General features: G+C 38.8%; 2 protein-coding genes and 3 long non-coding RNA genes across 8 annotated transcripts; 3 read left to right on the top strand and 2 right to left on the bottom strand.

The window, feature by feature from the left end:
• Positions 1-10,049: 10,049 nt before the first annotated feature.
• On the top strand, positions 10,050-10,701 carry LOC110945159. Its single transcript, XR_004859889.1, has 2 exons — positions 10,050-10,529; positions 10,629-10,701. It is a non-coding gene; the product is annotated as an uncharacterized LOC110945159 (long non-coding RNA).
• Positions 10,702-16,412: 5,711 nt separating this feature from the next.
• LOC110945158 lies at positions 16,413-17,683 on the top strand. Its single transcript, XR_002595068.2, has 3 exons — positions 16,413-16,556; positions 17,100-17,153; positions 17,460-17,683. It is a non-coding gene; the product is annotated as an uncharacterized LOC110945158 (long non-coding RNA).
• A 14,260-nt stretch (positions 17,684-31,943) lies between these two features.
• LOC110864391 (nucleoporin nup211) lies at positions 31,944-36,659 on the top strand. The gene is made up of 8 exons (XM_022113442.2): positions 31,944-32,270; positions 32,659-32,859; positions 33,382-33,504; positions 33,595-33,623; positions 33,704-33,806; positions 33,895-35,871; positions 35,971-36,108; positions 36,278-36,659. Exons 1-8 carry the CDS (start codon positions 32,193-32,195, stop codon positions 36,500-36,502), a joined length of 2,874 nt encoding a protein of 957 aa, XP_021969134.1. The 5' UTR covers positions 31,944-32,192; the 3' UTR covers positions 36,503-36,659.
• Positions 36,660-39,880: 3,221 nt separating this feature from the next.
• LOC110864394 lies at positions 39,881-42,638 on the bottom strand. Its single transcript, XR_002549818.2, has 5 exons — positions 40,784-42,638; positions 40,545-40,698; positions 40,401-40,467; positions 40,213-40,335; positions 39,881-40,116 (listed from the first exon to the last, which is right to left on the bottom strand). It is a non-coding gene; the product is annotated as an uncharacterized LOC110864394 (long non-coding RNA).
• Positions 42,639-42,655: 17 nt separating this feature from the next.
• LOC110864392 (DNA topoisomerase 3-alpha) lies at positions 42,656-57,132 on the bottom strand. 4 transcript variants are annotated; one of them, XR_004859887.1, is made up of 9 exons: positions 55,790-56,559; positions 54,637-54,678; positions 54,335-54,528; positions 54,189-54,261; positions 53,373-53,474; positions 53,179-53,285; positions 53,035-53,101; positions 43,139-43,261; positions 42,656-43,040 (listed from the first exon to the last, which is right to left on the bottom strand). XR_004859887.1 is itself a non-coding variant. In XM_035974315.1 (7 exons), the coding sequence occupies exons 2-7, from the start codon at positions 54,637-54,639 to the stop codon at positions 43,223-43,225; spliced, it is 693 nt and encodes a 230-aa protein (XP_035830208.1). In that variant the 5' UTR covers positions 54,640-54,678; positions 55,790-56,559; the 3' UTR covers positions 43,120-43,222. The 4 variants fall into 4 exon arrangements, 1 of the variants encoding a protein (XP_035830208.1); XR_004859886.1 differs by adding an exon at positions 56,607-57,132 and having other exon boundaries at positions 42,660-43,040; positions 54,335-54,678; positions 55,790-56,479; XR_004859885.1 differs by having other exon boundaries at positions 42,660-43,040; positions 54,335-54,678.
• Between the last annotated feature and the right edge of the window lie 2,737 nt (positions 57,133-59,869).

Raw genomic sequence — 59,869 nt, 5'->3', positions numbered from 1 at the left:
ATGTCGTCGAGTTAGCTAATGGTAGAAACATCGAGGCCTCACATGTTGTCAAAGGCTGCAAACTAGAGTTGTCTGGTCAGGCATTTACTATCGATCTTTTCCCTGTTACTCTTGGAAGCTTCGACGTCGTTATTGGTATGGATTGGTTATCCAAGCATCGCGCTGAGATCCTCTGTCAAGAGAAAGCAGTTCGTATTCCCCGCCGTTCTGGCAAACCCCTCATTGTACAAGGTGGCAAAAGTGGAGAAATCTCCGGCATTATCTCGTTCTTGAAGGCCCAGAAGTGTTTACGAAAAGGGCACACCGCTATTTTAGCACTTGTTACCAACACGCAGGAGAAGGAAAAGAGGATTGAAGACTTTCCCGTAGTGCGTGACTACCCCGAGGTATTTCCTGAGGAATTACCTGGACTCCCTCCCCATCGTCAGGTCGAATTCCAAATCGAGCTAGCTCCCGGAGCAGCGCCTATAGCTCGTGCACCTTATCGACTAGCCCCCGCAGAATTAAAGGAACTCTCGACGCAACTACAAGAACTTTTGGATAAAGGATTTATCCGTCCTAGTTCATCACCCTGGGGAGCACCGGTACTCTTTGTTAAGAAGAAGGATGGCACGTTCCGAATGTGCATTGACTACCGTGAGTTGAACAAGGTTACCATCAAGAATCGTTACCCTCTCCCGCGAATCGACGATTTGTTTGATCAATTGCAAGGATCAAGCTACTATTCTAAGATTGACCTGCGATCAGGCTACCATCAGTTAAGGGTCCGTAGCGAAGACATTCCCAAAACTGCATTCAGAACTCGTTATGGTCATTATGAATTCCTCGTTATGCCCTTTGGAATGACCAACGCACCTGCGGTATTCATGGATCTCATGAACAGAGTGTGCAAACCCTACCTCGACAAGTTCGTGATTGTGTTTATAGACGACATCCTGATCTACTCGAAAAGTCAGGAAGAGCATGAACAGCACCTACGCCTTATCCTCGAACTCCTTCGCAATGAGCAACTGTATGCCAAGTTCTCGAAATGCGACTTCTGGCTTCGAGAAGTCCATTTCCTTGGACACGTGGTTAACAAGGATGGAATCCACGTCGACCCAGCTAAGATCGACTCTATAAAGAATTGGCCTACCCCTAAGACTCCGACTGAAGTTCGCCAATTCTTGGGATTGGCAGGTTACTACCGCAGATTCATTCAGGGATTCTCAAAGATCGCTCAACCCCTCACTACACTCACTCAGAAAGGCGTCACCTACAAGTGGAAGGAAGCGCAGGAATCTGCTTTTCAGAAATTAAAGGATAACCTCTGCAGCGCTCCTATTCTATCGTTACCTGAAGGAACGGACGACTTTGTGGTTTACTGCGATGCGTCTATTCATGGGCTCGGTTGTGTGTTGATGCAACGCGAGAAAGTTATTGCTTACGCCTCTCGACAACTTAAGACACATGAAAGGAACTACACAACACACGACTTGGAACTGGGAGCAGTGATATTTGCGCTTAAGATATGGAGACATTACCTGTACGGTACCAGGTGCACCATTTACACTGATCACAGGAGTCTCGAGCATATCTTTAGGCAAAAGGAATTGAACATGAGACAACGTCGATGGGTCGAACTCTTGAATGACTACGAATGCGCCATCAAATACCATCCGGGCAAGGCCAATGTCGTGGCCGACGCCCTCAGCCGAAAGGACACCGTACCAAAGCGCGTGCGAGCATTGCAACTTACCATCCAGTCTAACCTCCCTACCCAAATTCAAAATGCTCAGATTGAAGCTCTGAAACCGGAAAACATCAGGGCTGAGTCCCTGCGAGGATCGAGACAGCAACTAGAACAGAAAGAGGACGGCGCCTACTATGTGGCAGGGCGCATTTGGGTCCCACTTTACGGAGATCTACGAGAGCTTGTGATGGACGAAGCCCATAAGTCCCGTTATTCAGTACATCCTGGTGCAGATAAGATGTACCACGACTTGAAAACCACATACTGGTGGCCTGGCATGAAAGCCCACATAGCAGCCTACGTTGGCAAATGTTTGACCTGCGCAAGAGTCAAGATCGAGTATCAGAAACCAGCAGGCTTACTCCAGCAACCGGAAATCCCGAAGTGGAAATGGGAGCAGATTTCCATGGATTTTGTTACAGGGCTACCTAGATCTCAACGCGGGAATGACACTATTTGGGTGATAGTAGATCGATTGACTAAGTCTGCACACTTTCTGGCCATTAAGGAAACAGACAAGTTTTCTACCTTAGCAGAAATCTATTTAAAGGAAGTAGTCTCCAGGCACGGGGTGCCAACTTCTATTATTTCCGACCGAGACGCTCGTTTTACTTCCGAGTTGTGGCAAGCTATGCACAAATCCTTTGGCTCACGTTTGGACATGAGCACCGCTTATCACCCGCAAACGGATGGGCAGTCTGAACGCACCATCCAAACCCTGGAAGACATGCTTAGAGCATGTGTGATCGATTTTGGCAAGAACTGGGAGAAGCATCTACCGTTGGTGGAATTCTCCTACAACAACAGCTACCACACTAGCATTCAGGCGGCACCTTTTGAGGCATTGTACGGTCGTAAATGCCGATCACCTCTTTGCTGGGCGGAAATAGGTGACAGTCAGCTCACAGGCCCAGAACTAGTGGTAGACACAACGGAAAAGATTTCCCAGATCAGGCAACGCATGGCGGCAGCTCGCGACCGTCAGAAAAGCTACGCCGATAAGCGTAGGAAACCGTTAGAATTCCAGGTCGGGGACCGGGTTCTACTTAAAGTCTCACCCTGGAAGGGTGTGGTCCGTTTCGGTAAACGGGGCAAGCTGAATCCACGGTATGTTGGACCATTCGAAATTACCGAGAAAATCGGTAAGGTAGCTTATAGATTGAACCTGCCTGCAGAGCTGAGTGCAGTGCACAACGTTTTTCACGTATCTAACCTGAAGAAGTGTTTGTCGGATGAAACACTTGTGATTCCTTTTAAGGAACTGACGATTGATGAGCAGCTACACTTTACTGAGGAACCGATTGAGATCACGGATCGAGAAATCAAAACCCTCAAACGTAGCCAGATACCCCTTGTACGAGTTCGTTGGAACTCACGGCGCGGCCCAGAGTTTACCTGGGAGCGGGAGGACCAGATGAAGTCCAAGTATCCCCAGTTATTCCCAAACGAAAACCCCAGCACTGAAGCTACAACCGAATTTCGGGACGAAATTCCAAACTAACGGGGGGATGATGTGACACCCCGTTAAAACACGCTAGCTTGGCAGTGGCTGCTTCAACTTTCGGGACGAAAGTTCTTAAAACTTGGGGATAATGTGACACTCGAGGTTTTTCCATACGAACACTTTGTGATATTTTGTGTATATAAATATTATTAAATGAAAACGTGACCTTTGTGCATGATATGTGATGTATGTATGTATTGTATATATATATATATAAGAGCCGAAACCACGACCCGAGACCATGACTCGCAACCGGGCGGTTGCGAGTGGGCCACTCGGTCTCGAGTGGGCCGTTGAGCCAAAACCGGTTTGGGCCGAAACCCCAAGCCCAACCCGAAAACACCCCTTGTATATATCCAACCTTTCCCTCATTTCTTTCATTTGGCACCTACACACAAACACATACACTTCTTATTCTCTCTCAACTAAGAAACCCTCAAACAACATCCAAACTCTTCCAAATTCTCGGTTCAAGCAAGGATCTCGGACAAGGACTCGGTCAAGATCACCACTCGGACACTCCATCTTCTCTCATTCTCTTCTCTTTGTTTTCGGCTCCCCCTTTTCATAACCGGTTAGTGTTATCTTTTCGGTACAAGATTTAGGCATGTTGTATGAACTAGAAGATGCTTGGTTAGTAGTTTATGCATGATTATTAGGTTGTTTGGTAAAGTTTGTGAATATGTGTTAACATGACTAAAATGACTTGATATTGGTAGTTACAAGTGTTCATAGCCAACTACACTATGCTTTAAAGTTTCTTGCAAAAATGATGTTGATAAACATAAGATTTCGGCTATAAAGTGTATGTTTCTTTGTTCTTGCATGATGATCTTGTTGATATATGTGATTTTTGGTTCATTAAAGGTATGATTTGTTAAAGAGAAAACCCTAGAAAAATATGAATATAGGATGAACTTGTTGAATGTTGGTTTGAAGATTCAAAATGGCAATGTTTGATCCATATTTTAGTAATGACAGTTTAAGAAAAGTGTTTGTAGAAATCCTATTGGTAGTTTCCTAATCTGGGTCTGATTTTATGTGTACAATTTGGACTGTCTTTTCTGCATCATCACGTGTGTATGAAAGTGACAGATTACGACTCGCAACCACGACATTCCGACTCGAAACCACACGGTTGCGACTCGCAACCAAAGCATGACAAGTCGAAACCTCGAGATTGCGACTCGAGACCACGCCGTTGCGACTCGCAACCAAAACGTGATGACTCGAGACCACGATTGCGACTCGCAACCACAGCGTGACAAGCCGAAACCACCTGGTTGCGACTCGAGACCACCTGGTTGCGAGTGGGCTGTCCATTTTAGTTATTGGGCCATTCTGTGTTAACTTGGGCTATCTGTTAAGTGGACTATGTGTTGCTGTGTTCTGTTTGACGGTGTTACTGTTAGGGCCGGCCCAATAACCCATGACTATTACTTGTATGCATGTTATGTGCCTGTATATGTTCTTACGTGATTACTTGTACACCGAACCTGACCTATACCGGTAACCATGTTAGGACGTGGTGACCAACGTGATTGACAAGTAACCTAAACCTACCGAGCAACCCAAGGTGAGTTCACAACTTAAAAGCATGCATCCCGGTGGTTTGGGATACGAGACTAACAACTCTATCCCCTGGTAAAAGGGGATACCATTTACATACCTTCCCTAGTTATTGGGAACAAAACTTACTTTTCCTTCCCGGGTATTGGGAAACCTTTTGGTTAATTACTGTTTATACGGATTGCAACTAACGGCACTAAACGAAACTCTATCACTCAAGTCCCTACTACAAATACCGATTAGTCGCCGGGTTAGGCGAACGGGTTATTAGTTGATAGCGCTATTTAGGTGTTTACCAGCCTCACACCGTGCCCTGGTTTGGGACGGTCGTGAACTAATGTACTCAGAAATCCGTCAATGATGATAGAACATTGACATCGGGGCATCCTGCGGATACGCAACGGTTACCTAGTGTTCGGTATTGGAAAAACAGTTTAGTCGCTAACTTTTGGGGTAGCTCCCCAAGGCATGTATAAACGGATAAATTAACCGGTGAAACAAAGTTTTTGGTAATTAAAACTGGACAACTAGTGAACTCACTCAGCATTATTGTTGACCCCCTTACTGCATGCTTTGCAGGAAACCAGTGACGAAGGAGCTTGCAGCTTGGGGGCGTGTAGTGTCTGTTCACCCTTGTATTGGGTGTTACCTTATTTTGAATCATGAACTTTGTTTTAAACTCCCTTACTTATGCTTCCGCTACTTGTTACTATTTTGAACTTAAAACTTTAAACTCTGAACTTAATATTTGCTAAGCTTATGAATAGTAAGTATTACTTTTGTTATCAACTTAAGTATTCGGTATAATTGGTGGCTGGATCCTGGTCAGTCACGCCCTCGAAGCGGGTGTTATCCGCAGGTGGATTTTGGGGGTGTGACAGTGGTGCCTGTTACACTTGTTGCACTTAGGGTAGCTTCCCCGGTAGCCACCCTGTTGCTGAGTGCCCTTGTTGTTGTCAGTTTTTCTTTGCTGAGCTGGGGCCTGAGTAGAGTTAGCATCTTTGCCCTGATTTCCATCCCACTTTCGTTTGCCATCACTAGAAGTTCCTTCCGCAGCACTGATCCTTTTGGGCAACCTGCCCTCCTCCACAGCCTGGTTGGTGAGTTTGTGGGCAAGACGAACCACGGGCTGTATGGCGGTGAGGTTGGCCGAAGTTACATGGCTTCTGATTTCGGGGACTAAGCCCTTGACGTACAATTCGATCCTTCGATACATGGGTCGGGACATGTTTGGGCAAAGAGCAGCGTAGTCGTTGGACAGTTTGGTGTAGGTCTCAATCTCTGACCCAACCATCTTGAGACCATAGTACTCGTCCTCGAGTTTGTGGATATCATCCCTGTGACAGTACTCTTCCTTGATCATATCCTTGAAATCTTCCCATGCAGTAGCATTAGCAGTTTCCAAACCAAGCATTTGAATTTGCGCCTTCCACCACGAAAGTGCGCTTCCCTCAAGGGTACCAGTAGCAAACTTTACCCAATTTGCTGGGGGACACTCGCAGACGGCGAAAACAGCTTCGACCTTCTCGATCCAGTGCAGAAGACCTATGGCACCCTCAGTGCCATTGAAAGGAAGAGGCTTGCAATCCATGAAGGTCTTAAAAGTACAGACACGTGGTTGCACAGGCGCATGCTGACCTGTTGTGGGAGTGATACGAATAGGTTTAGAGGTGAAAAGACGATGCGGCGGTAGGATCTAAGCATCCTAAAACAACAAGCTTACCTCCTAGGTGAGCTGCGAAAGCTGCAGCCACCGTGTTGATCAGGTTAGTAAACTGAGCCTGAGTCATGTTGACGTTTCCTCGTCCGCGTCCACTCATCGTCTTCATAACCAGAAAACATAGTATGAGTGTGGTGTCGTAACATAGCGAGAATGAGATAGAAGAGGGGAGGCGTATCTATCTAATCAGGCAAACTAGTACGTATAGTAAAGCAGAAAGCATAAGACAAACAAGCAAGTAAATATGGGTCCGAGCTATGAGGTCAGATAAGTCGAGCCTTGCACTTGGAGTGTAGTGTCGTCACGAGTCACGGGTTATAGTCTGGTTTTTCTCAAAAAGATTTTCCCCTTTTTAAAACCAAGTTCACTATAACCAATGGCTCTGATACCAATCCGTCACACCCCCAAATTCCACCTGCGGAGTATCATCCGCTTGAGGGCGTGACTGACCAGGATCCAGCCACCAATTATACTAAGCATTGGTTAATAGTAAAATAATTGCTAGCCAAAGTAGTTAGCAACATCGTAGTTTAAGTTCGATAATTAGTTTAACAAAAACAGCGGAAGCATAAACCAAAAAGATAGTTCAGAGTTCAAGATAATTAAAACCCAACAAACGGGTTTTGACGAACACTACACATTCCCAAGCAGCAGCTCCTCAGTCACTGGTTACCTGCAAAGCATGCAGTAAGGTGTCAACAATAATGCTGAGTGAGTTCACTAGTTGTCCAGTTTTAATTACCAAAAACTTGTTTCACCAGTTAATTTACTCGTTTATACATGCCAAGGGGAGCTACCCCAAAAGTTAGCGACTAAACTGTTTTTCCAATACCGAACACTAGGTAACCGTTTGCGTTTCCGCAGGATGCCCCGATGTCAATGTTCTATCATCATTGACGGATGCCTGAGTACATTAGTTCACGACCGATCCCAAACCATGGCACGGTGTGAGGTTGGTAAAACCTAAATAGCGCTATCAACTAATAACCCGTTCGCCTGGCCCCGGCGACTAATCGGTATTATGTAGTAGGGACTTGAGTGATAGAGTTTCGTTTAGTGCCGTTAGTTGCAATCCGTATAAACAGTAATTAACTAAAGGTTCCCAATAACAAGGGAAGAAAAGTAAGTTGTATCCCTCATAGGGGATAGTGTCGTTTGTAGTTCCGTTTCCCAAACCACCGGGAACGCATGCTTTAGGTTGTGAACTCACCTTGGGTTGCTCGGTAGATATTTTACTTGGTCAAACACGTTGGTCACCACGTCCTAGCATGGTTACCAAATATAGGTCAAGTTGGGGTACAAGTAATCACGTATAGCAAACACGTATAGACACACTTAAAATGCACGCATACGACAGTTGGGTTATTGGGCTTGTTCTAACATTCACAACAGTAACAGATACACAAGCAGTCCAGTCAACAGATAGCCCAACAAGTCATGGCCCAATAACACTTAGGCAGCCCAGTCGAGACAAGGGTGGTTTCGACTCGAGAATGCACGGTTTCGAGTCGCAACCAAGGGTTCCGACTCGCAACCTCGGTCTCGGTTCATCACGCTTTGGTTTCGAGTCGCAACCAGGGATTCCGACTCGCGACCCTGGTTTCGGTTCATCATGCTTGGTCTCGAGTGCGCTGCTTGCGAGTCGCAACCGGGAGATCTCGAAGGATCACGTTCTGGTCTCGAGTCGCAACCAAGGGTTCCGACTCGCAACCACTGTTACGTGCACCTGAATCCTTCTAGAACCTGGCAATTGTACTAACCAGTAGCATTTTGATTTCATGAAATTTTGTACTATCCAATGAGAATACAGAAACATGTTTTATTGTCTAAATCATAACAAAAATCAGATCAAAACAAGCATATTTGAATATTCATATCACCTTCAAACTTGTTCTTCATATGTTCATCATAATTATGAACTTTCAAGTCCTAAATCTAGCCTACAAAACCCGAAACAGCATGTTTACACAAGATTATCCATCAATCATTCATTTTTCAGTTATGCATATCATTTGGTAACAAAACCATCTATCCTAACATCTAGTTCATCATATATTCAAGCATATCATTCAACAAGCACATCAACATTCAACAATCATTTCAAAGATCAACTTGTTAACATCACAACCATTCGGTAAATAGGCACTCTTAATTACACATTATCATTTGAACATGAATATCATCAACAATAACAACACTTGATTCGATTTCCACTTAGCATTAAAGATCATCATTCATGTTATCACAATACAAGGGGTTGTATAATATGTAAATCTTCACATTATAGCTAAAACACATTGTTTCTATCATGCTAAAATCCCTAATGCACTTTATCATCAACAACCCAAAAAAAATCATGGTAAACACTTAAGACACTAACCGGTTGATGTTGTGGGTGCGAAGGATCAAAGGTTCCACTTCCGAGTGATGGTTCCGAGTAGAAATCCGGGAGTCTTGATGCTATGGTTGGATCCGAGAGAGATGAGAGGGTGAGGAGGTGATCTTGGTTTGCTAAGGTTTAGGGTTTTAGTGAGAGGTAGAGAGTGTGAGAGTTGTGAGGGTGAAATGAATGAGAGTGTAAAGGAGAGTGTGGTGAGGGTTTTGGGTTTTTATACCCGTTTCAAGACCGGCACACCCCTAGTGGGTTTCTCCAACCATGTTGCGAGTGGGGCTCAACGGCCCAACCGGCCCAACTGTTCACCCGGTCTCGAGTTGGGTTTCGTGGTCTCGGCCCACTACACACACACGTATCTATATATATATATATATATATATCATACATACATACAACACATTACCGGCACATAGCACAAAAGAAATCACCACTTTCATTTTATAACACATATACACGCAAAGTTACATCAAAGGTTTCCCGGGAAAATCCGAAGTGTCACACTTACAATACTTTTATATGTATAAATATGATCTTACACAAAAGTTAATAAAAGAGTTATAATTTATTCTCCCACCCTAATTACAAAAGATAGCACAAAGTCATGAATAACTTGCCTTTTCTATCTCCATACACTTCATAATCATTGGGCACATTGAAGTTGTGGCAAGCATGATGATGAAGACGCCACCCTCGTTTATAAAGAGACTCTAATCATGCCCGGCTAAACCAGACCAGACCACGAGTAGTATTATTTGATTTATTTCTATTTTTAGTAAATTTATTTTTATGTTTTTCATATATGTAAACAAAATGAATGTTGATTTGATGTTCATGAATAACATGTCTTTTGCTTTTATTTGACACCATTTAATCAGAAAACATCATTGCTTTTATTTGACACCATTAACATATGATAATAATCAAACCGAATGAATAGTGCCAGGCATCTTGCCTGGCACCTTGCTTCATGTGGTGGTGAGGGCTAATTGGCCCTTTTGAAGGTGGTGGCCTCATCACCGAACTAATAGCCAAGTGTTGATGAGATTATCATCAACTAAAAAATCTTATTAAAAAAAGTTGTTCTTCTCTCTCCATACCTTCAGCATCAGATGACAATCACCACCCTTTTAGATCAAAACGGCGATTTCCACAAACACCACCGTCTCAAATCAAAGCGAGGATTTACATGGCCATTGGTTCCATTTTATCTCTGACCAAGCCCCAAAGCGGCGGCGTTAGGGTTGCTTCGCGAACTGGCCGCCGGAATGCGACAACGCAAGTCATTGCCGGAGTTCAGGTGCGTTATTTTGCCTCTTTATTTGCTTTCTTAGTTGTTCAAATTTCCTCTTCGATCGTTTCCCCTTGCGGAATTTTTCCCCTGTGTCCGTTATTTTAGCAGAAATATTCTGTGTAGAATATTTAGTTGTCTCTCCAGGTAACTTTGATTTTGAAGTTGTTTTTCATCTTATTCGAACGTACTACTGTGTTTGAATGTTGAGATGATGATTGAACATGTTTGTACTTACTAAGGAGAAAGGATATGCCATTCACTGATAAACACAAGGCATGGCAGCAACTGAGAAGGGGCCGCTATGTGGAATTCAATTTGGTACACACTTTTGACATACTTATCGCTATTAACTTATTATTATTAATTATTATTTATCTTTTACTATCATGTGATTATAACCTTTTGAACAAATAAAAGGTGTATAATCGAAGAACAACATTCGGTCTTAAAACTGGAGGTCGGATTGAAAGCATTCTTGTCTCTTTGCCGCCTGGTTGAGAGCGGCGGGTTTATAACTTTTGGTAAGTTTATAGATGATCTCTCCCGCTGGCTGGGTGGATAAGGGTTTTATAACTTTTGGTAATTTATAGATGACCAAGAAGGGTTTCGAAGGCTGTGTTTTGTACAATATTATGGCGATTGTAGTGCCGGTGGTTGTTGAGATGCGGATGGCTTCTGCGATTGTTGATTGAGGTTTAATTTCTTCTATTAAAGAGTCGTAGCGAGTGGTGATGAGAGTTCTCAGTTCATTATTATGCCTCAGGTTAGGTTTTTAAGTTTCTTTAGTTTTGGTATTTAAATTAAGTCTTCTTACAATTTGAAGTCGAACCGCTGTCTATTGCATAAATTTCTAACTTAGATTCTTAGTATTTTCTCTATCTACTAAAGAATGATCAGACGGGTTTAATCCTCATTTGTGAAAAAACTTCATGGATCTTATTATTATTATTATTATGGCAGCTCCTAGAAATGATCAACTGTGTGATAGCCTTGAATGCAAACAGCAAGTTGGGAGTTTGAAGACCATATATGCTAGATCTCCAAGGTTTCTACTATAAATTAGAACGTTCTCAATTTCTCGATTCACTTTTGGCTTATCACAAATATAAAACTCTGTATGTCCCAACTCTTGGCAACAACCCAATCATAATTATATATTGATTTCAACGTTAATATGATTTTAGTTACATTCTGGGACGATACTGAGCTCTTCAATAATGATGGCCAAACTTGCCTTATTTTTGTTTAAACCTTATATTAGGCAATAAAAGGATGGAATTAAAGTATGGGAGCACTTTTTCATAACCAAGTTATAGTTTAAACATAAAATAATTAGTTCCATCGTTAACTAAGGTAGGGTTGTTAATCATGTTGGATTGGCGTGTTGACGTGTTAAAATCGTTGAACCCACACACAACCTATAATTATTTGGTTTATTTATTTTCTATATTGTGTAGACATATTCTGGATCTTTTTTTTTTTTACATATTTTGACTTATAATTATTAATCCAAAACGGACAGCGTGGCTGTGGGTTGTCCTTTATGGCAACAAGTAGCACATAGGCTACAAAGGCTGGTGGTGATTCTTAAATCTACTAAGTATGATACCCTAAAAATGTTTTTTTTTTTTCATTTTAATGAATTATGGCAGGTAGATGCTACATTGGGGGATCTGTCATGTGAGAGATATTACAACAGGGATTGTGTAGCTGCTGTTACAATGGGGTTAGCTACTAATGTTGTTTATGTTGAGTCAGCTCAGTTTGTTCCCAATGGAGGAGTAGACAAAAACAAATTTGGAGAAATGGTTCTTTCTTTTTCTTTTTCTTTTTCTTTTGCATTTATTTATTCAGATTTAAGAAATAGTTGATAATCATGAGTATTTGCAGGTTATTGACATGCAATGGGGCAACTTCAATACTCCACATCTTCCTATAACTCAGTTTGCATGGCCTTGAATTTAGAAAGCTCGAATCCAGGATCTCGGGTACAAAACATGTCCTCGATAACCCTTAACTATAATTCAACTTCGAATGTTCTTGACATTTCAATACTCCACATCTTCCTATAACTCAGTTTGACATGGCCTTGGATTCGGAAAGCTGGAATCCAGGATCTCGGGTACAAAACATGTTCTCGATAACCCTTAACTATAATCCAACTTCGAATGTTCTTGACATGATTCACAATGAGAGTAATCATGTTTTGGGTTGTCATTTCTAGCCCGTTTAATAAACATGTGATGTTCGGGTTGACCTGTTTAGTTTAAGGGGCGTGTTCGGATTAACCTGTCAAACAAACAAGTCCACGACCCTTCAACCCTTTTAAAGCTACAACAATAAATAAAATATATATTTAATAAGGCCAACCCGCCAATTGTGTATTATCTAACCTGGTTGATAATTAGGTTCATGACCCCTCAACCATTTTAAAGCAAAAAAATAAAATAAAAACAAAACACATATTTAATTAGGTTCATAATTGTTGTATGATATGTGTTTCAAGTCATTAAGTCACCTATGTACCATTATCATGGTAATAACACTCGCTTTTATATATGAGAAGTTCTAAGTTTATTGTTTGATTGTAGTTACGACATCATAAATTATATGGGCATGCATTGGCGCCTTAAAGACGCTTCGCGAGTGGTTAGAAGTTGTCGTTGGCCACCCATTGGAAAAGCATAACAAGGAAGTTAAATGATTTGGTCATAGGTAAGGTAGGTGGTGTTTGATGGAGCTGGTAACAATTTAGAAGTTATTGTATTTGTAACTATTTAGAAGTTATGTATTTGTAACAATTTAATTTAATAGATTTGTACAATACATGTATTTTAATCTAAAGAGTGTCCATACCACCACGACTCGCAATGAACCGAATCGAACCCTGCTAATCCCTGGCGCAACGCGCCGGGTTGAAAGCACTAGTTTACTAAGAAAACATCATTGTGAGTAAACTCTAAATTACATTTTTAATGTAAGTTTCTTTTAGGAAATTAGAATCTGTTAATAGAATTGGAATTTAAATAATTAGATTTCTGTCTAAAATGATTTAGAATTTAAAGGAATTAGAACTTATTAAAAAAAATGGTTTTGTAATGCATTTGGATAACAAACACAATCACTAAAATTTATCATCCCAGTCACATGTCGTTGACGCCACTGCAACATTGGTGACGATGACAATGTGGTAGTGGTTGTGGCAGCAATAGTGGCGGTGAGGAGTGATGGCTTTGACGAAAACTATGGTGGGGGCGACAATAGGGTGTGGCGAATGCGGGGTGAGTGGCTGGAGATCATTGGCGGTGAGGAGTGATGGCTTTGACGAAAACTATGGTGGGGGCGACAATGGGGTCGTGGTTGTGGCAGCTGTAGTGGCGGTGAGGAGTGATGGCTTTGACGGGTGCTGATTTTTCGCACGTAGTATTACTTTTACCGAAAATTTCCGGAAAAAGATTTTGTAATGTAAAATATTTGATTTTTTAATAGTACGGCCTCCACCAATTTGAATTTTGAGAGTCTGGCCCCTCCTGAGTTTTCGTTCAAGCTCCACCACTGCTGGAGATATCCCAATAATGTTTCAATTCCAACAAATTCTGCAAATCAAACACATTAAGAGCCTCACCAATGTACAATTTGATTCCAACAAGTTGCTAAAATCATATTAATTAATCTAATAACACACATTTAGCTGTTAAAAAAATATAATAAAGTAGTTGATGAGAAAAAGACCTTCAAATTGGTCTTATTATCAATTTATCATCTCACATTTAATTATCCCAAAAACCAATAAACAAAACATTTGAATCTTGCAAGTGCATTATTCTATAATATAAAAAAAGATTTGCAAATATTATACAAAATATAAAACGATGATTTGGTAGACAGATCTTCAGCTCGACGTATCGCATCGGGATTTGATGTTATCAACATTTTGATTCTCTACCGATTCTATACTCAAACTATATATATACCATCGGTTGATCTTTAATTAACACACACTCTCAAAACACATTTTCGCCAATAAGAAGTCATTGGATCGAATCATACTACATTTCAACTTTCAAGTCGATTGATATGAAGTTGGTGGTTTTATTGGTTGTTGTAACCGCGTCGCTTCTCGTCGTGCCGCCAATACTTCCGCCATTGCCGCCTCCGCCCATGATGTTTATGTTATTTCCGGTCGGGATTATGGCCGCGCTTATGTTAATGGTGGTGCCGCCGGTTAAATCTGCGTCCAATCATCGCTTAAATAATGAGTTTTATTTTCAGTAGCTATATATTTCGTCGTGGTTAAGAAAAAGTTCTAGTAGTTTGGAATTTCCACTAGACAATATACATTGTTATAGGGTTTTTGTTTTTTGTTTTTTTATTTATAATCTTGTGGTCTATGTATTTTATATGTGACCAATTTATTTTGTTGAATTTTGCTGCGTGTAGTGAAAACAATAGAGTAGTTTATATTTAATCTTTAAACTTTTATGAATAAACACACTCGTCTTATTTAATTTTATTTTCAGTGTTTAAAAATAGGATCACCCGTAGCGAGCTACTAATTGTAGCGCAATCCATTAGCTAGTAACATTCCAATGACGCCGATGGTTCCCGGTTGGACGACCGGTTAGATGCTATTTCATAACATTGTGGGTTTCATTTAATTGTATTTACACCTCCATAATGTTGGGTCTAACTAATTGTGCAAAGAAAAACCTGGATATTAAACCCTATCCGAAACAAGGTATTAAAAAAACTGGTTCCTCTGTACCTAGTTCCACACACTATGAGTTGAAACTGGTTTCAACTATGTTATACCCAACCCAAAACGATCAAAAACCAAAATAAACTCGAAACTTGAACCGGAAAACCCGATCACTTTCTCTTCAAAACTAATACCCGGATTTTGACCCTCTTAACTATACCCGGAACCGGCTTTCAAAAAAGTTCATTTGTTTACCTCTAGGTCTAACAATCTATACTAGTTTTTTAAATGGTTAAGATAATATTTAACAATGGTTTTAAATCAAAACAAATCAATAACTTTTTGTAATCTAAATTAAACACTAAAGACAGATAACTATCGACATAAAGATTTAGACGGAAAATGTCACACACATTTTAGACAACTACAGACAAAAATGAATGTTCTTAGTTAAGATAAATTTAAAATTTTAGTTTATTATACTTATTTTTTAGTTGCTTTAAACACAAGTGGTTCTACCTATTGTGGTTTGTATGATAACAATGTATGACACTCGGTTTTTACATCTTGAATCTTGATTGTTGAATATATATTCGACACTTGAGAAAACATTGACTCATCAAACATTTTTAATAGAGTGTCACAATAAAAAAAATTAGATATGTTATTGGCGCGAAAAATGTAACAATTTTTCAAATTATCTTATTCATGTAGTGTAGGATCGTTTTCGCACCCAAACGAGTCGATCAGAAGAGTTTATACTCAGAACGAAAGGCGGAAACAGACGTAATGAGCTCAGTTCAGCAAAATATACACGTAAACTGCCTTTCTGATTGATTAGATGACAAATTACAGCGAGACAGCACTTCGTTACACTGACCGGAAAGGATTCTACTAATCTCGCTTGAACAGGTATTTATAGGCCTGTGATTTCGCTTGAGAGAGTTCCAAACGGAATTAATGTTCCAAGCGGAACTTAATTCAGTGCGGAATTACATGATGCATTTCAAGCGGAATTACAAGCTTCAAGCGGAATTAACTTTATCTCGAAGTGCGTGCCCTGATTTAACATTCTACGAACAAGACTCGATACAAGCCGAAGTCGACAGACGCATGCACTAACAGACTCCCCCTCGAATGTTGACGAGTCTTAAGTGTCGAGTCTTCAACATCTTCAGTCTTTATCAGTCTTCGGGCTTCTCATGAAGTGTCTAACATTGTAAAGCATCCTCAAATCTTTCTCTTCTCTTTATCTGCACGAACAGACTCCCCTCGAACTCCTTTACTGTAACACCCCAAAATATGCAATTTATTTATGTTATTTGAAATGTCTAGACAAGTTATATTTAACCTAGTTAAGTAGTTATACTAGTAACTTGATAGGAAGAAAAGTTAAATGATAAACAAACAAACTAAGAAAGTGAAGGGACTAAACTTGTTAAAAAGAATAAAGTTTTAATTAAAACAAATAAAGGAAAAAGGGAAAACACAAAACACACGTACTGGTGTGTTTGTGGGATCGATCAAGAGGGAGAAGCCAAGAACAAACCCTAACTTTCAGAAAATCACAAGATTAGGAAGGAATTAAGGGCCTAAATTGATGCATGAGCTCCAATCTTTAACTATCTAAGCTTGTTCAACACAAGGTAAGTCGAAAATTCTGATTTGATGATTTGTAGAAAGTGGGTTTTAACCCAATCATGAAATCATGTGGAAATCTTGTGTAATTATGAGTTAGGAATTCGTAATAGACTGAGGATTTTGTATAATTTTGATTGTTTGGATGATTAGGGTTCATACCCACTTGTTGTAGGAAAAAAATGAACATGATGAATTATGATGATATGTTTATGGAGGTGAATTGATACATAATCTGAATGTGATAGAGAAATTAGATTAGTTAAGATGGTGTAGGATGAAAGAAAGTCATGAACTTGATTGATTCTTGTTAGATTAGAAGGTGAATAAGTAGGGTTATGCAATAAATACTTGTACTTTGTGCTTTGTTGATAATGTGCACATCAAGTGTTTGACAAAATGCCTCAATGAAAATGCTAGTCATATAAGCCATAAACTTTGTGTGAATTGAACATGTTTATGAAGCATGAGTAAATTGTATGATGTTTTATCGATTGATATGTGTAACTGAGCATGAAACATGAATTAAAAGAATGAATGGTTATATGTAGGCGTTAAGGAAGAAAGTTCGAGTCAAGTGAAGCAACAAGGGGATCAAGACCGAGGTACGCTTCTTGTACAAATTTTTGGTTTCATTATAGATATGTGTTTATCAATAATGTGTTAATTCGAATCAAATATGGAGAAAGATGTATGCATAGACCCTTCTCTTGAAAGGGTCGAATGATGTTATTGTAAGTTTAGAAGGAATGGTATGAAGTTCCGTTGGAACATTTTACCGTGCAAAGATGAAAGAATGTAGCAAAGCACAAGTTGTGAATGTCACATTTGTTTCTAGCCCGTAAGTTAGATTCTTGGGTTAAAGAAAGTAATTTTTGTTCTAATGAGTTTTTGATGTTGTGGTCATGTAGGTAAATCTCATGTCTAGCTATCAAGCTCCGCCCGGTTCGAACACGCCTCAAGCCCGTCAAGCGTTCCGCATTTTGTAAAAGTCAATGTTTAATACTTTGTCACTTATGTTTTCGTCTAGTAGTTAAACCTAGTTTTATTATGTTTGTCTTTTGAAGAACTTGTCGTAAGTACGTACATAAACTTGATGGTTTTGCAAGTAAAATATGGTATGTTTTGACGTGTATGTTGTGTCTTTCGAATGATTTTGGATCATGTAAAACAGGGGACCGCTCGTTTTTCAAACGGGTCATGCCCAATTTTCGTTAGAAAAGTACGTTGTTATTTAATAAATAAAAAAGAAAATTATGGACGTTACATTTACCAGGATTTGAACTTGGCTCTTGCTTCTCTCTAATTCTCTTGATCAGATCTCTTGATTCATTAATTTCACGAGCATCATCAGCTTGCGTGAATATCAGGCTTCTAGAATCTTAACCTGGCTCTTAACATCTACAGACTCCCCCTTTCGATAAACTGGGATCGCAGTCTGGCTTCCACAGGTTCAAGATCGTGACCTGGCTCATACTTTGCTCAGGATCGAAACCTGGCTTTCTCAGATTTCATACCTGCACAATCTCTACCACACAATAAATTTCACAAATTTAACATTTATACATTCAAACTCCCTCTCAAATTAATCCAGAATGATTTTCATTATAAAGCTTCTGATGACCACTGGTAGGAACACAAACAAACTTCCCTTCACACAATGTTCATCTTGTTCAACACTTGGAATTTTGAAAATCAGCCTTTCAACACCAGTTGTCGAAAATCTTTTTGGATTTTTCAAAATTTTATGCTAAAACACACTTCAAATCTTTTTGGAATTTTTGAATAAAGTGAAATGCAGTAAAGAAATATTTACATACAATATTTTTGTGAGTTTGTGTAAGAGGATCATATCAGTTTTTGAGACAAATCACTAACACCGTTAAGCTTAATTTCATTTTAAGTTCTAAACAATTCACCTAGATTGTCAGTATACTTGTCCATTTAAATTTTCAAACAAAGTTCAACTGTTTCAAGATACGAGATTAGTGTTTTAAGCACTTAAACTAACTCGCGTGTCCCACTGCTTGAATATACTCCTGTATCCAGATCCCAATATTCAGTCTTACAGGTGAGAATACCTAGATGATATCTGTAAAAGGGTTAAATGCGAAACCGTGAGAGCTCAGGTCAGAACTTCCGTTCAGCAGAGAGATGACGGCTCGACTTTTGGTGTGTTCCCTTTAGAGAATCTTTTCTTCAACAGCACATGATTAGCATTTTTCAATGTTTCATCATTTTTTTGTACTGAGGGCTAGCTATATTTCAAGCAAATGCAAAGTATTATACGGGGACTAGGCCATTGCTTCCGCAAAATCAGAAGTCCCGGGATAATACCCCAGATATCACTGAGTATAAAGACCTAGTATCTCAGAAAGAGAGACCTTTCAATTAAGATTTCGGGGGTTACCCATATATCCAAGAAATGTTCCCCACGATATAAGCAAGTTTGAAATTTAGATTTATATCTCGAAAACAATCTACTAAATGTATAAAAACCTACTGGCACATCCATAGTGAGATTGTTTATCACATTTTTTACTTTACAATTCTTTAGCATGTTGTGATAGTCCACTGATGTACTATCATTTCCTCTTTTTACAACAAAACTCATTTTTGAATTTTATCATGTTTTTGGATTGGTATGAACTCTTCCTCCTGAGCTCTGATACCACATGTAGGATCGTTTTCGGACCCAAACGAGTCGATCAGAAGAGTTTATACTCAGAACGAAAGGCGGAAACAGACGTAATGAGCTCAAATTCAGTAAAATATACACGTAAACTGCCTTTCTGATTGATTAGATGACAAACTACAGAGAGACGGCACTTCGGCAGTACTTTGTTACACTGACCGGAAAGGATTCTACTAATCTCGCTTGAACAGGTCATTTATAGGCCTGTGATTTCGCTTGAGAGAGTTCCAAACGGAATTAATGTTCCAAGCGGAACTTAATTCCGTGCGGAATTACATGATGCATTTCAAGCGGAATTACAAGCTTCAAGCGAAATTAACTTTATCTCGAAGTACGTGCCCTGATTTAACATTCTACGAACAAGACTCGATACAAGACGAAGTCGACAGACGCATACACTAACATGTAGTTTGTAATATTTTAAAAGAGTGTCACAAGTAAAAAAAATATTAGATATCTTATGGGCGTAGAAAATATAATAGTTTTTCAAATTATCTTATTCATGTAGTTTGTAGTATATTAAGTAATTGTGTTTGTTTTATAAGTTTAAGCTTTCCTTATTAATGCTACATTCAATCAATAATAAATTCCATTAAGGTCGAATTAAAACTCATATATTATACCCGTTGAGTACTTTGCATCGTTTTGAAAACTGGACTGGATTGATCAATCAGGCCACTAGACTAGGGGCGGACCTACCTTGTAAAAAGGGGTAACCTCCGTTTTCCATTGACGCTCCGGCGATAATGTAAATTTTGGAAAAAAAAAACTGTCTTTTTTTCGATTTCGTTACCCTTTTTTTAAACGTTGCCCCTATAAGAATTTTCTAGATCCGACACTGCACTAGACCTTTACTATTAAAGATTTAAGTATCGATAATGATAATATTACTAATATTATCTCATGAGAAAAATTCCCTTTTTAATGGGAGAATTGGTGGAACGTAGAGTACAAAAACAATTAACTTTTTGGAATAAATAGGAAGGACCGAAGGAATGATAAGTTGGTATCGGACCCTTTGTCCAATAATGAGTGGTTTCTATCGGGCCTGTGGTCCACACCATGTGGTGTAAATATAAATAGTACGGGTTATGTGTTAGGGCTGCACCACTAGCCCATTCATTTGATGGTTGACCTAACACTCTTTTAACACTTTGCCTTAGTTTATTCATATAATTTTTTAAATAAACTTTTATATGATTATTTTAAAGAAACTACCAAATATTTCGCTGACAATTTCAGACACAAACCTGTTAACACGACACGAAACGACTCGTTTTTGACAGGTTTCGTGTTTGGGCTTAACAGATTTCGTGTCTTAAACAGGTCGACACGTTTAGGACACAATAAAGTTCGTGTCTAATCAGGTTAAAGACTTATTAGTAACCTGTTTATATTTGTAGTGGATGCTATGATTTGACTTTTATGGGATTTTGTTTTAAATTTGCTAAGGATTGATATGTTAAGGATTATGTATTAGTTAAGACTTTCATGAACTTTTGGCAATCTGTTTCACTAAACAAATTCCTAAATATCTGATATTTATCGTGTCCCTAAACAGGTTTGTTAACATGTCGTTTCATGTTGACCCGTTTCTAAACAGGTCATGTTCATGTTTGGAAAAAAATAATACGATAAGTTATCGTGTCGTGTTCGTGTCTAGCATCTTAGGTCATCATGTCTTATCGTGTCATGCCTGACCTGTTATGACAGACCTACCAAATATATGAAAAACACTTATAGCTATAACAAAACAAAAGAACCAACGAAATATATATAAATGTATGTTTAATACGCAACCACCAGTTTTAAGTGGAAAACTACAAAAAAAACGCATTAAACACTTTTATATTTTGTTGAAAAACACCGAAAATGTTACTAAGATTTTATAATTATTATTTTATCGGGTGTTATGATAAAGTTGAAAATTATAACAAATAAATATTATTATTCTAATTATGGGATACATATTGACCTTGTATCTTAATAAGGTGGGGAGTCTGGTATGGTCTGGTCAAGGACAAGGATATGACTGCTCGTATACGTTTTTAGGACTCGTGTTGGTGCGAGTTGAGCTTGTTGGGGTTTGTCTCTTTTGGTTCGTAACCCATCTTTGAAGCAAAGTTATTGGTGGTTAGTGGTAGATACACCTTATCAAGGGGCTTATGTGTAATTTAATACTTCTCTTTAAAGCCAGATTCTACCCTCTATTTTGTACACTTTTTCCACATGCCACATGTAATGGGCAGATTTCACTTTTTTAATCTAGACTATTTTATTTTGTTTTATTTTTGATGTGGATACTAACAAAGTTTGTTATATCACATTTATAGATTTTTTTCTTAAAAAAATATCACATTTATAGATTCTAAAAAATGTAGAAAAATGGATATCACATTCCGAAACAAAAGGTATTTATCATACTTACCTGATGTTAATATAAAAGAAAAGGTGAATGAAAAAAAAAAAAGGAAGGATCATGCAAAAAATATATATATCATTAAGAAGTGTAGGTAGTTTTTAAGGTATTCATAAATTTAAGAACAAATAATGTCGTCGTAATCATCATACTCAGTAATCCCACCAATAATAAAGTTAATGCAGGGTCTGAGGAGGGTGAAATGTAGACAACCTTACCTCTACCCCGTTGGAACAGAGAGACTTGCTTCCAGTGAGACCCGCGGCTCCATAATAGTTTTGCATCAAGCCTTGGACATGAGACGCATAACTCTCGGAAAAAAGGCCGATTAGTGCATCAACCCCTTGTCTTTCGGCTATCAAAGTCACTACATGATGCATGATTAACCATCCGTCGCTTTTAACGTTATTTTTACGAAATTAATAAAATAACGTTAAAATTAGTGCAATTTCCTTTTGTCACATAAGCGCCTACACATATATATACATTATATGCAGTGGCGGATCTTGCCCGATAAACGTGTCAGGGCCGAAATACACAGGCACTAAAAAACGCCCGGGCCAAATATAGTATATATAAAAAAATTTCGATCGAAATACAGAAAATTAGCACTACGGCCGAAAAAACTTGCTCGGGCCGTGGCCCTGCCACAACCCTTCTAAGAACCGCCCCTAATTATATGTACACATCGCAAACAGAGCGTAATCTAAGAACAAATGTGATAAACTTAAAAGGAAAGACAAATTACATTTAAGTGTTGAAACGCTTTTTGCATAAACTTGCCGGTATCTCTTCTTTGTATATAGAATGATACTTTTTTTAACGGCAAATCTCTTTTATTCTTTGTTGTTAGTAGAACTTGAACCTAAAATCTCTCTCCCAAAGTGTTTAAAGGCTTTTCTTAGCATGACATAAAAGTTGTCAAACCAAAGTGTCGGTGGACTAGTAAAAGATATACACAACTCATGAAAAACAAAAAGTGATCTTATGAAGATTAGTGGTTGTGTAAGAAATGGCACGATACTCAATTTTTGTACTAGAGCGATTGTTTCTTATAACTCCAACCGACAATATTGCATTCAAGAAACATGCAGCAACCTATTGCAAACTGCACAAGGGATCCCAAGACAAATGAAGAACATCGTCGAGGAAAGAAAAATGAATCGACAACGCATTAGAACTAGTTTGACGCAAAATTGAGAATGTGTTTAGGTGCACCATGCTAGTAAGGTTATATACAACATTGTACTCATTATGTGTCGAATTTAACAAAATGCCGTTTAGAAAATAATTAAACATAGAATCAGGAAAAAGTGTTGTGACCACTTAGCCATTTGCCACCATTCTGCTATTCACCGTTTAATGTATTTGAATTCAGGTTTATTTATCCTTTTATTATGTGACCAGGCCCGATCCTAATCAAACTGGAAAATTTTAATATATACCGATAGTAAACCGATCCAAAAATCTTCAACCCTATAAATAATTCTTTCATCACAATACCCTCCTGCCTAAAAAATAAAAATAATCAGACACATGTCTGGTGTTCAGCCATCCCTTTTTAAATTTTGAGCATAAATTGATAGCCATACGCTAGTGATCGAATAAAATATAGTGTTATATAAATAGTAACTTTTTATTACGAGCCCCAGTTTTGAAGTAAGCAATAATTACGAGTCATTTTTATAATAGAGTCCGTGACAAGCACGAGATGATATTAAGAAATCCAAACTTTTGCACCACTTTTATATTACTCCATTGCTTGTTGCGCAAGTTCTTGCTAATCGTAATTTGTGTGGTAATTAATTATTGACAGTTTACTCAAGATATTATTTTAATTTATATTTCTTTCTACCTGTTATGTTCTAATAATAACTCATAAGGTAAGTGTATTGGTTTGTGAAATTCTTATACAAGTTTAGGTTTTTATATTATTAGGGGGTGGGGTGTTTTACTTTCCATCACTCACCATACCTAATCATGTTCCGTTACACCATCGAACTTCGTTCTATCAGTAGTGATGAATTTTCGTGGTGGTGCTCATCACTAGTGTTAACATGTGTTATCCTGTTTAAACTTGAAACACCCAAACGGTAATACATCTCAACAACGCGTGGTCACAAGGACTGACGGCGGTGTTCCACGCGTGGTCACCCACACACAACGCTCCATCACGGGGCACCCCCATTCCCCTTGTATGTAGATGTAGATGTAGATATTTATTTATATTTATACTCATAATTAGGGGGTAGGGGTGGTTACCACTCACCACTTACTCATCACTCACGACATCCAATCAATTTCCGCCATGTCATCGAGCTTTATTTCATCAGTAGTGATGGTTTTTAGTGGAAATACCCATCACTCACCACACACTATCAAAATCATTAAAAAAACAAAACAAAACTGAATTCAAATCAATTCTTCACGCGTGATAAACTTGACGCGTTATAAATTTGACGAGTGAAACTATTTGATGACGGCGGTGTTCTCTTCTTCATCACAAGTGATGGGGGTGGTATAACGGACCACCCTGGGTCCCCTTATATGTTTACAAAATATACCTTTTAGTGTAACCTAATTACATTAGTATGTTTTATTTGTAACATACCCTCCGTCTATTTACATATAACATGATACACTATTATTATTATCCAAGTTTTTAATAAGTTCTATTTCAGAGAAAATCATGTAACTATTCATTTTTTATTAAATATTTCAGTAACTAATTATATTTACAGCTAAGAGTTACACAATATCTGATCGTATATCAACTGTGAATATATCGTGTAGCCACTTGTTGAGAAGAGCACTATTTTAGCTCACATGTCAAGCCTAACATATAGGGCCCAATATAAACCAACTTCATATATCGTGATTAAAAAATTATTCTACTGAAACAAAACCGATTTTTAACAAAATTTTATATACAAAAATTATGAGTATAAGAAGAAGAAGAAAATGAGTAATCAAACACGCTAATCAAACATTCAAACCTACAACCATGCATACTGTATGATAATAACTAGAATTAACCATCTCCGCGTTGCAGCGGGGGCTTAAAACTATGCCAAATATGCCACACCGCTGGTAGCGACCACCAATACTGAAGTTGTGGCGTGTTAATGCGAAGAAATAAGACTGAAACATATAACATATAAAAAATAACTATGTCGATTTAGAACCCACGCGTTGCGACAAACTTATTAAATGGAAAAACAGACGTAAAAACGTTGAACCACACATGCACGTTGCGCCGTGTTAACTAGCAAAATAATATAGAATAGAATAACTAAGTCGATGTAGGATTCGCCCGTTGCGGCGAACTTGCCAAAGGGGGAAAATAGACACGTTGCGACATACCTGTCAAATGTGAAAAAAATAGACCAAAAACGTTGAACCACACACGCACGTTGCGACTTATTAACTCGCAAATTTTAGAACGAAACGTAAAACGAAAAACTTGCGAAAGATAAAAAGTATAAGGGGACGAAAGTTGTAAATAAAAATTTTTTGAGTTAAATTAGAAAAGATGAAAAATTTTGGGTTAAAAGTAAACAAATTAAAAGGGTTAAAATACAAAGATGAAAACCTTTGGGTTGAAAGTGAAAAATTACAATTTTTTTTTATGAAAAACATCTTATGCTTTTAGTACAACAACAGCATGCAAGAATATGTTGCTAATTTATATTATGAAAAGGGTAAACTGCCATTTTGGTCCCTGTGGTTTGGGCAGTTTTACCATTTTAGTCCAAATCTCAAACTTTTTAAATCTGGGTCCCTGTGGTTTCACTTTTGTTGCCATTTTAGTCCAAAATCCAAAAACCCCCTATTTTGACTGTTGAAACCTGATTGTTTTGTCTTTTTATGCATGGCATCTTGGTCATTTTAATTTTATTATAACATATTAAAGCAAGAGGACAACAATCAACATCTGCAGACAAACCATCATCTTCTTCAAACAAACCCAAACCCTAACCTGGACAACAATCAACATCTTCAGACCCCTGTTTCATCTGCAGACCCCTGTTTCATCAAACAAAACCTATTTCAATCTACAGATCCCCGTTTCATCAAAACCCAAACCATAACCTGAACCCAATTTCAATCTGCAGACCCCCGTTTCATCAAAACCTGACCTACGAACACATCCTTATCGAACCTAATCAATTCCGTAATCGCAAATGCTGAACGAGTATTGAACCTGGACAACAAACAACATCTGCAGACCATCATCTTCTTTAAACAAACCCAAACCCTAACCTGGTCAACAATCAACATCTGCAGACCCCCGTTTCATCAAAACGTGGCTCATTCTCCATCTTCATCATCGGTATCATCCTCATCATCGGCATCATGCTCATCACCTCCTACCTTTCACAAACCCTAGAACGAGTTTAGAGAGAGAAACACAGGGTAAAAGCTTGGGTTTTAGGTTTTAGAGAGAAAAAAAGGGGCTGTTTTAGATGATGGTCTGCAGATGACCGCCACACCGCCACCGCCTACCTTTCACCGGCTGCAGATCCTCTGTGTTTCACCGTCTTCATCATCGGCATCATCCTCATCACCTCTGAATATAGATGTGTGTGTAGAATGGCACGAAGAGGAAATCCGACGGCCGGAACTAGAGGGGAAGAGAGGAGTGTGGATGGCGGTTAATCTGTGTAGAGAGAGAGAACAGAGAGAGAGAGAGAGAGAGAGAGTGAGACAATGATCTGTGTTTTAGTGTGAGAGAGAGAGAGAGAGAGAGAATGAGAGTTATATATATATATTATATAATATATAATTAATTTTGTTTTAATTTATTAGAAGAGTAAATCAAAATGACCAAAATGCCCCTGCACAAAAAGACAAAACAATCAGGTTTCAACAGTCAAAATATGGGATTTTTGGATTTCGGACTAAAATGGCAACAAAAGTGAAACCATATGAACCCAGATTTAAAAAGTTTGAGATTTGTATAAAGTTGCAAAACTGCCCAAACCACAGAGACCAAAATAGCAGTTTACTCTTATGAAAATAATAATAACAACTAATAATAAAGCTTGACTTGTATACTATGTAATGTAATCATATCATTAGAATTCAAACATCTTACTTATCACATCACATAGTAGAATATAAGAATAAGTTGAATAAAATACTCTTTGCAATTGAGGAAAATTCCCTTATTATTTAAGTCTAGACTGGAACATTAAGGGGTTGTTTGGCTATTTTTGAATTGGTAAGTGTTGAACTAGTAACAGATCTGATTCATTAAATGTTGAACTAGTAAGAGATCTGAACCATTAAGAGTTAGTATAATCCTTTACCGTTTAGAGGTAAATATCTGACCAATTCAGATTACCATTCAGAGGCAAATATCTAAACCGTTCAGACATATGCTTACAAAATTATATACTCCAAACCAGTAAGAGGCCTGAACCAACCATTAAAAGCTAAACAAATAACTCCTAAGAGCTGATCTAATCTTCAAGCACAAAATATCTTTAGCTATAAAATACCATTACTTAATACATAATATTTTAAAAAAAACCATATATTAAAAAAAGAAATTGAGTTATGTGTGTGTGCGGAGAAAGTGGACCCACCGGACCGTTAGGTTGTCCTTTTTCTTGGTCACCAGCTTCCCGTCCTCAACCATCGTTTGATTCCTTCTATATCATGCCAAATGACAAACACACCCTTCTCATTTTCAGTTTTCAAATACAATATTATTTTACTTAAATAATACACTTTATAATATCACATGTCATTAACATAGAAAGAAATGGGTATTGTATAACTTTTAAAATGATTTATCTAAACAATTATGGTCAATAAAGTTTGGCCTTTAAGAATTTCATGAATAAAGACAATGATATTATTATCAATCACACCTAAAGGACAACTTTGCTTAACAATAACAATGGCTCACCAAGTTGGAATATTTCAATTAATTATTAGTCCATTCATCTAGCTTACAAACTTAGATTATAAACTAAAAGAGATTTCCGGTTAATTATCCATGAATTGTAGTTCTAGGAGATCGATGAATATTGGTTAGAAACTAAAGGATCAAGAAACGTTGAACGTAAATGCCCAAATTGTCCCTTTCTAATGGGCATGAATGAGAGTTTGTGCAATTTTCATATGCTCCGGATGGTTATATAACGGACACGATGAAGTATCTTCAACAAATTTGTAGGCTTACCAACCTCCAAGCTTTTCCATATTGGTTTTGAGTAGTTACACTGGAACAAGCGATTGAACACTAGATTATGAAGTAGTAGAAGACGATCTATTAAAGCACATTAAGCACACACATTAATCTTTATCAGGACCCGAAAAGCCCCATATACTAGTTAAAATTCCTTGCTCAAATAAAAAAAATTGTATGATAGATGATAAAGAATAACACTTAATCGATCATGATAAAAATATAAAATCCTTATAACTTTATAAGTCATTTTATTAAAATAATAAGTTATTATATAATCCTGATAACAGTACATGTAACAACCCCCAAAGGAGGTGTCCCTCTATAACATAACAGTACTCTTATCAAAATGGTAAAACTTCAAACCTTAGGAGTGTCGCTAAAAAAATAATACATTTAACACGATACTTACATTCTGAAACTAAAAAAAGCGTAAAGAGTGTATTAAATAAACCGATCCCAATATTTTACTTAATTACTACTTTGTATAAATTTTTATTATCCACTTACCTAAACTATCTAAAGATCAAGATGATCCATCCATCTCTAACTAATAGAAGTGTGCTCATAAATAAATTAATAACACGTCAACAATTCATTATAACTTTTATTACATAAATAACCTCATCAGGTGCAATATCGTAATTGTGTGTGGGCAAGAAAATGTCGCATGAGATCGCATTTGTTTTATTTTATTGGTAGGCATTTATTGAATTGAGGGCCCTGCTAACAAACAAAAACATAAAACACAAACATACCTAATACATAAAAATACATATGCTTAATTAGGACAATAAAATGGGCAGGCTAGTTTAATCATAAGGGCATACGGTGTGGCTTTCGGTAAACCACCTTTATCGATTCGGTAAAGTGTGGCAAACCATTGCCAACCTTTTGCCACATTAAGTGTTTGACGAAATTGTTGTGAAATCGGTGAGCCAACACCGATGCGGCAAAGGGAGGAAGGAGAGAGAGAGGGGGTGTGGGGTGGGGTCCATTCCAATCTCAACCAATCACATTTTTTTTCCTTTTTTTTTATTTAAAAAGTTTACCACTTCACCAAATGCTTAAACCATTGCCAACACTTTTCAGTAAAGTTTAAACATTTTTGACTGATTGACATGGCGCACTCTGATTGGTCGGTTTTTTGGTTTACCACTCCAAAGTGTTTAACCACTCCTTACACCCTAACTACCCTTTTAATTTAAAAGACAACACAAGTATTACATTACAAACCATTACAAAAAGAGAGTAAAAATGAACATGTGCCTTCTTATCAATGTTCCCTCAATTACAAAAGATTGCAACATTTTCCATTTTAGGATTCGAGTACAAACTAGACCATTCAACTATATGCAAATTTTATTCTAAAATTATCTATTTGTATGTACTTAAACAAGAAAAGAAACAAAAAAAAAACCTTGTAAGTAGGATTTGAATCCTTATCTTATAATCGAAGAAAGATGGGGCTAATCATTAACCACTTCATCATGTAACGATTTTGTTATATTTTTACTAACTTTTTACAGGAGTTATAGTTTGAAAACTATATGATCAAACGATTTTTGATAGGATATATAACATACAGCAAAGGTTGACCTGACCCTCTTTAGGTGAGTATGCTCTTGTTTGTTTTTATCGCGTTTGTTCTTATATTTTACTTAACTAAAAATATTGTTATATTGTATATCAAATCAAAGGTTAAATGTATTTTAGTTTGTTTTTATCGCGTTTGTTCTTATATTTTACTTAACTAAAAATATTGTTATATTATATATCAAATCAAAGGTTAAATTTATTTTAAATGAGCAAGTGAAAATGAGGTTATAGTTTTCTTGTACCTACATTATTGTACATATGGTATAAGCGCTTGCAAATTAGGTCGAATGGGATAACATGGTAAGGTCGGCATGTCGGGGTATGTGTAAAATGAGTTATGGTTAAAATAAACCTTTTTTTAATTTCAATCTAGTTAAAATGGGTTTGGATCAAATGAGCTTCTTCTGAAATGAGTCGTTTTGGAAAAATACATCACTATAGTAAGCTCGTTTTTAGTGGGTGGTGGCGATATATTGAAGCGGCGACGATGGAGGCTACATGCCTTAAAAGCTTATGTTTGTTTTCATACTATTATTTGTTAAGAAAAACTAGTTTATGTATCTTTAGTATCTATTATAATTGATCTAGTGATCTAATTATATATTTAAACTAATATATAGAACAAAAAAGTTAATTAAATTGGAGTATTTTGGAGAAATATTTATCTACTTCCTTTTAGAAAAATGCCACTTGATTACCTTGACTTTGTGTTTTTCCTTTTAATTGTTTATTCTTTCAATTAGATGGCACTTTAATGTTCTGCGTAATATTCAATGAGAATTAATAGAATAGAATATAGCTATTCTTCTATTCTATCGAACAAGTTTAATATTTCTTTTATCATCCAAACCGAACTTCAGCCAATATTGACTCTTGATATATAAAAACTGGAGTTAAATGCTGGTATGGGTCATTTTTAGTATAGTTTAAAGGTTTTATTTTTTATCTGTGGGTTTAAAAATGTTTTACCGTTGCTATTTTACTTCACTTGGTTAAGTTCATCCATTATTTCTATTAAAGAGAAGGGCAATTCGGTCTTCTGTTAACTAGAAGGGCAATTCGACCATATATAATGACCGAATTGCCTTTCTCGTTAACAGAAATAATTGATGAAGTTAACCTATTGGACTAAACGTCTAAACTGGCAACGGTGAAACATTTTTAGACCACAAACGAAAAATAAAACCTTTGAACTAAACTGCCAAAATGGCCCAAAAAACACAAGACTGAAATGACATTTAACTCTAAAAAGTGCATAATTAATAAATAAAACCTTTGAACTAAACTGTCAAAATGGCCCAAAAACACAAGAACTGAAATGACATTTAACTCTAAAAAGTGCATAATTAATAGTTACAAGTGTACTTTCTAACCTTAAAAAAATCATTGAGATACTAAAATCTAAAAGAATAGTATACTTAAGACTTAACATAAGATACTTAGACTCTCTCCAATGCAATGACCTGCATTTACTACATGCATCGTAGTCATCACTAGCACATCAGCTTTTTACCCATCTTTTCCACATACACACTCTCTCCTCTATTTAACTTCAACTCATCTTTTCCACATGCATCCCCTCTCTCCTCTATTTGGACCCACTTTCTCTCTCTGCACTTAAGTGCACTTCACTACATGCAAGACCCATTAAGTGCACCCTACCCTAATGCTTCCCTTACAAATGCACATGCCACATATGTAAATGCAACCCCCTAACAAGAAGCGTTGGGGGCAGTCTTATATGGCTTTGGTAAAAAAAACCTATATTATAGTAAAAGCTTGAGAGTGCATTGATTTTCTTAATTTATTACAAAATTATAAACTAAAGCTTTAACTTAAAATTTTACTCATAACTATAGGTTAAAGTTATTTTACAAAGACATAGTGACTTGCAAAATATAACACAATGTCAAGTAAAATATAACTCAATGACGAAAAATATAACACGATGTCGAAGAAAAAAGACACAACGAGTCACAAAAAAGACACAATGACGCAAATATAGAAAAAACGCAATGATGTAAAAAAAAATAAATCGAAAACCTACAAGGTAAACATCTAAAAACAAAAACTTAAAATCTCACATTATAGAGTTCGATAAGACGGTTCAATGCCACTTAAATGAGATCAATCATAGTCCATTTAATACCCTTACTATGACTTCTTATTTTTAGAAGACAAGTTGTTTTTCAATTTATACGAACTAACCGGCAAAACATTCAATTCACGATTTCACGGTTCAACCGAACAGTCCAGTCTTATTCGGTTTTAATAAAACATTACACATAATCAATTAAAAAAAAACAATGACATGACATAAAAATCTAATAGAAGCTTCCCCTTTACACTTCCCACTTTATTTTTCTTTTCAAATTTTGTCTTCAAATCCCTTTATTAATTTATTGTGGTGAAGCAACACAAACATTTTTTTTTAACGGCAACTTTCATTTAATAAGCCTCTTCTTTCCAACAAACTGTAGATGAACAAATGCTTCATTTTATTTATATTTATATATTTATATTTATATTTATATTTATATTTATTCATCCAGAGAGAGAGAAAGTGAAGACCTTTTTTAGATCTGCTGTGTGTTTGCTTGTGAGCTTTCAAACCTCATTCTTAAATACTTTCACAGGCTCTTCATTAACAAATCTTTCATCTTTCAATTAGCCCACTAAACCCCTGAAAATTTCACTTCACAAATGTGAATTTCGAGTGAAAAAGATTCAAAATGTTCAAGTCTGCAAGATGGAGGAGTGATAAAAGCAAGATCAAAGCTGTGTTCAAGCTGCAGTTTCATGCAACCCAGGTGATTTTTATCAATTTATCCTCATTAAAGTAAAGTTTATCTGAAAATGCATATGGGAAACATTGATTGCATAATTGCACACAATGTGTTCGATGAAATGTCTCAGAGACGTACTTTTCATGTTTCATCATCTTTTTTTACATTATTTTTACATGTTTTAGGGGGAATTAAGTGTGAGTGAATTGGGTTAGTAGTGTTTTGAGTTTTCTTTCACATTTTATTTGAAAATTTTGGAGATCTGGTAAAACTTAAAACTAAGTTTATGATCCAGTTTCTGCAAGATGATGGAACTCAACCCTGCTTTAAATATTGGTACTTTCTCTTAAAAGGGGTCAGAATCTTTAGATTTCTGATTGTATAAACTATAAAATCATCATGGTTATTACAGTTAGCAGCAGTTGGAGGAGATTCTTTGACAATAGCTGTGATTCCTAATGATGTTGGAAAGCCAACAGCAAGATTAGAGAAAACAAAAGTTAAAGATGGAAGTTGCCACTGGGAAAAACCGCATTTCGAAACTGTGAAGTTCACTCAGGATCAAAAAACCGGAAAGATCAACGAGAAACTATATCGTTTTGTTGTCGCAACGGTATACTATACATTGTTGCGTATTCGTTTACATTGTATCATGATTTTAAAAAACGTTTGAGGCGTGCGCCTCGAGGCGAAACGGCCAAAAAACGAGTCTGAGGCGCGCCTCATGGTGTTTTTAATGTATATGCGCCTCAGAGGGGCTGAGGCGCTAAGAAAGCTGCGCCTCTGGTGCGCCTCAGGGGTTTTTGATAGTTGTTTTTGATGTTTTTGACTTTTTGTGTTAGTTTCAAGCATTTCATGTCTTTTTTAAGTGTGTTTTTGATGATTTTGATGAATCTGATGATGAAATTAGTTAGTATTATTATTTTTATAATATATATAATTTTTATATTTATTTATTAATACCACCTCGGCCTTACGCCTCGTTTCGCCTCGAGGCTTACGCCTCGTGAGGCGAAAGGAAAACGCCTCGAAACTCGTTTCCGTTCTTTTAAACCTTGCATTGTATCTATGGTTCCAAATCAAGCATCTTGGTTGAACATAGTTTTGATATTAATCGTGTGTTAACGTTCTGCAGGGTTCTTCGGTTTTTGGAATTGTTGGAGAAGTTTCGCTTGATTTTTCGAAGTATAGCGAGGCTACAAAGCTTTCTTCTCTTTCTCTGCCTCTCAAATATGCAAGATCCACGAGTGTATTGCATGTTAGTCCCTTCTCCTTATCGATTTCTTTGAATTTATGAGCGGATTCTTTCGTTCATGTTTAATGATTGTATATGTTTTTTTTCAACTAGATATCAATTCAAAGGGTGCAAGATCAAAGGTAAACACGGATTTCATGACATCTTACTTAACTTTTTCGAGGCGTTGAACATTTGAACGTATAGCCGTAATTTTTTACAGGGAGGTCAACGAAAGTGACATTGTGAATGAAGATAATAACAGTTTGACGGTACATTCTAGTAACGGTGATATAGAAGGAAGCCTGCAAAATGATTCTGTTGAAGTAAGCTCCGTTTCACCTTGCTAAAGTAAAATACAACCTGTTTATATGTTTAGAAAAGCGTCTTATATGTGATTTTATCGTTAATCAGGATCACGCGGTCTTGACCGATAACAATGTTAGAGATCACGCTGCATCCAGTGTATCCGATATCACACTTTCAGGTTCAGATAGCAGCTCTGGACTCGACACTCCACGACAACCCGAACCTACGGACACAAAACCGGCTCATGAAGCCTCTAAACCACCGATCTACGAGGGACATCATAAATCATCACAATGGGATTGGTTAGATGGTTCGGTTCACGAGTTAAGTACAGATGATTCCTCTATGTTAAGTCCAAGGGAGACCCTTTCAAGAGAGATATCTGATGAGGGTTCTGGTTCTCCAGATGATGTCATCAAAAAGCTTAAGGGCGAACTCGTGATTTTGGCTCGGCAAGCTGAGGTCTCGGAAATGGAGATACAAACGCTTCGGAAACAAATCGTGAAAGAGAGCAAACGGAGTCAGGATCTTTCGAAAGAAGTTGTTGCGCTTAAGGAAGAGAGAAATGAATTGAAGGAAGAGTGTGAAAAGATGAAAGTCAAAGTCAAAGTCAAGAGTAGTTTGTCGACGGAGGGAGGGGATCCGTGGGCTCTTGCCGATGAGCTGAGACAAGAACTGAATTACGAAAAGGATTTGAATTCGAATCTCCGGTTACAACTTCAGAAAACACAAGAATCAAACGCAGAGTTGATTCTTGCGGTTCGGGACTTAGATGAGATGCTCGAGTCAAAGTCAAAATGTGCTACTGCGCCGAAGTTGCAAGAAGTCAACGCCAAATCCGACACGGACGACGAAGATCAAAAGGCGTTAGAAGATATCGTTAGAGAACATAGTGGCATGAAAGATGCGTATATACAAGAGCAAAAGATTATCGATCTTTATAACGAAATAGAATTATACAAACGAGATAAAGACGAGCTAGAGATGCAAATGGAGCAGATCGCTCTCGATTACGAGATTTTAAAGCAGGAAAATCATGATTTGTCTTACAAACTGGAACAAAGTCAAATTCAGGAACAGTTAAAGATGCAATACGAATGTTCAACGTCTTATGCCGATGTAAACGAACTCGAATCGCAGATTGAAAACTTACACAACGAGCTCAAGTTAAAATCCAAAGAATTATCAGAATCGACTCTTGCGGTTAAAGAATTGGAAACGCAAATCAAGAATTTGGAAGAACAATTTGGTACACAAGCAGACGGGTTTGAGGCGGATATGGAAGATTTAATACGTGCGAAAGTCGAGCAAGAACAAAGAGCGATTCATGCAGAGGAGAATATAAGAAAAGTCAAACTTCAAAACGCTCATACCGCTGGAAAACTTCAAGAGGAATTCAGAAAATTATCGATAGAAATGGCATCGGCTTTTCGAGAAAATGAAAATGCAGCGATGAAAGCCATTGATGAAGCCAGTCGACTCAGGGTAGAGAAAAAACATCTTGAAGAGACGATCAAGAAAGTCAAAAAAGAGTTTGACCATCTCGGGAGCCAATACGAAGACAAATTGGCTGATCTAACAAGCGAAATAACTCTAAAGTCGAAACAATTAGGAGAAATGGAGAAACAGATTGAGAACTTATCTCATGAGCTTACACATCAAAAAACTAGTTATAACGCCATGATTGAGGATCTCGATGGTGAAATAAACGACCGTGAAACCGAGATCCGTTTGGTAAAGGTGGATCTCGAGAGTTTAGAAAACGAGCTTAGGGATTTGAAAAACGCTAAAAATGATAAGGATAATGAAGTCGAAAGGCTGCAATCGGAGATAGAACGGCTGAAATCCAGATGTAACGACATGAAACAGTTCTGTAAAGAGAATGAATCGGAGAAAGAAAATTTGAAAAAACAGGTGTCTCAACTAAAAGGTGATCTCAAGAAGAAAGATGAAGCTATTAGTAGTATTGAGAAAAGGCTTAAGGAGGGAAGCAAACCGCCTCCGAGAAATAATAAAACCGTCCCGGTTTCTCGCAGCCCGAAAGAGGTCAACAATATGAAAGAAAAAGTCAAACAACTCGAGGTGTGTTTTCTAACTTACGTCCAATACTTATGTTGGATTTCGACGGTAATAACGGTATTGTGTATACTTGTGCTAATTTTGAAATTTTATTATAATCAGGGCCAAATAAACCTCAAGGAAATAGCGTTAGAACGCGCCGAAGCTTCATTTCTGGAGAAAGAGAAAGATCTTAAACATAGAATTGAAGACTTGGAAAGACGATTAGAGGTTCTTGATCAAAACATCAAGAATCCACAGGTAACTTCATAACACAGTTTGTTGCTCGTCTACCTGCTATCCTTATGTAATTTGCCCTGATGATTGGAATGAAATATAGAGTTAAGTTAAAAAAAAATTAATAAAAAAATTCGGATGTTCTGCAACTATCTTTTATATAACATGAATGATTAATCTTCTTCGATCACAGGCATCTACAGCTCAAAATCGTAATGATGCCGAGATTAAGAAGGCGGGAGATCAAGAAATCTTTGAATTACTAAATAAAAACAAGTGTATGGAAGTAGAATTGAAGGAAATGCAAGAAAGATATTCAGAAATAAGTCTAAAGTTTGCAGAGGTGGAGGGTGAAAGGCAACAACTTGTAATGACTCTTAGAAACCTCAAGAACTCTAAGTTGATGGTACAAACATAATGGGAAATATGTAAATTGGGTTTTCTTTTTTTCTGTTTTTCTTTTTCTTATGTATTTTATTTTATTTTTTTGTTGGGTTTCTTGAGGATGTTACATGTACCTTGTAGATTAGCATGCTAATCCTCTTAATAATTATAATCTATGATTTTTTTTCCTATTTCCATTAGATGTTATAATAGGTGGTGAGATGTGTTGTACATTATGATTGAAAAGTGATATTTTCTTGATTGAGTACAAGATGATAAGGCATGGAACTAAAAAGCCTGGGAAAGTCAGCAACAATACCTTACCTGTTTGATAAGGTTTCAGTTGGAAACTTTTAATTGTCTCTCCGTCTTTAAGGACAGGGGGTGTGGCTTAGCGCCACCTCAGCCACCATAGCGCCTTGGGGCGCCATCGACCACTCCGCCGCGAGTAAAGGGGGGCACCATTGTCCTTCCGTCAGCACGTTAACGAGCAAATTTGACATTTTTGAAGTTGATGGTCTTTAAAAAGGGGGGGGGGGCTATAGTGTAAAGGGGGCTTTAAACCACACCTTGCAAGTTAAAAGAAGGGCTTTAAAGCCCCCTGTGTGACGTGGCGGTGAGATGACGCTGAGGTGGCGTGATAAAGCCCCTAGGGGCTTTATACCACACCCTCCAGCCTAAAGGGTAACTAGGTTGCCTTTAGAAGATCCGTAGTGGGTTGGCGCACCGCTACACATTCACTCCACATGTCTCCATTTGAGTGGATCAAACCCTCTATTGTTTTTCATGCTTAACACTCGTTATTCTACTCACGCTCTTGCCCTTGGCACCCCTGTGGTGTGGTGTTTGGCTCCCATTTGGGGTGATGTGGCTGGTGGCGCTAACCCACTACACATAAAATGCCTTTTTTTTCCTACCTTGGTTTTCCGTGTGAGTTTATATCAACAGTTATCCGTCACAAATATAGTATACGTATTCTTAAACTACTTTGAACAAGGGAAATCCATAGCTTAAACCAACTACGTGTTGAATAACAGGATGCAATCATTTGTCAATGATAGTTAATAACTTAACATTTCTATGGATCAAATAATTCTTTCTAAGATAGTAGGTTAGGTGGGGAGTTCGGTTCAGTTTCAGGCTAAAACCAAACCTATAATAAGTGTTTTGGTTTTTAGATTTTCATAACCGGCTATTTCGGTTATAGACGGTTCAGATAATTTGTGTGGTTCTAGCGCAAGGTAGCATGTCAGACGTTGAATGCTAGATGGGGCGATTATTCTAGAAAACTCTTAAGGACTCATGCCATGCGATACGAAAGCTATTTCCAAAATTATACTATGCCGAAACACGGAACACATCCTCCAGTTCTCCCAATGATTGGAATGCCTCCAATAGATGACTTGGATTTAGATCAGAAGGTAAGTTTGTGTTAGTAAATTAACATTGTATCATAAGTGATTTTTTTCTAATAATAAACGAACAAATATTTGGTACAGAAATTATGTGAGCTGGTTGTTCGACACTATTTGGCATCTTTATCTTCGACTACTGCTAAGAGTATTGATACAACAGTAAAAATTAATGTTGCTGGACATAGCTTTACCGCTTCGGGCACTCATGTTCTTGAAGTGAGTTATACTTTATCTTTTGAGTTTTTTTTTTTGTTTATTTAAAGAAAAAATCTTTTGTCATATGTTTTTTTCTCAATGGTGTCATGTTCAGGAAGGTTATTTAAACGTTTACAAGTATGGATCTCCGGGATCTCCAATTCCAAACACGTATGCGGTTGGAAATCAGGTATTATTTACTACAAGTTATTCAATTTTATTTGTACCGTTCCTTAGGCCATGGGGTATGAGGCTTGGGTTGGGGCGTGGGTTGGGGGAAAACGCCCAAGCCACCATCCCGGGTGGGCTTGGGTTGGGGCGTGGCCCTTGGGGCTTGGCTTTCAAGCCGGGCATGGGGCGGTATGGCCATGCTAGCTGGCTGCCTCCCATTCGCTCACCCGCCACGTTATAGCGGATTTAAAATTTGAATTTAAAATTCAAACGGTTTGGGGACACCAAACCGCCACCCGGTCACCCAACCACCCCCTATATATTGTAACACCAACCCACTGGTCCCCCCCATCGCACGAACCCAACCCCACCGGCTAACCCACTGTTCCCCCCGCTATGGCATCCTAGACCCATGAAGAAGAAATGTCACTCGTCACTAGCGTCGTCGACGCTATGAAGGGACGGCCACCGGGCCAAACAAAATATTGGGTGGAAGCATTCGCGGCCTACCGACATAACGTCGGTAACGACCGCGACAACCTCAACGTGTGCCAACATAAATGGCGCGAGCTACGGCCCAAGCTCGACCATTTCAAGGCTTACTACGAAGCGGTTTCGAGCGGCGAGTTGAGCCACGAGAACCGGGTGGCGGTGGCGAACATAGAGTTTCGAGGCAAGGAGCGAAAGGCGTTCGACAATATCGACCTTTTTGAAATTTATTTAACGCTCTAGGTTTATTTTGTAATTTTTATAAATTATGTAATTTTTAGGATTATGTAATTTTAAAATTTAATGGAGTTGTAGGTTTTTTATAAATGTTGTGTGATTTTTTATAAATTTTTTGTAATTTTTTTTTTAATATTCTGCCACCGGTGCACCCGACCCAAGCCCAACCCACGCCCCGCCATACCCCGCGGACACGTAACCAGGCGGTGGGGGAGATCCAATTCCACGTGTCAACCAATGCCCAATCGAAGCCCCACCATCCCCCACGGTCTTATACTTGCTCAAATTCATATTCAAATTCACATCCAAAATCAATAAGATACATGAATTGAATACCTATATTAAATGAAGATGCTGATACAAAAGAGGTGCGTACAAATTCATTTCATGATGCATCAATACGTACAAAAAATATAATCTTATGATTATACAAAATTATCTAAGAATATTTAGAGCAAACCATTAATGATTAAAGAAGTTATGTCCACAACAAAACACCGTTATCATGTCGCGAGTCACTACTTCTGTCCATGAAGCAGACAGGCATCAGAGCCGTCCCCAAAAACTCTCGACAAAATTTAGGCCCCGGGTGACGAAAAGAATTGGACCCAAAATTATGGTAAGAAGAAAAGTATCATTTGCCCAGACGGGTGAAATGGAAAATTGCTGATGAAAATGAAACTAACTTGAAGGTGAAATTTTTTAATCATAAGTCAGATGTTTCAAATATATTTTTTTAAAAATATATACGATTTGATTAAATAAGATTTCAAAAAAGATATATATAGCTGTAAATATATATATGGTATATGTATAAAAGTAAAGCCTTTAAAACACCTAGGTTGGTAAGGGGGAGGTCTTGGGTTCAAGTCCCACAGACGACAAGGGATTAAAGAAATTAGCCGTTCAAAAAATGTATAAAAGTAAGATTTCAACAGTGATAGCACTACCCAGAATGGTCGTTTAGAGAGCCTAGGCGAAGACTTTGATGACAGCGATAACACTACCGTACAAAGAATGAATGATGGTTTAATTTGATGAAAAATATACTCACTTTTATATCGAACTCTTCTACTTCACAAACATTGTCCCTGGTACGGGGATAGCTTATGAAACCAGCCTCGTAAAGATCTTGTGCAACCTAAAAAACAAATTAAGCAGCAAAACAATACGAGAAGGGATTTATTTTAACAAAAAAAAAGTGAAGTACTGGTTATGCTTTCTTATTTAAACTAACCTGCATAGTCCGTTCAACATTCATTCATCTCTAAATGAAGCGATGCTAATCGTAGAAGATCAAAAGTGGTTAAAGGTTTTGGATTCAATATACTATTATCCGTAACGTCAACGTAGGTTTGACCTAAATTTTAATAAAATTGTTAAACAAGCCACATATTCCAAGGTCATTAATGGTTAAACACTTACGCGTGCACGAGAGTTTTGGATACAAGAATTATAAATTGATGTCGCCTCTTGAGAATCAGACACATCCCTATAAATTAAAAACAAAATGAGTTAAAACACTAACTCGTTAATATATATAAAGTTGGCAAGTAGTACAAACTTTACATGCTAAACTTTGTGGTGCCATCAACAATTTTATGTGTGCACTTAATCTTCCAAACTTGATTCTTTCTCTTCACATTGCTCCACAATGAATCCGAGTGTTGGAAGCTTGAAAACACATTATATCATAAGTCACAATGAATCCGAGCCTGTTACACTATTTGATATAGATATTGATAAGTCGCGAGGACCAGAAATTCGTAATAAACAATTTATGTGATGAAGTAAAAACGTGCAAGTACCTCATTCTGTGGCTAGACTGCGATATTGAAGGGGAATATATTGCTAACGAAGTTGCAGAAGTCTGTAGAGAAGTGAATCCTTATCTCAAAATTCGTAGAACTCGTTTCTCATCCATATATGATAGGTATGTGGATTGATACACTTTTTTTTTCCGCTCTAGAATATATTGGTTTTACAAATTGTTGTTTTTATTGATAGGCGCATTTATAATGCTGCTAGAGATGCTGGATGGATTAATGTTTTATGATGTTGCTGCTGAGTTCAGGAGAATAAGTACCACCAACCAAAAGTTCGGTTTTCGGTTTTTGAAAATCGTTCGGATGGGGACCACTAGTACATCTTTTGTCTGCCCATGTCAGGATGTGCCCCCTTAAAGGAAGTATACGCAATTGAGACCATACCTTGTGTACTATGAATTGTACCTTGCCAGCTATATATTACTCCTCTTCTTGTTTGTTCTTTTCTGTTTTTTAAAAGGATGGTGTACGAATTTCTTCAACAAAGATATGTTTGCTGCTCTTTAATATTTATGATAATTAAAGATACAAAGAGATGCGATGAAACGACTGTTTTTTGAATCTATATTTTCATATGAAAGAGCAGTTCTCAATCATGAACGATCATATATATATATATGGGTGAGGGTCGGCTACAAAGTCCATTTTTCCTACAAAGTGTACAAAGTCATAAAACACCACAATTTCATCCATAAAACACACTCACAACCAACAAATAGCATAGTGAAGATCACTAAAACACAATATCCAAACCTTAATAGTCCTTAAAAACTTCAAACACACCATCGTACAACTATGAATACAAAACACAACATGATAATTAAAATAAACCACACTAATATTAGTCATTTGATAATTAGAGCCTTGTCATCCAAAACACATCACAAACCCACAAATTTGGTGTTTTAGTAATCTCTACTATGTTATTTGTAGGTTTTGAGTGTGTTTTATGGTTGACATTATGGTGATTTATGACTTTTTACACTTTGTAGGAAAAATAGACTTTGTAGCCAACTCCCACCCATATATATATATATATTAAAGGAAAAACTAGATCTGGAGTTTCAGATCGAGAATCATGAGTAAACTAAAAAAAGAAACAAATCTGAAAGGTGAAGTGGAGAAGAAACGAGTTGTGATTCTTGAATCTAGATTTTGATACGGTGGGCGCCGCTGAAGAAACACGGAGTCGAACCGCTTTCTCTGAGAGGATGGAGAATCACAACTTGCTTCTTCTCTTCGAATCCAGATCTGCAAAAAAAAAAAAAAAAAAAAAGAAAGAAAAAAAAAGGAAAGTGGGAATGTAGAGACAGCCAGTAGGGAAAGGATTCCATTTTTCTAGCTACAAAAAGTGTGTTGCTCTATATCTCTTGCCCTAATAATGAGATGAAGACCTCCTTATATAGGAGACATGGGCAACCCTAACCTCAATGGGTCAGGCCCAGTTAGGGGTTGTCTCTACAAGCCCACAACCTAGTGTAGTGTAAACTATATCGCGTTGGACTTCGCGGGTTAGTACGTAATAATAAATAACAAAACAATAAAAGGCAATAAGTAATGAAAATATCCGATCATTTGGGTCGGGTCCAATACCATACCCCATCACGATTTTAGCAACGGTTCGGTTCGGTTTTTCTGTTTTTGAAACAAATTACGTAAGATTCAAAAATAAAAAGGCATATTCAAAGTTTAAGAATCTTTCTTGAGTTAATTACACAGCTTGTCGTTTATTAATACACAAAATTTCACTCTATCCTTTGTCTTTAAAATGTTCACTGCATGTTCTTTATATACCAATTTTGCACACTCTTTATCCTTTTCTCTAACGACCATCCAACACCTCCGTTAAATGCTATCTCGTGAGGGGTAAAAACATCAATTTGATATGTGTCTTCATTTAAAACACCTAGTCTTCATTTCATCCATCCTTCAAACACATCGCATATCGAAATTACACAAGTTAGGGTTTCTTCAAAGCATTGAATTCAGATTTCAACAAATCATGGTATACTAGCAGATGTAGACCAGAAAGGCAACAATCATTGAGTGATGGGGGTTTGGTGTTGGTGGGTGCTGTTGAGAGATAAACTTTGATGACAGCGTACCGTACAAAGAATGAATGATTGTTTAATTTGATGAAAAATATACTCACTTTTATATTGAACTCTTCTACTTCACAAACATTGTCCCTGGTACGGGGATAGCTTATGAAACCAGCTTCGTAAAGATCTTGTGCAACCTAAAAAACAAATTAAGCAGCAAAACAATACGAGAAGGGATTTATTTTAACCAAAAAAAAAAGTGAAGTACTGGTTATGCTTTCTTATTTAAACTAACCTGCATAGTCCGTTCAACATTCATTCATCTCTAAATGAAGCGATGCTAATCGTAGAAGCTCAAAAGTGGTTAAAGGTTTTGGATTCAATATACTATTATCCGTAACGTCAACATAGGTTTGACCTAAATTGTCACACCCCCAAAATCCACACGCGGAGTACCACCGCTTGGAGGCGTGACATGACCAGGATCAAGCCACCAATTATATCAAACATAGCATTTAATAATAATCATAGACATAATTGATGTTCAAAACCAAACATTGTATATGTAGCGGAAGCATTTAAGTATAACCCAAACATAAGTGGTAACGTATGAAATATCATAAGTGTTTAGAAAGCATTCATGAATCCATGTCCACAACGACCTGCTCCTCCCTGTGCAAGCTCCATAATGTACCTAAGGTCCTGCAAGGCATGCAGCAGATAATCAACAACTAGTTGAGCGAGTTCACAGAAAGTAAGTTCATAACAGTAATGCGTAAGTTCATCTAGTGGGGGCTTCCCATACATGTATATACTACTGGTGAGGGATTCTCACATTTATCCTTTATAATGGGGGTTTCCCATTATGGTACTTACTAGACTAGTGCAACCATGTGTTCTTCTTAAACCGAGAACAGGAATACGTACTGGGTCACGTAGGCTTTACGTGACGTGCCCTTCCCCGAGGACAGTGGTACGCGTGGGGGGGGGGGGGCTACGTAGGCTTTACGCAGCGTGTCCTTCCGACCCGGAAGACAGTAGAAGGTATTGGGTTACGTAGGCTTTACGTAACGTGTCCTCCCGACCCGGGAGACAAATGGAAATTACTGGGTTACGTAGGCTTTACGTAACGTGTCCTGACTATCCTGAGGACGATGGTCTATAGTCTAGTGATTGCGTAAGTACGAGTAATCATATCATATCAACATTCCAACCCAATTCCCAACCCGGGAATCCCATGCCTTGGCTGTGTGAACTCACCTTGGATTGCTCGGCAGATACACAAAGAGTACAGATAAGCTAGTAAATGGTCAACCACGTCCTATCATGGTTATAATACAAGTCAGGTTTTGACTAAGGAAATGCACGTAAGAATCACATAAGTTAACGTGTTAAAAGCACATATAAGTCATGGCAACACTTATTGCACGGCATCAGTCAGTTTGTATAATAGGATCATACTTTGAGCGATTAAACAATTGGGCCTAACAACTTAACAAATTCAATAACAAATCTCGGCCCAAACCGATCGCACATAAGGGCCTTGTGCGATCCGGCTCGGCTTGTGCGATCTAATTAATTCAGCCCAACGATAATACTCAGCCCAACAATAAACTGGCCCAACATGCATAAGCGGCCCAAATATAACACATAAGTGACTTGTGCGACTGAACTGGATTGTGCGACTAGAGACCCTTGTGCGACCAGGATTGAGATTGGGCCTAAGGCCCAACATGTGTTTTAAGAGCCATTACTCGTGCGATCCGATACACACCTGGCCCAGTCCAGCATGCATGGCAGCTTGTGCGATCCACACCTGTTGTGCGACCGTGCATGCCAAACATCTTGTGCGTAATGGGTCCTTGTGCGATTTAAGGACTCTTGTGTGATTGGTCCGTCTTGTGCGACCAGACGGCTTGTACACTTGGTTTTCAAATCCCGATTTCATTGTGGATTCGGTTACAATCTTTTAATCGGTTTCCATATTTATCTTTCAATCAACATAATTTCCAACAAAACATTTGCATCCACTCGATCAAACTAAACAATTTATTCTCAATTCGTGTGAACCCTAATTCATTAAGAATCATGCGCAACCATATAACAATTCATGAACATATTAGCATAGATTTCGATCATCAATCTACCTCCGATTATGACAATACAATGATTTATCTAACTCTTAATATGCAAACAATCCAATACATATCATGCTAGCCGATCAACATCTACTCGGTTTTAAATTATTTTCATGAAATCTAATCCGCAAGACATTAATACATGGATCATATTGTTCATCAAATCAATCAATCAATCCCAATCATTCTAGTCTAAGCATGCAATTATATAATCGATCAACAAGTAAAACGACAACAAACACTAACCGAATAGAATGGGGTCAAGAGTTGATCCGAAACACTATGAGTTTTGCGGCTGCCTTCGAGTTCGAGAGAGAAGGAAGAGATGCTAGGGTTTTGTGTGTGTAAAGTATTTTGTAACAAATGAGGTGAAATCCCCTCATGTGTGTATGTTTGTATGTGCAAAAGAAAAGCAATGGGCCGGCCCCTACATGGGCAGCCCTTGAAGTCCGAACACAAGTAAAATGGCCCAAAGGCTTAGGCTTATGCGAGTGTGAGTGTTGTGCGATCGGGTTTGATGTGTGGTTCGGGTTATTGACATACATACAATATAGCACATAACAAATATATCATTCACTAAGAAAATCATAACGTTTCACATAAGCACATAACGTTACAGGATAGGTCCAAAGTGCGAGTTGTCACATTATCCCCAACTAATTGGAAATTTCGTCCCGAAATTTGGTATGCACTCACTGAGGAAGCTAGGTAAGTTCAATCGTTCACTGGTTTTCCTGGGGTGTCACATCCTCCCCCCGTTGATCTGGAATTTCGTCCCGAAATTCCGAAGTAGTAGCTTCAGTCTCAGCGATGGTTGCATTGGTTCCGAATAATTGAGGGTACTTTTCTGTCATCCTGTCTTCGCGTTCCCAGGTGTACTCTGGGCCACGTCTGGAGTTCCAACGAACTCGAACAAGAGGGATTCTCTTGTGTTTGAGGACCTTCACATCCCGGTCCGTGATTTCTACAGGCTCCTCGACGAACTGTAACCGCTCGTCGATAGTGAGTTCCTTAAAAGGAATGATGAGGGTTTCATCTGATAGGCACTTCTTTAGGTTCGACACATGAAAGACATTGTGAACTGCCCCGAGTTCAGCTGGTAGGTTTAATCTGTAGGCTACCTTGCCAATCTTTTCTATGATTTCGAACGGTCCGACATACCGCAGATTGAGTTTGCCCCGTTTGCCAAAACGAACCACACCCTTCCAGGGTGAGACTTTTAATAAAACCCGGTCCCCAACCTGAAATTCCAAAGGCTTTCTACGCTTGTCCGCGTAGGCTTTCTGACGGTCGCGTGCTGCCGCCATGCGCTGTCGTATCTGTGCAATCTTTTCTGTGGCGTCCACTACAATCTCTGGACCCGTAATCTGACTATCCCCCACCTCTGCCCAACAGAGAGGTGACCGGCATTTACGCCCGTACAATGCCTCGAATGGAGCGGCTTGTATGCTGGTGTGATAACTATTATTATACGAGAACTCCACTAAAGGGAGGTGCTTTTCCCAGCCGTTGCCGAAGTCTATAACGCATGCCCTAAGCATGTCTTCAAGAGTTTGGATCGTTCGCTCAGGCTGCCCATCCGTCTGAGGGTGATATGCTGTGCTCATGTCTAATCGTGAGCCGAAAGATTTATGCATCGCTTGCCATAGCTCTGACGTGAATCGTGCATCGCGATCCGAAATGATGGAGGTGGGCACCCCGTGCCTCGAAACAACTTCTTTGAGATAGGTGTCTGCAAGAGTGGAGAACTTATCCGTTTCCTTTATGGGTAGGAAGTGTGCAGACTTGGTGAGTCGATCCACGATCACCCATATGGTATCATTCCCACGCTGGGATCTGGGTAGGCCTGTAACGAAATCCATGGAAATTTCTTCCCATTTCCATTGAGGTATCTTAGGCTGCTGAAGTAGGCCCGCTGGTTTCTGGTATTCAACCTTGACTCTCGCACAGGTCAAACACTTGCCAACATAAGTAGCGATGTGGGCCTTCATGCTAGGCCACCAATAAGTGGTTCTGATGTCGTGGTACATTTTGTCCGACCCTGGATGTACCGAATAGCGAGACTTGTGAGCTTCATCCATTACAAGTTCGTGTAGACCGCCATAAAGTGGGACCCAAATACGCCCCGCTACATAGTAGGCGCCGTCTGCCTTCTGTTCCATTTGCTGTCGTGAGCCGCGTAAGGCTTCAGCCTTGACGTTTTCGGGCTTCAATGCCTCTACCTGAGCGTTTCGTATTTGTGCAGGAAGGCTAGACTGAATCGTAAGCTGTAGCGCTCGCACGCGCCGAGGTAAAGTGTCTTTCCGACTGAGGGCATCGGCCACAACGTTGGCCTTGCCTGGATGGTACTTGATAGCGCATTCGTAATCGTTCAGTAATTCAACCCATCGCCGTTGACGCATGTTCAAATCCTTCTGCTTAAGGATATGCTCGAGACTCCTGTGATCGGTGTAAATCGTGCACCTGGTACCGTACAGGTAGTGTCGCCATATCTTAAGCGCGAAAACAACAGCTCCCAGCTCTAAATCGTGCGTCGTGTAGTTCCGTTCATGAACCTTGAGTTGACGAGAGGCGTAAGCAATAACTTTGTCGCGCTGCATTAACACACATCCAAGTCCCCGAATGGATGCATCACAATAAACCACGAAGTCATCTGTGCCCTCTGGCAAAGAGAGGATAGGTGCACTGCAAAGCCTATCCTTTAGGTGCTGAAAAGCAGTCTCCTGGGGATCTCCCCAACGGTAGGTGACACCCTTCTGTGTCAGTAGCGTAAGCGGCTGCGCAATCTTCGAGAAATCCTTGATAAACCGTCTGTAGTAACCTGCCAAACCCAAGAATTGGCGTATTTCCTGATCGAGTCTACCTTGGATGGATCGACATGGATCCCATCCTTGTTTACTACGTGGCCTAAGAAATGGACTTCACGAAGCCAGAAGTCGCATTTCGAAAACTTAGCGTATAGCTGTTCCTTCCGAAGGAGTTCCAAAATGAGGCGTAGATGCTGCTCGTGTTCCTCCTGACTCTTAGAGTAAATCAGAATATTGTCGATGAATACTATGACAAACTTGTCGAGATAGGGTTTGCACACCCTGTTCATAAGGTCCATAAATACAGCAGGTGCGTTCGTTAACCCGAACGGCATGACAAGAAACTCGTAGTGGCCATAACGAGTTCTGAATGCGGTTTTGGAGACGTCCTCATCCCGGACTCTCAGCTGATGATAACCAGACCTCAAGTCTATCTTCGAATAGTAACACGACCCTTGTAACTGGTCGAATAAGTCGTCTATGCGTGGTAGAGGATAACGGTTCTTCACCGTCACCTTGTTGAGTTCACGGTAGTCGATACACATTCTGAACGTACCGTCTTTCTTCTTCACGAAAAGTACTGGAGCTCCCCAAGGCGAAGAGCTTGGACGAATAAAGCCCTTTTCCAAGAGCTCTTGTAGCTGCTTTGACAGTTCCTCCAATTCTGATGGAGCTAGACGATATGGTGCGCGAGCTATGGGTGCTGCTCCTGGAGCGAGCTCGATTTGAAATTCGACCTGACGATGAGGCGGTAAGCCAGGTAAGTCTTCAGGAAACACCTGAGGGTAGTCACGTACAATTGGAATATCCTCCAATTTCTTCTCTTTCACTGATGCATCTGAAACAAGTGCCAAGATGGCGGTGTGACCCTTTCGCAGGCACTTCTGAGCCTTCAAGAAAGAAATGATGCCAACCACAGCACCACTCTTGTCGCCTTGAACTTCTAGAGGTTCCTGACCAGAACGTGGAATACGAATAATCTTCTCGCTGCATAAGATCTCTGCCTGGTGTTGAGATAGCCAATCCATCCCAATCACGACGTCGAAACTACCCAAAACTATGGGAATGAGATCGATAGTGAAAGCTTGACCAGCTAGGATAAGATTACAACCCTGAACTACGTGCGTGGCTTCTAGACTTTTACCGTTAGCTAACTCTACTACATGTTTGGTGGGTAAAAGTGTTGGTGCACGTTTTAGTAGTTGACACATTTTCACAGACATATAGCTTGTATCCGCACCCGAATCAAACAAAAAAGTAACGTAAATATTGTCGAGGAGAAACTTACCCATAACTACGTTGGGATCGTTCACTGCGTCGCCTCGACCTAGTACGAATGCACGACCCCTTGCCTCATTGCCGTTGTTGTTTCCCCCATTGTTGTTGTTGCCATTGCCCTGATTGTTGTTGTTGTTGTTGTTCTGGTTCCTGTTTAATTGAGGACAGTGCCTCTTGAAGTGGCCTTCTGCCCCACACTGAAAGCATACTTTGTTGCCCTGTTGCTGATTCTGCTGTGCCTGTGGCTGCTGCTGGTTTTGGTTCGCAGGACGTGGGCTTCTACAATCCTTAGCCTCATGACCCATCTTGAGGCACCTTTGACAGCGACCCTTATTACACTGGCCACCGTGGTGTCTACCGCAGTTGTTGCATTTTGAGAGGTTCCCCCGATATCCGCCCTGCCTGTGACTACCTGAAGAATGCTGGCTGGGACTCTGATGACTGTCAGTCTTTCGCTGCTGGGCCTGAGACTGAACTGAAGCTGATCCCCTGCTGGAATCCCCATCCCATTTTCTCTTACTGTCACTGGGAGTAGCAGGAGTAGCTGAAGTAGTAGCGGTAGCAATAGCGCTGATGCGTTTAGGCAGTTTGTTCTGATCTACTGCCTGGTCTGTGATGCGGTGAGCGAGGCGTTGAATCTCCTGGATGTTATCGAGATTAGCCGAAGTAACGTGGCTCTGGATCTCTGGCGCCAACCCTTTGAGATACAATTCAATGCGCTTAATTGGAGGGTCCACCATAGTTGGACACAGCACGGCCAGTTCGTTTGACCTTTTGGTGTAAGCTTCAATCTCTGATCCAGTCATCTTCAGATGGTAAAACTCATCCTCTAGCTTATGGATGTCTTCCCGAGTACAATACTCCCTCTTGATCAGTTCCTTGAATTCGTTCCAGGGTGTGGCGTTAGCAGCTGCCAACCCTAAGATCTGAACTTGGGCGTTCCACCAAGTTAGTGCTATTCCTTCTAGCGTGCCAGTGGCGTATTTCACCCTGCGAGCCTCAGGGCATTCGCACATTTCGAATACTGATTCTAGCTTTTCAAACCAATGGAGGAGTCCCACTGCCCCCTCGGTGCCACTGAAAGAATTTGGACGACAGTCCATGAAGTTCTTGAATGTGCAGACAGGCTGCTGCGCGTGTTGACCTGCTTGAGCAGCTGCAAGTGCCGCAGCGACTTGAGCTTGAACGAGAGCCTCTAACTGGGCTTGTGTCATGTTAATTCGTCCAGACATGATCTTCATAATAAAAGTAACGTGAGTGAGAGTGGTTCACGAGTAGGGCGATGACAGAAAAGCGTAAGCGCATAGGTATTCTCATGTAATAAAGTCATGTGTATCTAAGCGTATTGCGAGCAAAGTTCTAAGCAGTTCTAACAAATAGGCAATAAACATAAACCTTATTACCTAGGATGTCGAGTCTTGCACGTGGAGCGAAGCGTCGTTGTGGATCGTTGAGAGCACTGTTCTGGTTATAGTCTGGTTTTAATAAAAACGTTTTCCCATATTAAAACCAAGTTCTCTATAACCAATGGCTCTGATACCAATCTGTCACACCCCCAAAATCCACACGCGGAGTACCACCGCTTGGAGGCGTGACATGACCAGGATCAAGCCACCAATTATATCAAACATAGCATTTAATAATAATCATAGACATAATTGATGTTCAAAACCAAACATTGTATATGTAGCGGAAGCATTTAAGTATAACCCAAACATAAGTGGTAACGTATGAAATATCATAAGTGTTTAGAAAGCATTCATGAATCCATGTCCACAACGACCTGCTCCTCCCTGTGCAAGCTCCATAATGTACCTAAGGTCCTGCAAGGCATGCAACAGATAATCAACAACTAGTTGAGCGAGTTCACAGAAAGTAAGTTCATAACAGTAATGCGTAAGTTCATCTAGTGGGGGCTTCCCATACATGTATATACTACTGGTGAGGGATTCTCACATTTATCCTTTATAATGGGGGTTTCCCATTATGGTACTTACTAGACTAGTGCAACCATGTGTTCTTCTTAAACCGAGAACAGGAATACGTACTGGGTCACGTAGGCTTTACGTGACGTGCCCTTCCCCGAGGACAGTGGTACGCGTGGGGGGGGGGGGCTACGTAGGCTTTACGCAGCGTGTCCTTCCGACCCGGAAGACAGTAGAAGGTATTGGGTTACGTAGGCTTTACGTAACGTGTCCTCCCGACCCGGGAGACAAATGGAAATTACTGGGTTACGTAGGCTTTACGTAACGTGTCCTGACTATCCTGAGGACGATGGTCTATAGTCTAGTGATTGCGTAAGTACGAGTAATCATATCATATCAACATTCCAACCCAATTCCCAACCCGGGAATCCCATGCCTTGGCTGTGTGAACTCACCTTGGATTGCTCGGCAGATACACAAAGAGTACAGATAAGCTAGTAAATGGTCAACCACGTCCTATCATGGTTATAATACAAGTCAGGTTTTGACTAAGGAAATGCACGTAAGAATCACATAAGTTAACGTGTTAAAAGCACATATAAGTCATGGCAACACTTATTGCACGGCATCAGTCAGTTTGTATAATAGGATCATACTTTGAGCGATTAAACAATTGGGCCTAACAACTTAACAAATTCAATAACAAATCTCGGCCCAAACCGATCGCACATAAGGGCCTTGTGCGATCCGGCTCGGCTTGTGCGATCTAATTAATTCAGCCCAACGATAATACTCAGCCCAACAATAAACTGGCCCAACATGCATAAGCGGCCCAAATATAACACATAAGTGACTTGTGCGACTGAACTGGATTGTGCGACTAGAGACCCTTGTGCGACCAGGATTGAGATTGGGCCTAAGGCCCAACATGTGTTTTAAGAGCCATTACTCGTGCGATCCGATACACACCTGGCCCAGTCCAGCATGCATGGCAGCTTGTGCGATCCACACCTGTTGTGCGACCGTGCATGCCAAACATCTTGTGCGTAATGGGTCCTTGTGCGATTTAAGGACTCTTGTGTGATTGGTCCGTCTTGTGCGACCAGACGGCTTGTACACTTGGTTTTCAAATCCCGATTTCATTGTGGATTCGGTTACAATCTTTTAATCGGTTTCCATATTTATCTTTCAATCAACATAATTTCCAACAAAACATTTGCATCCACTCGATCAAACTAAACAATTTATTCTCAATTCGTGTGAACCCTAATTCATTAAGAATCATGCGCAACCATATAACAATTCATGAACATATTAGCATAGATTTCGATCATCAATCTACCTCCGATTATGACAATACAATGATTTATCTAACTCTTAATATGCAAACAATCCAATACATATCATGCTAGCCGATCAACATCTACTCGGTTTTAAATTATTTTCATGAAATCTAATCCGCAAGACATTAATACATGGATCATATTGTTCATCAAATCAATCAATCAATCCCAATCATTCTAGTCTAAGCATGCAATTATATAATCGATCAACAAGTAAAACGACAACAAACACTAACCGAATAGAATGGGGTCAAGAGTTGATCCGAAACACTATGAGTTTTGCGGCTGCCTTCGAGTTCGAGAGAGAAGGAAGAGATGCTAGGGTTTTGTGTGTGTAAAGTATTTTGTAACAAATGAGGTGAAATCCCCTCATGTGTGTATGTTTGTATGTGCAAAAGAAAAGCAATGGGCCGGCCCCTACATGGGCAGCCCTTGAAGTCCGAACACAAGTAAAATGGCCCAAAGGCTTAGGCTTATGCGAGTGTGAGTGTTGTGCGATCGGGTTTGATGTGTGGTTCGGGTTATTGACATACATACAATATAGCACATAACAAATATATCATTCACTAAGAAAATCATAACGTTTCACATAAGCACATAACGTTACAGGATAGGTCCAAAGTGCGAGTTGTCACATAAATTTTAATAAAATTGTTAAACAAGCCACATATTCCAAGGTCATTAATGGTTAAACACTTACGCGTGCACGAGAGTTTTGGATACAAGAATTATAAATTGATGTCGCCTCTTGAGAATCAGACACATCCCTATAAATTAAAAACAAAATGAGTTAAAACACTAACTCGTTAATATATATAAAGTTGGCAAGTAGTACAAACTTTACATGCTAAACTTTGTGGTGTCATCAACAATTTTATGTGTGCACTTAATCTTCCAAACTTGATTCTTTCTCTCTTCACATTGCTCCACAATGAATCCGAGTGTTGGAAGCTTGAAAACACATTATAGAATCACAGATATATTTATTAAATTTCTGTTTCATGATAAATTTGAATTCTATTTGAAAAATCTTCATACCTGGCACATGCCGTAACTTAGAACATTGTGAATTTTATATGCGTTTGACAGTAAACTTGTTTGAAAACGTGTAAACACATAACCATTTCGCAAATTTATTTCCTGCACATGGCTCATGATCAGGTTAAATCAGATTATGTTTTATCTCTAACGAGTTGAACGTCAAACGATATATTGAAACAAACTTGTTTAAAAAACATGACGTATTTAGAAAACGAACATTTAAAAATACGGCTTTCACATTGTTCAACGCTTTAATTAGGGATAAGCAGAAAACTGAAATAACCGAAAAATCCAAACTCAAATAACTGAGCCAAAACAAAAATCGACGGTTCGGGTTTCGGATTTTTAATAACCAAAAAATTTCAGTTCGGTTTTCAGATAACTATTTTCAATAACCGAACTGATAAGTTACAATAGTAAGCCCACTCCATATATTTTTATGTTTAAGTTTAAGTTGTTTAAGTGTTTAACCGATATTACTAAGAATTTTTTATTTTATTTTTGATTGTTAAGTATTTATAATTAGAACATTAACATGTTATTGAAATTGTAAGACTGGTATTACAAGATGATTTCTATTGATTACAATGATGAGTATATATACCGAGTACAAGGAGATCTCATCTCAATGCAATTTGTTTAATTAACTCAAGAAAAATTCTTAAACTTTGAATTATACTTTTTATTTTTGAATCTTATGTATTTTGTTTCAGAAACAGAAAAACCGAACCCGACCTGTTGCTAAAACCAAAAGAACCGGAGTCGAACGGTTTATGAAAATGAAAAACCGAACTTTTGGTTGGTGGTACTTACTCTCCTGAAATCAGCAGCATCGGAAAACCGGTGATTAATTTGTCCAGCATCTCTAAAAGCAGCTTTAATGTCACTATCAATAAAAACAACAATTTGTAAACCCAATATATTCTAGAGTGAAAAAAATAGTGTATCAATCCACATACCTCTTATGTAGGGATGAGAAACGAGCACTACGAATAAGGAGATCAGAATTCACTTCTTGACAAACTTCTACAACTTCCTTTGCTATACTTTCTCCTTCTAAATCACAATATAGCAACAAATATAGTCGCTTGCACACTTCGACTACACGACGTAAATGTCCTATTGTGCTTTTCTGGCTCTCGAGTTTAGGTACCTTATCAACATTTACGTCAAATAGTTCTATAAGCTCATAAGATTTGAAGCTCCTAACATTACTTAGGAAGGTCATGTCTTTAAGATGACCTTTAACCGATGTAACTACCATTTGAAAAACAGTCCCAGCATCAGTCCCATCATCAACAATCTGATAGTCAAACGTATAACTCTGATTCAATTCTTTGACATCCTGATTTGATAATATTCTGACTAACATTTTAGCCACCGAAGGCTTCTCTACAACATTAAGTACTTTAATATGTTCTACACTTGTTGCCATCGCGACTTCAAAACGATAATTATAAAAGAAACAAAAAACCCACAATTAAATTTAAATATAAAAAGTTTTAGCTTATTTTGTTATTCAATCAATAAAAACTTGATTGATTTCTTAACATCTGGTAAATAAATGTATATAATTTGAAGTTTCGAGAACACCTAATATCGATCCAATCAATACTCAAAAACTGTGATCACCTTTAATAATTTATGGCAACTAATATTATCTTCAGTTTCAATCAGACGTCAATCAAATTCTTTGCTGTAGTTTAAGAACTGTATCTCCTAATAGAACTTATATCCTTAGGAAAAAGATATAAATAATTCTTAATTCCTTCACTCAAACTCATTTTCATCCTAACCAACAGTTAAAGAATCAAAAATTGAGTTGACAAACCTTTTCGGGTGGCAAAATTCAAGGTTGGTCAGCAGTCGGGCGATAATCTCACACTGCTATCTACAAGCGGTCGAGGAGGGGGGGGGGGGGGGGAGAAAGAGGGAAAAATGAAGGAAACCTTAAGGTGGTGTCTGCAGTCTACGGACCACATCTGCATACATCTGCAGCTGAAGAGAATACTTGAGGCCAAGGTTGGAGAACTCGCTAGTCGGCCGGGGAGGTGGGGACTAACGACTACTCGGGATTACCCGGGATTAATCGGATCGGAAATTTTATATGTATATTTTATTATTTTTATAAACATGTATATATATACTCACACATCCATATCAATATAATACTTAAAAAGGTAAAAACTGTTAAGTTTAACATCAACCTATAATCGGCCAAGTGAAACTTAATTGTAACAAGTAACAACTAACAAACTATTAGATTCATTCATCTAATCCTAATCGGCCAACGTCTGAATTGAATTCTGAAATGAAACTTATTTCATAATCGGCCAACTGAAATTTAATGTCAGCTGATAACTCTACAATTAACAACTTAATTGTAACAACTAACAACTAATAAAGATCATTACCTGTTTGGAGTATGGAAGAACCGAAGAAGCGAAGAAGCAGGCGCCGGAGAAGAAGCAGAGCCGCCGGAGTATATATATAGGTTGATGTTAATCTTTACAGTTTGAGTGAATTGTAAGAATTGTTCTTTATCTTTATACCTCTTTGCAGGCGGTGTCCTTTATATTTAAAAGGGTTAATGGATTTAAACACCTCCAACTATTGCCATTTGGCCGATAGCACTCTCAACTTTGACTTTGGCTCACACCACTCCCAACTTAACACTTGGGTTGCTGTGTCACCCCGTCGTTAAATAAACACTAACTGGGTTAGTTCTTTTTGCTGACGTGGCCAATATTTTCTGATGTGCCATGGTGACATGGCCTGTTTTTATCCAACGTGGCCATTTTTGTTGACGTGGCCATTTTGTGTCCAATGGTTGTTCAACAAGAGTGAATCCGACCTATGTGAAACCTGAACCGAACTGAACCAAGCTCCGTTCCAAAACTGAGCCACCCCTCACCACCGTTGCCGCTGTTTTCCGACGGCCGGAGCTTGTCTCCGCCATCCGTATCCACCACCAGCTGGCTCACTGTCACAGCCCAACCTCCCAAAACCAAACCAATCACCGTCGCCATCAACCCCCCCCCCCCCCCGGCTACTTCCTGAACAACAACATCACCGGCGGCGGATTTCAACATCAAATGATAAATCTCCAAACACATTTCCATATGAACAACAAAACCGATACAACTCATAATCTCAAAACATATCACTCAATGAAATCGAACAAAACAAATCGAACAAAAATTACAAAATCAAACTACTAAAACTCGTTACCTGATTGCGGAATCAAATGAAAACCTATAATCGATCCAGATTCATCCTTCTCAGCACATAACAACACGCAATCCTTGTACATCTTCAACAGCGATTTCACACTGTTCCCCTCCTTACCTTATTGCGGAATCTCGTTACTTGATTGCGGAATCAAATGAAAACTCGTTACCTGATTGCGACGGCACACCACCGTCATGCCTTCTGTAAAACTCGTTACCTGATTGCGACGGCAACACTGTTCCCCTCATCAACATCACCTGATCATCATCATAACCCCGTTATCCCCCAAAATCAAAACCCATCGTCTTTTTTTTTCGATATCATCTCAAATAGGCTTCTAGATCCAGATTAAGCAGTGGTTGGTGGTGTGGGGTAGGTGGTCGCAGTGGGTGGTGGCCAATGGTTCTTGAACAGGGGATTATGGTGGTAGGGTGGATGGTAGCGTAAGGTTATGGTGGGGTGGAAGGCATGACGGTGGTGTGGATGGATGGTGTTGGTGTTAAGTGTGAGAGAGAGATAGGGGAATATAAACTGATTTTAATATAATATAAGTTTTCATGAACATGCCACCTCATTATAAACATGCCACGTCATCTAAAATTAGCCACGTAGGACAATAAAACTAACCCAGTTAGTGTTTATTTAACGACGGGGTGACACAGCAACCCAAGTGTTAAGTTGGGAGTGGTGTGAGCCAAAGTCAAAGTTGAGAGTGCCATCGGCCAAACGGCAATAGTTGGGGGTGTTTAAATCCATTAACCCTATTTAAAATCGACGAGTTTTGTCCTTTATGTTTAAAAATCAAGCATGGTTTGTCCTTTGAGTCAAACTCAGTCAGATTTTTTGGTTAAGTATGATCATATGCTTTGCACATGAGGGCATACTTGTCATTTCACCTTCCAAGGGTTTATTTTGTAAAGACTTATTATTGAGGGACTGTATCGGAAAACTGAAAAAAAATCCAAACTATTTCACTGTCACCACAACCCAATCTCTCTCTAATCTCTCTCATCCCATCATCCCACAACCTACAACCACCCTGCAGCGGCCTCGCCGGAATCATTTACACAACAACAACTTTAGTCACCTCTTCATTTCGACACCAAACCACAAATTCTAATACAAATTCTGATCTGAACCAATGCCTCACTAACCAATGATCTGTAATCAATCAATAATATCAAGTTATCAACAATTATCACCAAATTCACATCAAATACACACCAAAACCACACATAAATCCGAACAAATTAACCAACTACGGTCCTAACAAAGTCAAAATCGGCATAAGTTTAGTCAAAACCACATGAATTCGCAAGAAGTAATGATTGCAGAATGAACCTGCTCAATATCCATCTGCTGCTGACATCAGTTGTCGGACCCTAACCACAGCGGCCACCGCCGCCACCTAGGGTTATGACGGAACCCTAGATGCGTCGCCACTGACCACCATTATCGTTGTCGTCTCAGGACACCGGAATTCGCCACTAAATGCCTCTCCTCTTCTCTGTTCTATTCGTTGGCCACGCACCACCATAGCGCCGCCGTCGCCTGTGGTGGTTCCTTCGCCATCTCCACCTTGCCCCGTCACCCAACCCCACAAAACACCTCTTCCACTACCTGTTGTTTCGTCAGACGCCACTACTCAGAATGATGGCCGACGGTCATCTAGGGGAACAGAGAGAGCAGCGAGAGAAGAGAGAGAGAGAGAGGGAGAAAGAAGAGAGAGGGGGGAGAGAGAATTTGTATCTTTTTACAGATTTAGTCCCTGCTTCGTTAAAATGACAAAATTGCCCTCATGTGCAAAACACATAACAAGATTTAATGGAAAAAACTAATTGGGTTAGGCCCAAAGGGTAAAACGTGCTTGATTTTTAAACATAAAGGATAAAACTCGTCAATTTTAAACATAAAGGACACCGCCTGCAAAGAGGCATAAAGATAAAGGACAATTCTTGCAATTCACTCTAACAGTTTTTAACTTTTTAAGTATTATATTGATGTTAAACTTAACAGTTTTTACCTTTTTAAGTATTATATTGATATGGATGTGTGAGTATATATATATACATGTTTATAAAAATAATAAAATATACATATAAAATTTCCGATCCGATTAATCCCGAGTAGTCGCTAGTCCCCACCTCACCGGCCGACTAGCGAGTTCTCCAACCTTGGCCTCAAGTCTTCTCTTCAGCTGCAGATGTATGCAGATGTGGTCCGCAGACTGCAGACACCACCTTAGGGTTTCCTTCATTGTTTCCCTCTTTCTCCCCTCCCCATCCTCGACCGCTTGTAGATAGCAGTGTGAGACTATCGTCCGACTACTGACCAACCTTGAATTTTGCCACCCGAAAAGGTTTGTCAACTCAATTTTTGATTCTTTAACTGTTGGTTAGGATGAAAATGAGTATGAGTGAAGGAACTAAGAATTATTTATATCTTTTTCCTAAGGATATTAGTTCTATTAGGAGATTCAGTTCTTAAACTACAGCAAAGAATTTGATTGACGTCTGATTGAAACTGAAGATAATATAAGTTGCCATAAATTATTAAAGGTGATCACAGTTTCTGAGTATTGATTGGATCAATATTAGGTGTTCTCGAAACTTCAAATTATATACATTTATTTACCAGATGTTAAGAAACCAATCAAGTTTTTAGTGATTGAATAACAAAATAAGCTGAAACTTCATACATTTAAATTTAATTGTGGGTTTTTTGTTTCTTTTATAATTATCGGTTTGAAGTCGCGATGGCAACAAGTGTAGAACGTATTAAAGTACTTAATGTTGTAGAGAAGCCTTCGGTGGCTAAAATGTTAGTCAGAATATTATCAAATCAGTATGTCAAAGAATTGAATCAGAGTTATACGTTTGACTATCAGATTGATGATGGGACTGATGCTGGGACTGCTTTTCAAATGGTAGTTACATCGGTTAAAGGTTATCTCAAAGAAATGACATTCCTAAGTAATGTTAGGAGCTTCAAATCTTGTGAGCCTATAGAACTATTTGACGTAAATGTTGATAAGACACCTAAACTCGAGAGCCAGAAAAGCACAATAGGACACTTACGTCGTGTAGTCGAAGGGTGCAAGCGACTATATCTGTTGCTAGATTGTGATTTAGAAGGAGAAAGTATAGCAAAGGAAGTTGTAGAAGTTTGTCAAGAAGTGAATTCTGATCTCCTTATTCGTAGAGCTCGTTTCTCATCCTTACATAAGGAGTATGTGGATTGATACACTATTTTTTTCACTCTAG

This window comes from Helianthus annuus, chromosome 6 (assembly GCF_002127325.2).
Source record: "Helianthus annuus cultivar XRQ/B chromosome 6, HanXRQr2.0-SUNRISE, whole genome shotgun sequence".
In the NCBI taxonomy this organism is placed as follows: Eukaryota; Viridiplantae; Streptophyta; class Magnoliopsida; order Asterales; family Asteraceae; genus Helianthus; species Helianthus annuus.
This window is presented reverse-complemented; position numbering and strand designations above follow the sequence as displayed.

What these genes read in the sequence shown, in the direction of transcription:
- LOC110864391 (XM_022113442.2), top strand. Translation starts at nt 32,193, where the DNA reads ATGTTCAAGTCTGCAAGATGGAGGAGTGATAAAAGCAAGATCAAAGCT. An exon ending in TGCAAAATGATTCTGTTGAA is followed by an intron (nt 33,807 to 33,894) that starts GTAAGCTCCGTT and finishes ATCGTTAATCAG; the next exon opens with GATCACGCGGTCTTGACCGA. An exon ending in AAAACATCAAGAATCCACAG is followed by an intron (nt 36,109 to 36,277) that starts GTAACTTCATAA and finishes CTTCGATCACAG; the next exon opens with GCATCTACAGCTCAAAATCG.
- LOC110864392 (XM_035974315.1), bottom strand. Translation starts at nt 54,639, where the DNA reads ATGGTAGTTACATCGGTTAAAGGTCATCTTAAAGACATGACCTTCCTA. An exon ending in TAAGTTACGGCATGTGCCAG is followed by an intron (nt 53,286 to 53,372) that starts GTATGAAGATTT and finishes TGTGTTTTCAAG; the next exon opens with CTTCCAACACTCGGATTCAT. An exon ending in TCCAAAACTCTCGTGCACGC is followed by an intron (nt 43,262 to 53,034) that starts GTAAGTGTTTAA and finishes GTGACAATTTAG; the next exon opens with GTCAAACCTATGTTGACGTT.